This window comes from Silene latifolia, chromosome Y, assembly GCF_048544455.1.
Source record: "Silene latifolia isolate original U9 population chromosome Y, ASM4854445v1, whole genome shotgun sequence".
NCBI classification, from domain to species: Eukaryota; Viridiplantae; Streptophyta; class Magnoliopsida; order Caryophyllales; family Caryophyllaceae; genus Silene; species Silene latifolia.
In genome coordinates this window covers 264,335,520-264,407,608 of record NC_133538.1, presented here as the reverse complement: position 1 = coordinate 264,407,608, position 72,089 = coordinate 264,335,520, and the positions used below count along the sequence as shown (strand labels likewise).

The window sequence follows — 72,089 nt, the reverse complement described above, 5'->3', positions numbered from 1 at the left end:
TGCCAAATTTCATAATCATGAAATGCGGCTATCGCTAAGATTATCCGAATGGAACGTAGCATGACTACAGGTGAAAAAATCTCATCATAATGCAATCCGTGCACTTGAGTGAAACCTTTTGCCACAAGTCGTGCCTTATAGTTATCTGGTTGCGCGTCTACAGAACGCTTTATTTTGTAAAGCCATTTGCACTGTAGAGGTTTTACCTTATTAGGTAAATCAACTAGATCTCATACGTCATTCTCATAGATGGAGTCCATCTCGGATTGCATTGGTTCAAGCCATAGCTTTGAGTCGGAACAGGTCACAGCACCTTTATAGGTAACGGGTTCGTTACTCTCTAGGAGTAAAACGTCATTCTCCTCGACCATACCAATGTATCTGTCCGAAGGATGAGAGACTCTACCCGACCTGCTAGGTTCCTCAGGAATATTAACCGTATCATCAGTTGGAGGAACAGCTTCCTCCATCTGTTCTTCGGTTGTTGGTTCTGGAATCTCCGACAGCTCGAAGGTTCTATTACTCGTCTTGTTTACGAGAAATTCTTTCTCTAAGAACGTCGCAATAGCCGCAACAAAAACTCGATGTTCGGTAGGCGAATAGAAGTAATGACCAAATGTTCCTTTTGGATAACCTATAAAGTATGTCTTAACCGATCGCGGGCCGAGCTTATCCTCGAGTCTCCACTTGACTTAAGCCTCACAGCCCCAAACCCGAATAAAGGACAAGTTAGGTACCGTTCCCTTCCACATTTCATATGCAGTCTTGTCGACAGCTTTAGACGGACTTCGGTTAAGTATAAGAGCAGCTGACAAAAGAGCAAAACCCCATAATGAATCAGGCACTACCGTGTGACTCATCATGGATCGAACCATATCAAGTAAGGTTCGATTTCTCCATTCGGACACACCATTCAATTGAGGTGTTCCAGGTGGAGTTAACTGCAAAACGATTCCACAGTCTTTCAGGTGTTGATCAAACTCATTTGAAAGATATTCACCACCCCGATCTGAACGGAGTGCTTTAACGTTTCTACCCAGTTGGTTCTGTACCCTGTTCTTGTATTCCTTGAATTTCTCAAAGGACTCACTTTTATGCTTCATTAAGTAGACATATCCGTATCTACTTAAATCGTCCGTGAAAGTGATAAAATATCTATAGCCATCTCTAGCGGTAATTGACATAGGTCCACAAACATCAGTATGTATGAGTCCTAATAGGTCACTAGCGTGCATTCCAACACCTTTGAAGGAAATTCGAGTCATCTTGCCAATGAGACATGATTCACACGTGCCATATGTAGAAAAATCGAATGCGGGAATAGTCCCATTATCGACGAGTTTCTTCACGCGTTTCTCATTTATGTGTCCCATTCGACAATGCCATAGATAGGTTTGATCTTTGTCACCAACTTTTATTTTCTTATTATTCACGTGTAATACTTCTGTGGTTTGGTCTAAGATATAAATTCCATTTATGGAAACTGCTTTGCCATAAATCATTTCATTGAAAGAGAAAATACAGCTATTATCCTTTATTGAAAATGCAAAACCGTCTTTAGCAAGTACGGAAACAGAAATAATGTTCTTAGACAAACTGGGTACATAGTAACAGTTATTTAAAAATAACTCAAAACCATTAGGGAGTTGGATTACATATGTTCCCTTCGAGACAAAGAAGAACTCGTGCTCCATTCCCGACTCGCAAGTCCACATCACCTTTTTCGAGAGGTATGATGTTCTTTAGGCCCTGCAAATGATTACACAGATGAGAACCACAACCAGTATCAAGTACCCAAGTTCCGAAACTTGCATGGTTAATCTCAATCATATGAATATAAGATGACATATCAACAGGAACGACGCGGCCTGCTTTGATGTCCTCACGGTAGACGGGACAGTTCCTCCTCCAATGTCCAGTCTTGTGACAATGGTGGCACTCTATGTCACCGCCCTTGCTCTTTGCCTTGCCCTGTGAGCCACTAGTCTCACCAGGCGCACTCTTACCGTTTCCTGGCTTTTTAAACTTTGGCTTACCTACAGCTAGGTCGCCATGAGCCTTGCCCTTACCTTTGAACTTGTTTGAAATCATGAGAACATCCTGCTTCATGCTCCCACTCAATTTCACATCCTTCTTGGTCTGTACGAGAAGGGAGTGTAGCTCATGAGGACTCTTTTTCAAGTCATTCATGTAATAGTTCGCCCTGAAAAGGGCAAAACCATCGTGAAGAGAATGAAGCATTCGGTCAATGACAATGCTCTCACTGATTTTACAATTCAGTGCCTCCAGCTTCTCGACATTCTCAATCATGTGAAGAATGTGTGGGCTAACCGGTTGGCCCTTCTGGAGTTTCGCATCAAAGAGCGACATGTATGCTCATATGTAACGATTCTCGGTGCTTTTGAGAACTCGTTAGTGAGCGTAGTGAAAATCTTGTTTGCACTTTGGGGAATGAAGCGTCTCTGCAAATTGGTTTCCATTGCAAAGATGAGTACGTTCTTTATCGCACCCGCTTCCATAACGAAATCACTATAAGCGAGTGTCTCGTTGACTCCTGCATTGGGGCCTGGGTTGACCAGTATTGGCTCAGTTAAGTACTTGAGCTTACCATCAGCAATGGCAGCATTCCGTAGTGCCGCCTCCCAGTCCGCAAAGTTGGACCCGTCGTTTTTCAGACGTGTGAATTTATTCATCCGATCCATGAAAATTTTAAGCCAGGACGCGCGATCAAGTGTGGCACTAGGCATTGGGATTGCGTTATTTCAAGCCATTTCGTTGTAACAGTATTATGAAAATAAACGTGTTCTACACTGCAAGAAGAAGAATAAAAATAATAAGCATGTGCATCGTTTATATTTTTAAGTCTAATGAACTATTGTCATAACGCGAAGACTCAAAACATTTATACAATTGACCTCCCTCAAGAATTATATAAATGATCCCAAGACTCAATTCTCTGTAAATTGATAAGCTAACCTTTTAGCTAATTCTACCGTTAGAATTCTTGGTCGATAAATTTCTGTAAATTCTATCTTTAGTCCATCATAATCACTCGAAACTCTTCGGACTATGATGTTGAGTTAAACTAAGTCAACACAACTACTTACCCAACGTAGAAGAGGTCATATTATGCCTACCGACGAAGAAGGGATTCATAGTTGTTTGCCCTTATAAAGACTAATCTCAATTTCGTGTTTAGAGGAAGATCCCATCATCTTTATTTTAATTCATTTTAAGTGAACTAATATCTAGCATGCGAGAATGAATAAACTAAGGTGATGGCTTAAAAAGTCTGTGACATCTGCATGTCCATGAAAACTAACACACAACCTATATGAGTCAATTTTCATGCATTTTAGTAGTAGGTGGTTTGGTTTTAGGCGGAATATGATGCATAAACTAACATGTGAATGAAAAGCAATAAGAATGAAAACGTAAAAACAGTAAAAGTCCTCGTGTGGCCTATCCTATCAAAATGAACAATAAATACAAGTTTGGAATCCATCCTTGGACCTGAGAAGCTTGTCTTGATGTTCCATCTTGATCCATGTAGCGGGAGTGAGCTCCAATCTCCATCTTTAGTCTTCTTTGAAATTACAATAATTAAAATTACATAATAAACCTATTTATTACAATCTAATTTCAAAACCCAAAACTAAAAATAAAGGAGATTCGAGATCTCATAATTACATAAAAATCATGTTTCCTTCATTACGAAAACATAATTTGACTAAGGCCACACTAAGTATTACAATTTACAACCGATTGCAAAAATAAATACGTATATAAATTCATTCAATTGATTCATTCAACAAAATTAAAGTAAAATGCATCAACTAAAAATAAATTAAACATACATGACACAGTTCCTTAATTATGTTGATTAATTTATCCAAACCACCTATTTAAATCAAATTAAGTGACAATTCTTCAATTAATCACATTAATTTCAATCTTAATCCATATTAAACTTGTAATATGAATTCAATCCGTCAAAATTTTAAACTGCTTTAAAATAATATGATATCTTTAAATTGTGAACCGTTTCACAATATCTAATTGGCCAAAATCAAAAAATCCCTTTTTTTCTTTGTTTGGTCTCGGCTGAACCAAATAAACAAATTTTTTTTTTTTTTTAAATTCCCAACTCACGGCTGGAATAATAAAAAAAAAACAGCCCAAATTTTTTTTTATTCGGCATATAGGCAAAAACAAAAAAAAACTTGCCCTTTTTTTTCTGTTTTGGCATTTCAAAAAAAAACAACAAAAAACAGTTTTTTTTTATTTTCTCACGGCAACCCCTAAAAATTGAGCCGTCAAATTTTTTTCTTTTGCGGCAAAAAGCCCTAATACTAAAAATTCGATGAAGAAAAATGTTTACAGTTGCTAATAGAACATGATTTAGCAAATGAATTAATAAACATGATTAATCGTATATGCTAAAACTATATAGCAAAAACAAGTTCTTGTATCATCGACATGACGATTCTATTTGCATTTTTAACTTAATCTACATTAAATCAAAATCTATCAATTCTTCATATGATAATTTTAACTGATTAAAATAATGATATGAAATGAAATTGGAAATAAATCATCAAGCAAAAGAAAAAAAAACGAAAAAAAACAGTCCGAGAAAAAAAAAATTCTCTCGGCAAAAATTTTTCAGCCGAAAAAAAAAACACTAATTTTTTTTCGAAATTCCTCATTGTTTACATAAAATTTTATGAAAATCATCAAAATTAAAATTCGTGGCCTTTGCTCTAATACCACTTGTGTGAAATAATCTGTATACTTTCCTTAAAATTGAAGGATTATAACGAATTTAATTAAGACGATCACTAGTCATAAATAAAATACATAAACAAAATAAAGGATTCAGAAATAACCTTCGGTCCTAGAAAATATGGCCTAAGAACAATATCAAAGTAGATATCCGCCTATTAGTTGCACCCAAGACGATATGAGATATGCCCTTTGATAATGCTAGAATCGATCTAAATTTTCTGTAAAAATTTAGGTTGTTTTGTATTTTTCTGATGAGGGAGGAGGCTCGGGTAGAATTAGGTTAAAAAGAAGAAGGAAAAATAAACTCCTTCCTGCCTCTCATATAACCGAATGGAGGAGTATGTTTAGGAAGATATTTTTCTTTCTTTTCCTCTAATTAGGCCCATTTGCCGAAAATAAAGAGATAATTTCTCTTATATTCGGTTAACACAAAAAAATGTATAAAATGTGTAAATTTTCATCTAGTGAGGATCGAACCCATGACCTCTTGGTTTGTGTACCCTCACTATTACCACTATGACACATTCATCTTGTTGATATTAAGTATAACTGATTATATTTAATTACGAATTAACAGATTAATTCGTCCAAGCTAACATTACATACATTTAATTAAATATAACTTATTATATTCAATTTACGAATTGACAGTTAATTCGTCTCAACTAATATTATTTAATCTTCATTAAATAATCGTCTCATCAACACATTGACTAACTGTTTAGTCATATTAGGCATCAATGTGATCATATTTCTATAACCACATCTCTCAAACACATCCTATAGGTGTGATCTTTAGGGACCAGTTGATCACCGCCATCTGTATGATAATAACGTCAAACTTTCTAGCAAGCCAACCGTTATTAGGTAAACGTTAATCAACTGATTAAATATACGAAGTATACCCTTGTGAACCTGTAAGAGATTTACAAATGTTATCACACTAATTTGTGGAGGACACAAGCTCCAACACTGTCAACTATAGAGACTTATCATTATGGACTCTCACGGGTCGCTCATATCACACATAAGCACAGGTGAATATATGTAAAAGATAGAAAGAAGTAATTTTGTAATGACATGCCTGCAGTCTAATATGAAAATAATCTATACAACCGTACATATGCATTCCGACCATTAAAGACCATGACACATGCCGAGGTAAATTTGGATATGTGAGGCTATGGGTAAGAAGGGGCTAAGACGAATTTGGTAAAAACAGAGTTATAAGCCAAGCTAGTAACTAAGGGAACTAAATTAATAAATCATTCCAACTTCTTGCTCAAGATTAAACGATAGAACGGTGCTAATAGTAAGCACAAATCTCACAATCTCCAATAATAACTGTAATTCCCCAAATGATAAAAATAAAACATGGGAATAAAATCACCATCTACTCAAAACTTCAACCATGTGATTTTTCGAATCTTCTTCCGCTACTGCAGCAAGCAGTCGATTGACCAAGTGGGACGGTCGATCGACTGATCCTCGCATTTTTCTTTTGAATTCCTGTTTTCTGTTTTTTTTTTCTTTTTTTTTCTTTCCCTTCAACATTTCACCAACATATTCTCAACACGAGACAAAAAAAAAACAAAATGCAATAAAATATTCCCGAACGACTACCAATACTAGCTCAGCAAGGGTAGGCTAAATATAGAATGTAGCTTATGGGACAAAAAAGGCAAATTTGGCTTTTGTGGGGCTTATAGGTAAAATGAATAAAGGGGAACCTCTTCCACATGTGTCAACTGACCACAAACCCGAATGCATACAGGTATTAAGCAGATTAAGTTCATATTTATGCATATTGATATGACATGTCTCATAAGGAGTAACTACTCGCATTCCTAAATGAACTGGTCATAGATGTGACCAGTTATAGGGCTCTAAAACTCAGAATATAATGTAGTTTGCCAAAAATCTAAGTCAAGTCTCAAGATTCAACGAATAAATTAACGAAAACTCGTAGACTATGCAAATGATTCTACTAATAACATGTCAATTTAGCACGGCTTAGGCATAAACAGATGAAAATGCAATGACATCATTGAAATACTACCGTTCCGACTCGACCTACATGCTAAAATAAACATGCATTTTTTTAATTATTGAAATTTTTCAATTTTTTGAACTTTTGTGTATATAAGGGAAAATAAATAACAATGCGAGACATAAAATGCAGTAAACGTGAATGCAAAACAGAATGAATGCGACGCAAAACACTTCACCAAACCAAATCACACAATGTCCCCATTGTGCGAAATCATTTAAGAAAGATAAGCAAAGGAAATTGGGATTTTGCGGAATTATAACTAAAATTGACATAAAAGAAGGACTCGGAAACTCACAAGACTTTAAGTGCAGCAGGAAACCTCCCCAAACCAGCGTGAGCTAGGAGGTTTTAGTAGCCAGCAGTGCTACCGTAGGTACCTGAAAAGTTACAAAAGTACCGCGCGTAAGTCGGAGAAAACAATTTACGAAACGCAAAATTATGTGCAAAGTAAGAAAACAGAAGAAAACAGAAATAAATCATAGAATAAAGTGGAGAAAAGACTCCCTCTACTCCGCAAATCGACCAAACACAGCAGAGGAATGGTCGTGAACAGGTATAGCAGCGGAGGCGGTCGATCGACCATGCCAGCCAGTCGATCGACCAGGGTGACAGGAACAGAAGCCCCTGGAGTCACAGCACAGTCGATCGACCACACAAGCTAGTCGATCGACTGAGATACCTGCTGTAAGTTTCTGATTTCTTCGAATTAGCTCAATAAATTGAGCTAAGATGGTCTATGAACTTGCAAATACACAAAATAACGCGCCCAAAATTGCGCAAAACCCAAAGTAATAGTCTAAAGTCTTTAAATCCTAAGCAAACTTAAAAAAGCAAAGTCTCGCGCACACCAAAGCAATAAAAAGTCTAACAAAAGCAATAAAATGTTTTTAAAAAGTCTTAATCAACTAATAGTTGATCAAGAATGGCCACGGAATGGCCCACTTGCTCGGCTTCTGGCTACAAGAGGTAGCCTCTACAGTACTCATCTCCTCAGCGGGGCTCCTAACAACTCCAATATCCGCAGAACTCAACGGATCAACTCGCTAACATCTTCCCAATCACTGACCTCGTCTGGCTTATCAAACTCCAAATTGGACTCCGTCACCTTAACTGGCTCCTCATCAGTTGCATAGCTCAGACACCCTAGACCGCCTCTCTGCACAATGGGCTCTCTCACAACTGGATAACATACGACTCTAAATTCCCCAAACCACCTCCTGCAACAGTCAAAACAGAAGGATCTTCCTCCAATTTGCTCCCAATCTGGGGCGGAGGTGTTATAGCAGAATTAGGCATAGGGGCAGGCATATCAGGCAACACAACATAAGATTTAACTACATTGCAAGTTACTGGGTACATATCATCCTTCTTCTTATAGGTCTGGTCAAAAATAATGGACTGTTTTCCTACCTTAAAGGTCAATGTTCCTGAGCCAACATCTATAACTACACCAGCAGTGTGCAGAAATGGTCTACCCAAAATGATAGGAATGTGAGCATCCTCGGGTATACCTAGCACAATGAAGTCAACTGGGAAAAAGAACTTTCCTATTTGCACAGGAATGTCCTCTAAGACTCAAACAGGCTTGACAGCAGAATGATCAGCCATCTGTACAGTCATATTAGTAACTGGAAACTTGGTCAATTTAAATTTCTTAGCAAGACTCAAAGGCATAACACTAATGCTAGCTTATAGATCACATAATCCCTTCTCAATTGAGAAGGTACCAATATTACAAGGAACAGAAAAGCTACCACGGTCAGCTAACTTATGTGGAGCAGTGTGAGTCAAATAGGAACATGACTCCTCAGTTAGTACGATAGATTGCACAGTATCAAGTGACTTCTTTTTAGACAACAGCTGCTTTATAAATTTCATATAGGCAGGCACTTGATTAACTAATTATAAGAAAGGAACTTGCACATTTAATCTACGAATAACATTTTCAAACTTGTTAAACGATACCTATTCCTTTGTCGGCATCAATCTCTCCGGATAAAGGGCTGTAAGAAGCAACTTAGCCCTCTCTTTTAGGTCTCTCATACGGGCATCAATGGATTTAGGCTGAAAATCCACTACTTTGTCCTTGTTGTAGCTCGAACCTTCTTCAGACTGTCTCAGGAATGAACCATTAACCGTCGTAGGGTCATACTTTGGAACCGGAACTGACCCATAAGCATTTGAATCTTGCCTTGATAATTTCGGAGTTGTCGTACCCCGAAATAAGTAGTCCCTCAAGTTATCTGGCATTAGAGAACGAAAAGGTTCACGATCAGACGTATCTTCAGTCGATCGACCATGTAGGTCAGTCGATCGACTGGCTTCCCCAGGACCAGAAACTTCACTGTTACCCGAGCTGGTCGATCAACCAGGTGCATCAGTCGATCGACTGATATACCTGCTGATCGTCTTTTTCTTGCTACTGTTCATTCCAGCCTTTTTCCTACTCGGTTCCGCCTCATCTTTTTCAGTAACATCTTCGACCATAGTTGGCCCATCATGGGTAGACCCACTCCTCAAAGTAATCGCATTTAGAGTCTCTTTGTGATCCGGCTGCGACGGTAAATGCCCCGGAGCTCTAGTTGCACTTTTGCTTGCCAATTGGGCAATTTGACTCTCCAACATTTTTGTAGAAGTCTCTCTAGCTAGAGACTCCTTTTACAGCAAACCCGACAAATTCTGAACCATGTTTTTCAATTCGAAATATCGAACCTTGAAATTCTTCTTTGTTGAGGCACATAGGGAGGCTTTTGATACTGCTACTGCTTATGAGGGGGCACATAGTTTTGCTGCTGCTGCGGACCCGAATTAAAGACATTCTGGTTAGTCCACCTCAAATTGGGGTGGACATTAGAGGGATCGGGATAATTACCAGCCTGCCTAAAATGTTGAAAGGCAGCACATGTTTCATTCGAACTAGTACAAACTCTGAAACATGTCCCTCTCCTCCACATCATTTGCATGTAAAGGGACCGTCTGAAACTGCATTAACTTTATATATCCCACCTTTTTGGGATCCCCCAAAATCTAGCTTGTCAAATCTCGCAGTAAGGGCCTCTATTGCAGCTGTAGTAGGAGATTCAGCTGCTCTTCTCTGATTCCCTCTAGAATTTCCATGCTCAGCTTTATGGGTGGCCATATCTTCAATAATCTTCATCTCCTTAGTCTCTCCACTATTCTCCTGGAATCTGCCATTAGCTGCAGCATCTAGGATAGCCCATCTGATCATCATAAAGCCTATTATAGAATTGATTACACAAGAACCATTGCTCGAACCCATGGTGCGGAATAGATCGCACCAGTCTCTTGAAACGGACCCATGCCTCATGAAAATCCTCATCAGGAACCTGTTTAAAGCTTGTGATCTGAGCTCTAATCGCATTGGTCTTCGATGCAGAGAAATATTTTTTATAAAATGCTAGGGCCAGCGAATTCCAATCAGTAATCCCATTAGTAGCGCGATCCAGATCTCGGTACCACTCCCTAGCGGCATCACGGAGCGAGAATATGAACATCGTCTCTTTTATCTGGTCCTGGGTCACACCTGCTGGTGGGGGTATGGAACAATAATAGTCAATGAATATCTCCATATGTTTAGCTGCATCTTCATTCGCAGCTCCCCCAAATTGGTTTCTCTCAACCAAGTTAATGTAGGACGATTTTGCTTCGAATTTTCTATCCGTCCCGGCTGACAACACGAATCCCTTATAGAGATTCTCAGCTTTTGGCTCGGAGTGGCTAGGTAAACTTGCTTCTTCAGCCATATCTGGAGATGAAACGATATCAGCTGAAGAAGTAGAAATAGGAGATGAAGGTGGATCCTCCTCAAATAGCGCGTTCTCGTAATAACTGGACAGAGTACACAGCTCTTCCTCTGTCGGCAATACTCTAGATGATCGTCTCAACTCACGCAAAGTCTTCTCGATCTCAAGATCTAATGGTCGTAATTCTCCACCCTGTGACCTGCGCATAAGAGGAAACTACAATTAGAATATGAGAACAGTTTAAGGAACAGGTGTCCCTTAAACCAAGAAAAAGACTAAAATAAAAACAACTAAAAATTAAACAATTGCCTCCCCGGCAACGACGCCAAAATTTGATACCGTCGTAGAGTACCAAAAATAAAATTTATAATCCACACTACTACTATAGATAGTGGCAGTCAGGGTCGAACCACAAGGAGGCAAGCAATTTAAAGTTGTCTAATTTAAGTCTAAAGTAACAGTTTCGGGGGGGTTTGATTTGAATGATCTATAACTAAAGGGCAATAAAATTAAAATTAAACTAAAACAATTAAATGAGCAATTAAAGGAAATAAATGAAATCAAATATTAAAAGGATGCTAAGAGGGTCGGTTCACTGTAGTTTCGACGGCAGTAACTCTAAGTAAACTGATTTAAGCGTGTTAGACGGGAAAATAAAAAGTCCTCTCGGTCCAATTTAACAGGTAACAACCTTTCGGCCTAAGGTACGGGTCCCTAAGTCTCACTAATACTAACTTTCGTTCTTGATTAATGATACTTAAAGCCTAAATTAACTTAGCTCTCGATCTTATTAATTTAGTCGTCTTAATTAAGTAGTCTATTTCCCTCCTCTATCTTTCTATCTATCGGGTCGGTCAATTCCTAAGCATTCAACTAGTCGCGTGCACTCGATTCGTCAAATATAGCAATTAAATTAATTAAGTCGAAGCTAATCTAACACGTGGCAGTCGATCAACCATGCAGGGCGGTCGATCGACCTACGGACCCAGTCGATCGACCAACGAAGTCAGTCGATTGACCAGAGCCCGATAACAGGTTACCTATTGTCGAAACCGTCTAACCTACAGATCCCCTACATCTTAGCACATAGGATTTAGCTACTCATGAAGGTGATAATAACAATAATAAAATTAACAAATAAAGCAATTGATTTCATAATTGAATTACCTAAATAAATAACTAACATGAAACGAGGATTTGGCTTTGGGAAATCTAAACTAGCAATTCCATACTATGGAAGAATTAAAGCAACGAAATTGAACAAAGGAACATAGGAATGCCGTAAAGAAGAATTGAAGAGAAAAGACCAAAACCCAATGCGAAAAGAAAACTTTATTGATGAAAACTAATCAAGATTAATGAAATAATCCAAAATTCAACTTCTGTGTATTGAACCCTAATTAATTCGATCCCTAAAATAACCTGATGCCTCTTATGAAACATAAGGTTCACGTTATATAGGAATATACCGTGATTCTTATTCCTAAAACCTAATTACAAGTGGGCTTCTAACTCTCGTCTTTTAATTTGCGCGTCAGTCTCGTGGTGCGGTAGATCGACCACTGGGACCAGTCGATCGACTGGCTGCTCTTCCTGCAGTCAACTCTTCAGCATTCTGACAGTCTATAGACCATGTAGGTCAGTCTATAGACCAAGTTAGCTGGTAATCCGCTTCTAAAACTCTCGCAAATATATCTTTCAGGCCTTGCTATGCGCACCAAGTTCATTTCCCGAGTCAAATATTCATATCAAATCCTATGCCAAGCACTTAGGGATGGATTCGGCTCGATTTCCGCTGGATTCTTCACATTTCTGCAATATTACACAAAAACACAAAGGTAGAAGGAAATAGGGAAAATAGTAGCATAAACTACATAATTGAGCTCTGAATTGCGTGTGAAATAGGGTCTAAAACATCATATTTAGGACACGCATCAACAGCACTATCACTTACTGTGGCCTCACTGCTCTTAGACTTCTCCTCTATGATTTGGGAAACCCCTGCCTTCACTAAGGACATACCAAAACTAGCTATCCTAGCAGAAGCCCTGGTGGCTGCACGACGAGGTTCTACATCAGCAATATAAACACATGTCCAAAACAAAAATCTTCAAAATAAAAACAAACAAAAACTTACCCCTGACAAGGAAGCCCCTGAAGCTTTAGCACTCTTCACTAGTTTATAAGTACTCAATTTAGCCTTCTTGAAACGAGGCATAGGTGCCTGCCTCAGACAGGCAGGCCATGTCCTCTCCTCCTCAGGCAATGGCATAAAAGCTGTAATCCGATCAGCCGACCCCTCAGCATCAGGATTATTCACCCAGTCATTTACTACAAAGATAAAAGCAAGTAAGCATACTTCCCAAAATATGTCATCTCCAATCAAAATATAATGCAAAAAAGAAAATTACCTCCTTCAACAGCCGGATAATTAAGGTAATCCAAGTCAGGGGTAATAGAATCAGCCTTAATGAACATGTAAGTCTGAGCCCATCCTTTGTCATCCCCTGAATTAAAGTTAGTAATCAGATGAGCCATTTTTTATCTCGCTCGAAGGTTGAACCGGCCAGTGGAATAACTTTTCAAGTGATAGACATTCTTGAAATCTTCCAGGGTGATAACCAGCTTATGTTTGGAACATAACTGCTTAACTGAATGAACAATTTTCCAAACCATTGGCATGAGTTGGAATAGAGGAACCCTAATAGCCCTGATCACCTCAGCCATAAAAGGAGAAAGGGGAAGCTGACATCCACCCTTAAATGCCCACTCAAAAAGACAGAACCAGCCTAGACTACCCCAATTAGCCCTAACTGGACAACATTCAGGGATCTAAATCTCAGCCCCGGCAGATAAGAGACCTCTGCCTTTCAGATAGTGCTCAAAGGTTGGCTTCAACTGGTTAGCCTCGTGGAAGGAAGCAGCGAAAGCCTTAACAGGAGTATATTCAACCCCCTGATATGACATGGATAAAATTTCTGGAGGAGCAACCACCTCCACCACCTCATCCTCGGGGATGATATCTGGGACATCAACAACAGCAGGGACCTTCTCAACTTCAGTAGGAACTTTCTCAACTTCAGCAGGAACCTTCTCAACTTCAGCAGCAGCCTTAGAAGCAACCGTCTTTCTTCTACCACCAGCCATACTTTATTTTTGCTGAAAATTGATTTTTTGCAAGAAGAGAATTCTAGAAGGAGAAAGGAGAAATTTTGAGATTGGAATGTGAAAGCAAGATGAAACAAAGCAAGGTATTTATAGCCGCAAAATCAAACGGGCAAGAAGACAAGTGGTTGAGGCTAATCATGACTCTCCTAGGGTTTTGTGAATCTACCTTATTTATGGCAATATAGCCGTTACAAGAAGCTAAACCAAACACAACTTCTAACCCGTTAGAGATTCCTACAGAGTTTTTTGCCTGGCCCAAATTTTTATCTCCTTATTCCTGGTCAGACCCAACGATGGAATAAGCAGATAAGGGGCAATTGTTGGGCCCAGAATAATCCTGCCTAACCTAACAGAGGCCAGGCAATGATCAAAGCCAAGACTCAAGCAAAGAATACCTAAAATCAGGCATTAAGAGCATATGGACATGCACCAAGCAAGGGAAAAATACAAGACAGACAATTACTAACCCTAGCCTAAAAGGAGACCACATCAGGCACAAGAAAAACATTGTACAAGCTAAGCAGGCAACAATCAGGCCATGTAAGTATAGTCCCTACAAACAAGGAAGACTAATTCAAAAGGAGAAGATAGAGGAAAGAGTTAAAGACAACGGCTGAAATGCTGTTGAGGTTAATCAACTACCTCTGGGTAAATAGGGCACGAGCTCTATTTACCAGGAAACCCTAAACGAAAGGAAAGAGGTGACTTTGGAAGCTAATATAAATTGAAGAGAAGATAAAAACAGAAGGGACATTGAAATACACTCACTATTACTCTCATTCTTGTATTCTTAAGCAATATCTTTACCTCTCACGCCTGATACATAAATACTCTGTCAGGCTATCTAAAATCATAGTAACAATCACTCCTGGCTTAGTGCCCGTGGTTTTTTCCCTTATTCCCAGGGTTTTTCCACGTATAAAATCTTCGTGTCTTTACTTTTTAATTGTTTATTTACTTTCTAATACTAGTCAGGCAAGTTATTTGAGTTAGATCACCCCTCCTTAATTCCCCTGGCATGACGTTCCTATTCAGTAAAATCTCTGATAAAACAAGACCAATATTTTAAAGTAATCATTCTTAGCTTTGCGTATAGAATCTATCACGGATTATAAAACCAAGACTTCTTTGCAACAATTTCCGATTTGGTTCACTAGCAAAAATTCACTCGATAGATGATAATTCTATTACTTTCAAAAAGCAACTCTATTTGTAACACATGTATGACTTTTAGAACATCTTCTTATGTCATTATACTATAAAACAAGTTTGTAGCGAATTTTCTCCCACTCTATCTTTTAGAAATACACCTATTTTCCAAGACGATAGCTTTAAGAGCTACAAATAATTTTGTTCTTTTTAATGCAAAATAGCATTAGGCACATGTTATCCTTGAGATATCAATTAAGATATGTTGCCATTTTAGAGACTAATCCCTTCCATATCTTGTATGGAGTCTCGTTTATAATTCATATTGCGCGTTTTAACTTTAAACAATTACTAACATGGAGTAACATCACAAATATGAGTTCAACTTTCAATCGATCGATCTTATATTTCATAAGAAATGTCATGTTGCCATGAAGCTTTTAATTGGGAATCAAATTTACAAATTAGGTCTTTACCATATTGAACAAATCATCATCTTTCAATATTATCGATTGAGTTGAGTTGATTTATGTTATAGATATTAATAGAGAAAGTGGAAAATGTCATAGAACTTAAAATGCCATAAACCGAAATGACTTGGGTTGAAAGCCAAGTCATTTAAAACCAAATACAATACTTGTTCGGAAATGCAAAATAAAGAAATTTTCATGTCTAACATGGAAACAAATTAAAGTTCTTAGACAATCTCTAAACATAAGACTATTATGAAGACATATTCAAAATTAAATGCCAAGCCAAGTCAATAGGTCTCCATCTATGCGGCGGCTACTTTAGCTCCCTTTGGAGATCCTCCTCATGCTTGCTTAGCTTTTCCTTTCTTCTTAAGCCCTAAATTCAATAAGAAGGGTGAGAAACACAACTAGTATCTTAGTACAAAGTTGAGTTGGAAAATTAATATCAATATCATAAACTTTTGGAAGTAATATTACCTACTGGAGTCACACGTCCAGCTTTGATGTCTTCCAAATATTTGGGGCAATTGTGTTTTCAATGGCCTATGCCATTACAATAATGGCACTTGTCATCGGGTTTGACTCCCCTTTTAGGTTTGGAAGAGCTATTCTAAATAGCTTTCTCCTTACCTTTGTAAGAAGTGGGTTTCTTACCCTTGTTAGCACTTTTCTTAAACTTTCCCTTACTCTTTGCATTGATGTTGAGCACATCCTTGCTAGTGCTTCCATCAAGCCCCATGTCCCTTTCAGCTTGCACAAGCATTTTGTGCAACTCATGGAGATCGGTTTTCAAGTTTTGCATGTTGTAGTTTACTCTAAACTGAACATAGCCCTTGATTCGACTTAAGGAGTGAAGCACTCGGTCAATCACGAGTTGCTCGGTGATGTCAACCCCTTGCAACTTTAGGGTCTCAATATACTCAATCATTTTGAGCACATGAGGACTCACTTTTTGTCCTTCTTTGATATTGAGGTCAAAGAATTGGGAAGCCGCTTCATATTAAATAATCCTAGGAGCTCGTGAAAACATGGTCACATGTCTAGTATATATCTCATAGGCGGTCCTCATCTTTATTGCACTCCTTTGAAGATCGGGTTCTATGGAGAAAATCAAGACATTCTTGACCGCTGCAGATTCTTTTTGGTAGGTCTCAAAGGCCTCCCTAACCGCGGGTGTTGACCTAGCATTAGGAGTAGCCGGAGAAGCCTCGGTAAGGTATTTGAGCTTGTAATCACCTTCCGCGGCGAAGCGAAGTTGCGCATCCCAATCGGTGAAATTCGAACCATTATTTTCGAGTTTGCAACGATCCATAAAGGATCGAAGCCATGAAACGGTAGTGAGAGGTGGTGCAGACGAGCTAGTGGATGCCATTGTGATTTTTCAATTGACTACAAAATATGAGATGAAGGAAAAATTAACATTTCTATAAAAGTGCCCTTTCTACAAAATGGGGTTACTTTGAAAATGTTCAAAAATGCAAAGAAATTGCCAAGTATCAAAATTGTCAAAACATCAAAAGTGGCAAATAAATTTTCTCAAAAGTCAAATACCAAAAGAAATTGGGGGGAAACAAATCAAAAGCAAACTACCATTATGAAACTCAAAGAATATTGATCCCTTTTATCCATTGATGATCTCATTCTGTTGCATGGTGGAGAGGGGACGACCCTTCTTCTTGACTAGGCAAGAGGGGGAATTCCGCGATCCTACAGTGTTTCTAACACCATAAGGAGCCTACTCTTGACAAAAGCATTTAGCTATTAAGGATAAAAGTACCCTAGTTTGACACAACTTGGAGGTGATTTGTTGGTATCCTTTTGGACTTAGTAGCTTGGAGAAATAATATCCACAATGGAATGTGTAACCTTAGATTGCTTCCCCTTAGATGATTTCCGCCACTTAGATGAGGAGAGTGACAATTCTTTTGTAGATGCATCCATTACTTGTTTTCTGTGCTTAATGCTTGGGTGTATATATATAATATTCAAACTTATTCAGTTTACAAACATAATAACCAAACACTTTGTTTGAGTATCTAGAATGGAGGTAGGGGAGGGGACGAGAAAAAGACTAGGAAGGGGGAGAGAGAGAGAGAGGGGGGGAGAGAGAGAGATAAGAGGGAAGATTGCATCTTAAACTTTTCTTTGTTGAAGGAGAAATAAATTGTCTTCAATAAGGGAGACGGGGATCCATATCATCTAGAGTAAAGAGTGGTGTTTCATGGAGGTGAATGTGATTTATGACTTCTTAGATGTAAAACGTGGCAGAAAGGTAGTGATAGTGGTAGTGGATTGGAGGTTGTTTAGAGTAGTAAGAACTAATCATAGTGGCTGATGTTTTATTTTGCGGGTAAATTAGTGGGGTGGAGGGAGGGTGCATTTGTGGAGGGTGATGAGTTTAACGAGGATAGTGATAATAAATAAGGTTATTTATCAGCAAAATATCGCTTGCATTAAAACATATAGGTAACATGAATAATAACAAGAAACCTCAAAAGATCATACTGATAAACTTAATCTTGACTCCATCAATCCAAATTAAAGTAAAATTTTAATTCTAACAACATTGTCGAGATCAAGGGTTAGTTTTCATTGGATTGTGGATTTTTCTAGAAGCAGGGGTTTAGTTTTTCACTTGGTTGGATAAATTTGAAAGAAAGTTTCGAAGACAAGGATCGATCTTTCAAGGGATGAGATTGTTTTAGATCATGTGTGTATATAGGGAAGAAAAAATAGAGGTCCACGTGAAGGATTTTGTTTCAAATAAGAAGATGGGGGGCAAGACTATTGTTATAGGGGTGTCATAAGCATCCCCATCCATGTAGTATTGCGTTGGAATTTGGTTCACATTTAAAGGTACATCTATAGTTTGACTGAGAGATATAACATTTACCTACCAGTAAACTTCATATTGGTTTATTTTCCTAAAAAAACAACATTGTCAAGAGCAAGGGTTAGTTTCCATTGGATGGTGGATTTTTCTAGAAGTAGGGATTTAACTTTTCACTTGGTTGGATAAATTTGAGATAAGTTTCGGACACAAAGATCAATCTTTCAAGGGATGAGATTGTTTTAGATCATGTGTGTGAATAGGGAAGAAAAATAGGGGCATGCGTGAAAGATTTTGTTTCAAATGACAATATGGGGGCCCAAGATATATATATATATATATATATATATATATATATATATATATATATATATATATAGAGAGAGAGAGAGAGAGAGAGAGAGAGAGAGAGAGAGAGTGAAGTTCTTATGAGTCCACCAAAATATTTGAGTCCATAAGTCCTCTCTATATCCCTTAGATCTTCCACTAAGGATGGTTGAGATTGAGAGCAAAAAAGCATAGTTAACACTAATGAGTTTCCTATACACTAATTAATCCACTTTCTCTCTCTAGCTTTAATTATACATTCACTAATGGATTAATTATACACAAAAAATATTTTTTGAGCATAATTTTTTTTTGGACTGAAACTTTATACAAATGTTACTGCACTTTCACTATTTTAAAAGTGTAATTTCAACGGAAAAAAGTGTAATTTTAACAAAAAAAATTGCGGTTTGACGGATTTTATTTTGAAATTTGAAAATTTGAAGCAAATTTACAATATATTTTGCATTTTACGAGTGAAACTCAGTTTTTTCGACAAATATTATTTTGAATTTTTCCAATTTTAACATAACGCATTGTGAATTGAGTGACTTATAAGTGTAACTTTAGTCTTTTAAAAGTGTAATTTTAGTCCATTAAAGTGTAATTTTAATCCATTAAAGTGTAATTTTAGTCCATTAAAGTGTAATTTTAGTCCATTGAGAGTGTATCTTTAGTCCATATTAAAAGTGTAACTTTAGTCCATTAAAGTGTAATTTCAGTCCATTGAGAGTGTAACTTTAGTCCATTGAGACTGTAACTTTTGTCCATATTAAACATGTAACATGAGTCCATTGAGAGTAAAACTGTAGTCCTTGAGAGTGTAACTTTAATAGATATAAGTGTAACTTTAGTAGAGAAAAATGTAACTTTAATAGAGATAGCTGTAACTTTAATAGAGAAATCTGTAATTTTAATAGAAAAAAGTGTAATTCTAATAGAAATAAGTGTAACTTTAACTTTAATAGGGATAAGTGTAATTTTAATAGAGAAATGTGTAATTTTAATAGAAATAAATGTAATTTTAATAGAAATAACTTTAACTTTAACTTTAAAAGAGATAAGTGTAATTTTAATAGAGAAATGTGTAATTTTAACAGAGAAAAGTGTAATTTTAATAGAAATAAGTGTAATATTAAATTTAAAAGAGCTAAGTGTAATTTTAATAGAGAAATGTGTAATTTTAATGGAAATAAGTGTAATTTTAATGGAAATAAGTGTAACTTTAACTTTAATAGAGAAAACTAAAATTTTAACAGAAAAAAATGTAATTTTAATGGAGAAAAAGTGTAATTTTAACAGAAAAAAGTGTAACTTTAATAGAAAAAAATATAACTTTAACAAAGATGAGTGTAACTTTAATGGAGAAAAGTGTAATTTAAATGGAAAAAACTGTAACTTTAATAAAGTGTAAATTTAATAGAAAAACATGTAACATTATTAGAGGAAGATGTAACTTTAACTTTACTAGAAAATTAAAATCAACAACACGAATTTTAACAAGGCGAGTTTAGTAAAACTATAAAACAAGACAATAAGAAAAAAAATGGAGGCAAGATTTTAACAAGCATAAAATGGAGTAAAAATATCGCATGAAAATATTGGAGGCGGGATTTTCAAAATTTGAATTTTGAAATCATTAGAGGCAGAATTTTTAGCACACAATATGTAAATTTAAACAAATAAAATTAAAAAAACGAAATAAAAGACACAAAATAAATAACAAAAACATAAAACAAAACAAAAAATAAAACAAACAAAACAACCAAAATAAAAGACACAAAATAAATAACAAAAACATAAAACAAAACAAAAAATAAAACAAACAAATAATAAAACAAACAAAACAAGCAAACAACACACTGATAAACACAAAAGAAAGACAAAAAACAAAAAAACAAAACAAAAAAACAAAACAAAGAACAAGGTGGTGTCGGGTTGTTGGTGGTTGTGCATGGCGGGTTGATGTCGGGTGCGTGGTGTAAGGTGGCAGATCTGGGAGAAGGTGGTCGTCGTGGTGGTGGCTGCGTGAGAAGAGGAGGGGCGGTTGTCGGTCTTGTTGGAGTCGGATGTGTGAGTGGCGGCAGTGGAGGTATAGGCGGCGTTCACAGGTGGTGCTATTGGCACGGTAGTGGCAGATCTGGAGGTGGTTTGTGGAGTAAGCGGTGTTTGCGTGTGGAAGGGCGTGGTGGTTGGATTTGGCGTGAGTGGTGACAGTCGGGGTGGTAGTTGGGGGTAGTGCTCGGTGGTGTTGGAGAGTCTTTTTGGGGAGTACTGGTGGTCGGGGGTGGATGGTGGTGGCCGTGTGGGTGGGGGTGGATGGTGGTGGCCGGTGGGGGTCGGTTAGATTGGTGAGGAAGAGGGGAATTATTTGGGGTTTTTTTGAGAGAATTAATTTGGGTTTTTGAGAGGGGTGGTGAATGAATTGTGTGAATGAGAGATAAGTGGGTGGAAAAATAAATTATATATAGTTGATTAGTATTTGATTAATGTGGATTAGTAAGGTAGTGAAAGAGTGGGCTTAATTAGGCATTAATCCCTTGTTTTTTGTCTTCAATCTCAGCCTTCCATAGTGCTCATCCAAGGGTTCTAAGAAGGACTTATGGACTCACACTTAGGAGGGGGACTTATTTGATCTCAACACTATATATATATATATATATATATATATATATATATATATATATATATATATATATATATATATATATATATATAGAGAGAGAGAGAGAGAGAGAGAGAGAGAGAGAATGGGGGTCATAAGCAGCCCTAGCCATGTAGTATTGTGCCGGAATTTGGTTCACATTCAAACGTACTTTTATAGTTTGACCGTGATACATAACATTCTAACTACCTCTAAATGTTTTTACATAATTACAATTTGATCCAGCAATGATTAAATTATGGAAGTTATTTGAAAGAAGGAGATTTGTTGCATCATTGAGTTGATTATGCAAAGTAGATATTATTGTTTTCCTTGACCAATTGAAAAACAAACAGGTATTAATGAGCAAAATCTAAAAACCGTCAGTCCCAAGTATCATATATATAAACTTCATATTGGTTTTATTTTCCTAAAAAAACAACATTGTCGAGAGCAAGGGTTAGTTTCCATTGTATGGTGGATTTTTCTAGAAGTAGGGGTTTAGTTTTTCACTTGGTTGGATAAATTTGAGATAAGTTTCGGAGACAAAGATCAATCTTTCAAGAGATGAGATTGTTTTAGATCATGGGTGTGAATAGGGAAGAAAAATAGGGGCATGCGTGAAAAATTTTGTTTCAAATGAGAAGATGGGGGCCAAGACTATTGCTATAGAGAGAGAGAGAGAGAGAGAGAGAGAGAGAGAGAGAAGAGAGAAGAGGGGGTTCATAAGCATCCCTAGCCATGTAGTATTGTGTCGGAATTTGGTTCACATTCAAACGTACTTCTATAGTTTGACCGGGCGACATAACATTCTAACTACCTCTACATGTTTTTACATAATTACAATTTGATCCAGCAATGATTAAATTATGGTTGTTATTAGAAAGAAAGAGATTTGTTGCATCATTGAGTCGATTATGCAGAGTAGATATTATTGTTTTCCTTGACCAATTGAAAAACAAACAGGTATTAATGAACAAAGTCTAAAAACTATCAGTCCAAGTATCATATATATAAACTTCATATTGGTTTTATTTTCCTAAAAAAACACTCTTTTATTCCTATGTCAATATTATGTTAACGGGAATTATTTGTTGGTCATGCGGCATACATAAAATCTTAGACATGAACGATGTACTATATGTCTATATTCCATTTTATTGTGAAATTTATCACACATTATTTTAATATTCGTGCAACGCACGGGCAAGAAAACTAGTTATAACTAAGAAAGGCTTATAAAATTATCATAATCCTACTAGTTTTTTTAATGATTTGCGGGTAGGCGGGTATTAGGTGGTTAAAATGCAAAATCCGTCCCCGCCCCATGACCCATGGCGGGTACAATTTTCGTACCCGCACCCACCCCACCACCCGCCAAAGCTCTACCCATCCCCGCCCCAACTGGTGCGGGTGCGGGGCGGTACCCACTTGTACCCGCCCCGCTGACATCCCTACTTGGTAAGAGAGGATCGCTAATCTTGCACTTATGGAGCAAATTAAAGCTAAATGGATTGCATCTAATGACCAAGCATCAAAGAGGAGACCATTACTAAAGACCTAAGTGAATAAATGAAGTAGAAATGGGCAATGATGAGGAGCCCCACGACCTACCAACGTTCGCCACGGATCCTTGGGGTGGTCAAGCAAGAAGAAGAGGAGCTGAGCAAGAATCCGGGCATCCTGAGCCCAGGTCGAGTGACTCCAGCAACAATCCGGGCGTCTCAAGCTCTAATCCGAGCGTCCCGAGCTCAGCTCGAGCAGATCCTTAGGCAGCAATCTGCACGGCTCCCTCTAGGACTTGCAAAGCACTAATCATCTTCTTAGGGACTTAATCATCATTTAAGTCCTTAGTTACCCTAATACTTGTACTTAGTATAAATACCCCATTGTTTTAGGGGATTAGACACCAAGTTTTAATCAAGTTTTATCAAGTTTAAGAAGTGTTAGCTAATTAGAATTTAACATTAATCAAGTTTATCAAGTTGTAATCTCTTAATCCAATATTAATCAAACCAAAAATTCTTCTTTAATCTTTCAAGTGTTCTTATTTTTAGTTGGGTAATTGAAGATTATTTGGGTTTATTGAAGGCTTGACAACTCTTCATAATTCATCAAGTGTTCTTCTATTATTCTTAGCTTATTAATTGTATAATCCTCAATTTGGTATAATCATTCTTACCCTTGCTTATTTATTTACTTATTCACCATGTTTAACTTTACTAATATGATTGATACCTTCATTAGCATGTTTACCATAGTCATGAGTGAGTAGTCACCTAGCTAGGGTTAATGGGGGATTAGGGGAACTATAACATGGGGGTAGATCCATACTTAATCTAATATGTTGTCATATAATTGCTTGCTTGTTGTAGTGTTAACCTATGCACATATTATGCTTGATGAAATGCTAGACTATGAAACCTTGCATTTTTTACCCATCTCTTATCTTTTCAACAAGACTTGTAAGATATAAACTAACCCGAGTCTTGTTAGACCATGCATAGAAGTGAATAGGAAGAAAGTAAGTCAGCTTGTAGGTGTTATACAGTCTAGACGACTCGGCTCCGGAACCCAAGTATTCCTATGAACCGTAAGACATAAACTAACTCAGTTCCTCTACAACAATAATTGATTGCAACTAGGAAAACATGTTTGTATGATCACCACCATGAAATCCCCTTTCAACCCATGACACCTTAGTGCCTTAATATATTGTTTACAAACCCCCACTTCATTTGCTTGTTTTTCTTTCATTTCTTTACATTTCATTGCTATAGTAGTGTAGCTTGATACCCCATATCTCAACCCAATTTGTGACAACCCTAAGACATAGGTTCCTACAACCAATAACTTAATTCAATACCCGTCCTTTGGGATCCGACCTTTACTTACCACTCTACTAAGAGTAGTTTGTTTAGTTATAAATATTGTTTTGGTTGGTCGACTTAGACGACAAAGTTTTGAACCGCACTACATTTTATATAGACTTTTTGTACCGTATTTGCACGCATTTCTATGTATTTTGTGTAGTGTTTAGCTATAAATGTCCCCTGAATAGTCTACTTTGGTTTGTCTTGTATTATTTGCAGGTATGAACCGGAGAGGAGCATAATCAAGCTTAAAACATGTCCCTATGCATACATTTTGGAGATGAGTTGACTCAGAGCTTGGAAACTACTAATTTGTGATGCGCGTAGAAGTAAGGTAGCTAGGCGAGCAAAGGAAGAGCTTCATATAACCAGTACCTACTTTGAAGGGCAATATCTCGAGTTATACAAATGATAATCAAGTTATTACAATTGAAGATGAAAGCTCATCCTATCAGCTTTCTAACGCCATGAAAATCGCTTGATTCGGACAAGTAACGAAGAAATGGCGGCCGTTTGAAGTTTAGTGCTCGAAGCAGGAATTACGCGCTGAGACCACTCGATCGAGTACTTTAGTGTTTGATCGAGTACTTTATATGCTCGATCGAGTAATTGACTTACTCGATCGACTACTTTGATTCTTACTATATTCGATCGAATGTTTTAGTGTTCGATCGAGAGATTTTAGGGAAGATATCTCTCGATCGACTAACTTTATGTTGGTCGATCGAGTAAAACCAAGTCTGTCCCAGCGCTTATTTAGTCGAGATCTATTTTATCCTATCTTAGTTTTATCTTATAATAAATATCTCTCATATATAAGAGATGATTAGGTCAGATTAGGGAGGGCATTCATTCTTATTTCCACGATTGGCAGTAGATTAGGGCAGATTAGTATTACGTAGTTCTCTTCTCCTATTTTCCGGATCTTAAACTCTGTAATTTCTCTTCCCTTCTCTTAATTCTAGTATTAATTCTTTATCCCTTTGCATCTCTAATTCTCTTATTCCCTTAATTACTCTTCCTTTAATCTCTTTGTTAATTTAGTTTATGTTATTTCGTTTATTCCCTCTTATTATTATGTTATTATTGATTATTGCTTTAGTTGTTATTAGTTTCGTTAATTTCATTATGCATAGCTAATTCCCTCGCTAGGATTTAAGGGATTTAGTGAATTGAGGATAGCTACTAATTAGGTTTGCAGATCTGTTGTCAGTATCATGTCTTTGTTGTTATGAGTAGCATTTAATGACGATTAGACGGTTAATGCGCATAATTGTTCTAGTTATTTTTGGCAAACCCCGACCTAGATCGAAAGATTGGAAGGAGTGAGAACCGCTACATTCTTTAGGATACTCTAATAAGGGCGAAAGTTAAGTTAACAGTATTTTAGGGCGAATAGAGGACCAAAAGGACGTATTCACTGCCCCTTAGACTGATACATGTGATTGATCTGTGACCTTAGCTGCAATTATCTAGCATTCATTGATGAACCGACATCCTAGTCCCTTTCTCTTATCTGTTAGACTCTTTTAATTTTCGCTGTTAGTTTAGTTATCATATCTAAACCTGATGTGACCATAATTAGCGCATATTTAGCCCTCGAATTAGCCTTGTTCCCATGCTTTTTAGTGCATATTTGGGTCATTTCTTATCTTTAGTTCTTTGTTTTGCATATTCTTTGAGATTTTGATCCCTTGGTAGGAAAGGAGTAAGTATCTTGCATTTTCATGGCAAAACAAGACTAAATTGATCGAATTCAATGACCAAGCATCAAGGAGAGACAAGATTAGAAGGCCTTTGTACATATGATAGTAGATGAGCAATGTTGAGAAAGGATCCTTGAGTCCCCAAGGAAATCCCCAAGGAATTTATGAAGAAAAGGGAAGAAAAGAAGAATAAGCCTTGCTGAGGCACAATCCGTGCGGATTGTCCCCAATCCGGCCGTCCTCCAGCTGCAGAATCCGTGCGGCTTTCCACCAAGACGCTCGGATCCCACCTCCACAATCCGCCCGGATTCTCTTGAATCCGCTCGAATTCCATCGCCAGAATCCGCCCGTCCCGACCTTAATCCGCCCGGATTCCTCTACAGCGCGATTTCCTCTTCTCCAAGCTACGAAGAAAGAAGCCCTTCCTTCGGAAAATACCGGCTCCTCCCTGCTCAATCTAAAAAGTGTAATTACTAGTTTAGCCCTTAGTTAACCCTAATGCATCCTCCCTAATTTCCACTATAAATACCCCATTAGTCTATTTAGAGGAGCATGTTCTTCTTATCAACAATTAGAGTAGTTAATACCAATCAAATCTCTCTTTAGTTTTGTAATCAACAATTAATCAAGTCCTAACACAAGTTTTATTTCCTTAATCTCTCTTTTCTTCATCCTTTATTTTGGGTAATTGAAGATTATTTGGGTTATTATTGGGAGATTGACAACCTCTTAATCAAGCATTCAAGTACTTCTTTTATCTTTGCTTTATTATTGGAATCATTAGTAGGTATAATTCTCTTAATCCCTTTTAATTATTGTTAATTACTTTCATTTACTCATCATGTTTCATTTTGTTGGTATGATTGACAACCTTGCTAGCATGATCAACATGATAATGAGTGAGTAGTCTATTAGCTAAGGTTAATGGGTGATTAGGGGAAACCAACATGGGGAATGATTCATGCTTAAATTATTATGCTTTCATGTTTTATTTGCTTGCTTGTTTTGATCTCAACTCATGCACATGTTATATTTGATGAAATGCTAAGCCTATGAATCCTTGCATTTACTACCATCTTCTATCTTTTCAATGAGACTTGTAAGACATAACCCAACTCGAGTCTCATTAGACCATGCATGTTGTTGAGTAGGGAAGATTAAGTCGACTTGTAGGTGTTGTACAATCTAATCGATTCGGCTCCGGGATCCAAACTTTCCTAGGATTGTAAGATATAACCCAACTCAATCCATCACAACAATAATCGCTTGCTTATAATTTGAGAACATGTTTGTATGATCAATTCCCATGATTCCCCTATGATCCCATGACACCCTAGTGCTTTTTAATCAATTGTTTACACCCCTTTTAATTCATCTTGCTAGTTTATTTTCATTGCTATTTTAGTTAGTGACCTTCTACATCAACCCAATTTGTGACACCTCCAAGACACCACTAGTTTCAATAGAAATCTCATTTCAATACCCGTCCCTTGGGATCCGACCTTTACTTGCCTCTTTACTAATTGTAGAGTTGTTTGTGAAGCTATAAATTGTGTTTTGATTCGGACGTGACCCAACGACCACACCTTTAATTGTGAACACGAAACGGACCGACCAAAAATGGCGCCGTTGCCGGGGACGGTGTTTGTTTGATTTAGATTTCCTTTTTATTGTTATTAGTTGTGTCTTTCTTCGCCTTGGGGAAGTAAAACTCCTCAAGGTTTGTTCTAATTGTTTTCGAGTTATTTGATATTTTGCATGTCTAGAAGGTCACAAGGTGATTTGTTACCTTTTGACCGGGAAATCGAAAGAACCTTAACGAACAATAGGAGACTTGTTAGGAGGAATTTAAGAGGTATTAGTGAAGTTGTTCAACCAACTATTAAGTTCGTCAACCCTTTCGCAATAGAAGGAGAGGAGAACCCATTACACAATACCACACAAAATCAACCTACAATGCCTAAATTCTCGTCACACTCCGTACCCACCGAGGAGAACCTACCAAATGGTACTCCTACACCGCAACATCTAACCGGAAATTTTATTGCCAAATCCGCCTTCATCCAATTAGTTGAAAGGAGCCAATTTGGGGGGATGCCTAGTGAAGACCCTCATTCTCATATGGAAACCTTTTGCGACTATTGTGATGCAATCTCTCAAACGGGTGTGACTCAAGACCAAATTCGATGGGTCTTATTTCCTTTTTCTCTAATCGGCACCGCGAAGCCATGGTTGAAGGGCCTTGACAAGGCAACCCTCGGAATAGATTCTTGGAAGAAGTTGGCTCTAGCTTTCTACAAAAAATTCTACCCACCGGAGAAGACTAACATGCTAAGAGCTCAAATTACGGGTTTTAAGCAAAGGGATGAAGAATCTTTGTATGAAGCTTGGGAGCGGTTCAAGGGAATTTGTCGCTCATGTCCTCACCATGGACTTAGCGAATGGTTTTTGGTACAACAATTTTGGAATGGTCTATATGAGGATTCAAGGAACATTCTCAACATGGGATCAAATGGAATGTTCACCGAAGTTGATGACAATCAAACATGGAATAAGATTGAGGAAATGGCGGTCCATAACTCACAATATAGTAGACCTCGCAAGGCCACTAGAGGAGGAAAGCATGAAGTGGACTCCGTTACTCAATTGGGTGCTCAACTTAGTGCTCATATCGACACAATCAATTTGAAGTTTGAAAAAGCTATGGCTAGACTTGAAGAAGTCTCAAAATCACCAAAGCATCATGTTAATGCCATGACGGCATCCTCATCAATCCCAAGTGGGATATGTGAGAATTGTGGAACTTTGGGACATGACCAAGGTGAATGTAGGGGAACAAATGAACAAGTGAATGCTTTCCAAGCATACAAGAGTGGTACCCCTTATTCCAACTATTACAATGAAAACACCAAATTCCATCCAAATCTCTCATACAAAAGCCAAAATGTTCAAAACCCTCAAACAACATACATGAGAAACCAAAATCAAAGACCCTTCTACAATCAAAACCAAGGTTACCAAAATCAAAATCCATACAATCACCAAAATGACCAAGGTTTTGATGTCCAAAAAGCGGTCCTCCAAATGCAAAAGAATCAACAAGAATTTTTCACTCAAATGCAAAAAGATAGCCAAGCAAAGGAAACCGCCATCAACAACATCCTAGCTCACACCAAGATGTTGGAAACACAATTGACTCAACTATCATCTTCAAGCTCACAAAGACAAAAGGGGCAATTACCACCTCAAAGTAATCCCCCTAGACATGAAACGGTTAGTGCCATTCACTTGAGAAGTGGTACAAGATATGAAGCACCAAGGAAGCAAGTTGAGGATGAAGTTATGGAAGCTAGTGAAAAGGAAGAAATTGTGCAAAGCTCCAAAGATGGAGAATCATCAAAAGAAGAAAGTTCAAAGAAAAATGAAGACAAGGTCAAGGAGAAGGAGCCCATTGTGATTGGACTTCCTTTTCCAAGTCGTCAAGCCAAGCCCAAATTTGATGATCAACTTAGAAAGTTCATGGAAATTGTGAAGAATTTGGAAGTCTTAATTCCTTTCACGGAATTAATCAATCACGTGTCGGCCTATGCGAAGTACATGAAAGATATCCTCACAAAGAAGAAGTCGATCCGGAAGCTTGAGACTATCGCCTTCACTAAGGTGAGTAGTGCAATACTTTAAGGGAGTTCACCTCCAAAGCTAAAGGATCCGGGAAGCTTCTCAATACCGTGTACCATTGGCGACACAACGATCAACAAAGCCTTATGTGATCTAGGGGCTAGTGTGAGTGTCATGCCGTACTCGGTGAGTAAAAGGTTGGGGATGGGAGAGCTTAAATGCACCAACATCACACTTCAAATGGCCGATAGATCGACAAAGACACCATTAGGGATATGGGAAGATGTCCCCATTTAATTGGGAAGTTTTTCATCCCGGTGGACTTTGTCATTGTTGATATGGAGGAAGATTCCAACATTCCAATCATTCTAGGAAGACCTTTCCTACACACCGCGGGTGCGGTGATTGATGTGAAACATGGTGAGCTCACTCTAGAAGTGGGAGATGAAAGCATAACCTTTAATCTTGACAAGACTATGAGAGCTCCTCATTTGCATGAACCATGTTTTATAATTTATCATTATAGCCGAAAGGATGAAAGGAAGAAATCGGAACTCCAATGGAAGGAAAAAATTGAAGATGCTCCATTCAAAGAGCAAGTGAATTGTGACAAGGAGAGCTTGCAAAGCTCGTCAAAATCAACCAAAGAAGAAGAGGATGGCCTCATTGGCCAAGAGAAGAATTTGGGAGAGTTGTCTCCATCAAATCAGAGATTTTCAATGATCAACTTAATGAAGTTTGTGGTCTTTGGGACGACGAATTTGAAGGGATTTTTAATCCCTACATTGGTAATGCCATCGATCAAGACCGACAACAAGGGCCAAGGTCTATTGAAGACCTCTACCATAATAATGAACAAGCTTTCGATTACTTTTTCAAGGTGTTGAGCAACATCAACAATACCTTGGACATGCCCCCTTGACATCTCATCAAGAATGAGAGTTTGGTGGAGTCCTCCCTAAACCACCATTTGTAAATATTTCTAACTCCCTAACTCGCATTTCAATTCTTGTATTGCATTTTTGTCATCTTTGGATTTTTATTTGCTTTGATCAAGATATTTGTCATGTTTGAGAGAAGTGAGGGAGGGACTAACAATCTCAAATTGATGTGTAGTGCTTTCGCTTAGTGTGGGGATAGCAATTGCCTAGGCTATCCATGCCTTAGTAGTGCCCCCATAATGAAGAAAACAAGATTTGAAGAAGAATAGGAGGTTGATAAGGGACATGCACTGTACACAGATGGAACTGAATCCGGGTACAAGGGGAACAATCCGAACGGATTGGGGAGAAGACGCCCGTCTTCATGCAATCCGAGCGTACTGGGATGAAGACGCACGTCCCTATAAGCTTAAATTTTGAAAGATTTTTTACTGTAAGAGAATCCGGGTGTCCTGAACTGAAATACGCCCGTCTCTGATAATCCGTCCGTCTTGGACAGAAGACGCCCGTCTTCTCTGCTGAGGAAAACAAGGAAAATTTCCTGGACTCAAATCCGTCCGTCTTCAGGCAAATCCGCCCGTCCCGTATCAAGCAAATCCGAGCGTCTTCTTCTGAATCCGCCCGTCTTTAGGCGAGTTTTATCAAACCCAGATAGTGCAGAATCCGCCCGTATTGGTCAGAATCCGCACGGATTGCCCCTGCAGTTCGAATTTTTCGGTCTTTATAAAATCCCTCCCACCTTCATTCATTCATTCATTCATTCATAACACTACTTCAAAACATCAAAACCCTCATCCTCTCCATCATAAAAAACAAAATCCCTCAACAACATTCACCAAAATCAAATCAAATCATCCTTCTAACAACAAATCAATCACTCTTTTTTCAATAAAAATCAAAACCAAGAGCAAAATCTTCAACCTTTGAGTCGATTTTTGAATTCCTAAAGGCAAAGCCTTTCACCTTTAAATCGATTTGGGTGCACTACAAATTGAAGATTTTTCATTCTTTTCTTGGTTAGTTCATCAATGGCAAGGACTAAGGGAGCAACAAAGGCAACAAAGGCACCAAAGACACTTTCGCAAAGGCAAAAGGCTCTTCAATAAAAGAAAGCATTGGCTATGGTGGTAGCAACACCAGACTTGGAAGTGCAACAACAACAACAACCTTCTATGGGAGCAACAACATCTTCTACTCCGGAAATCGATCAACTTTTGCAATATCCGGAGGTAACTTTTATTTCCAAAACCCATAGAGATACTTTTGCCAAGTTTGCTAGGAAATCAATTCAATCCACCAAATTTATTTGTGAGGACACCTTGGGAAAGTTGTGTGTCCTTGAGCAAACTAGAGCCTTTTTCAAAGCCATGGGGTTCGAGAAATTGTTTGAATCAAAAGAATTGACATACCCCTCCCTTACCTTGGAGTTTTTGAGTTCTTTGAAAGTCACCAAAGTTGAGAGTAGGGAGAATCTCGAGTTTCGTCTAGCTAATGTTAGTAGACGCATTTCCTTTAGGGAATTGAGTGAAATTTTGGGTCTTAGTGATGAACCGAGTTATTTTAAGAACTATGGAAAGTATGACCCCGACCCTCTTTGGGAGGCAATTTCCGGGAGGAAATTTGAGGACTTTCATGCGAGTCGTGCTCTTTTAGTCCACCATCCGGGCATAAGAGTATGGCACAAGGTCATAGGCAACACCATTATTGCAAGGAAAGATACCAACCATTTCACCAAACTTGATTTTATTCTTCTTGAATCAGCTTTGAACATTGGAAGAGTGCACACCAAGCCTTTCAACTCTTTGAGGCTTTTGGTAGATAGATGGCTCAACATTGATTGTGGGAAGAAGGGCACTACCGTTATTGTCAATGGCGGCCTAGTCACTATCCTAGCTAAGTACTTTGATCCTAACTTCAATAAGGATAACAAGTATAAAGCAAAGGAGGGTGGTCATCTTGTTGATTTGCATACTATGATACACAAGTACAAGTGGGTTGCTCATAACCCTCTTGATACCAAGTATGGATGGCTCACTAGTGAAGCTAGATCGTTCACCTTGCCTTCAAAGATTTGTCGTCTAAGCGTCCACCGGACCAATTATCTACTTCCCCTTTCTAAAGAGGCCAAGTATATTATTCAACAACAAAAGGGTGAACTTGAAATGCCCTCCTCTTCCATTGTCATACCACCCTACCCCTTTGAGTATCAAGAGTTCAAGCCGGAAGGAGTTGAAGCTAGAAATGATTATTTGAATATCCTCATGCAAGCAATGCACAAGCAAGCCTTTGAGGACCGGAAAAATGCTTACTTGGCTCAATATCCACCCCTCCTAAACTTAGCTAGGCAAGGACTACTTGACCCATCATGTCCTTTGCCTAGTTGGGCGGATAGAGAAGTCCTATTTCCGGGTACACCTAGGTACGTTTCGGGTGACAATGAGGTTGTTGGTAATGAAGAAGTTGATGATAACATTGCTGATGAGCAAGATGAAGAGGCAAATGAAGAGGGAAGTGGCATTGAGACCACTTCTAATGAGGAAAGTGATAATGGTGATGATATGATGGAAGATTAGCAAGCCTTGGAGGCTCCTACCCTCTCATGGTTTGTCTATTTCTCTCTTTGTTTTAATTATAATTTTGATCATTGTTGGAGTAGTCCTAGCACCATAGAGGACTCACACCTCGCTACCATTGAGGTGTTCTCATTTTATTGTTCCCATTTTCAAAATCCAAAATGACAAATTAGTTTCATGCATTGCATAGTGTGTGCATGAACTACACCCATCCTTGGACATTAGCAATAGTGTCTAACTCGGTTTGGGGAAGTTAATGCATACACAACGGGAGGTAATCTAAATTATCCTCTCCGTCATAACAAAAACCATGCATCATGTAGTGTAGCTTAGTATAGATTGCATTTAGTATAGAAATCATGCATCATCTTTGCATAATTTCCATCACTTTGGCCTTTGAGGACAATGCCCATATTAGTGTGGGGATGGGAATTCTAACATTTAACTCTTATTCAAAAAATCCAAAAAAATTGAAAAATTTCGAAAATCATAAAAAATTGAAAATTGAAAAACCCAAAAACATGTTTATTTCCCTTTGTAGTCTTGTGTATATATTGTTTTGTATATATTGTGTTTGTTCTATCCTTGTTCACATTGATTGACTACGCCACATCCGAGACATGAGGATAATGAAGACCGCATGGTATGATCTTTCCAATCTCCTTTTTCCTCTTTATGTTAATGACTATGTGGCTTTATTTTGATTGATGCGGTATAACAATGTGAATTTAGGACTTGCATTTAGTTTATATGTCATATTAGTTGATAGAATCACTTGCATTAGGATGTTTATATTAGTTGCATCATGGCATGTAGTTGCATGTTAGAAATGTTTTGAAAAATGCCTAATTAGGAACTTTGACAAGAGCAACTAAGCCATTACAAATACTTGTTCAACTTAAGACTTTGCCTACTAGAATGGTTGTAAAACACCCTAGATAGTGTCATACTAGTGTCTTTTGACCCATGACCCATGGCCTAGTCAAGGGTTTGCATGTGAGTCACCTATCCAACCCCGTGATGCGATGTGGACTTGGTTAACTTGTCTAGGTGACCTTGATTGACCTTGTGGTAAGGCAACCCAAAAATATTTTCTATCAATAAGCTTGAAGTGCTCATTTCAAAGAATTTTGTCATGTGGAAGTAATTTAATGCCAAGGAAACCTCAAATGTTATGACTTGTTTAATGTTGAGAGATTTAAGTTGTTTTGATGGAGGCGTACCACTTCGATGTGCTTTGGTGCGGGATCCATTGAATTGGGCCCCCACACGGTTGTGAGTTCGGCCGCCAAGAGACAGAGTGACTATCACCCCGAAAAGCTATTGTCTAGAGGTTAACCGGTTGCCTAATAAGCGATTGGCGAAAGCAAAGGACACTAGCCCGGAAGGGACAAACCCCATCTTAAATTTTTGAAATGTGAAAGTGAAATGAGGACAATTTTGAATACTAGTCATATCCACCCGTTGTGAATAAAGATTTGAGCATTTCATTCCCAAAAAGCCTTTTGTCAAGCCACTTGGTCGAGCTTGGGACGATCCATGACCTTTACCTTTGTAGAGAATTCGAGACTTGTCATGTCATATGCTACTAGCATCATAGGGATCATCATTCCACCACCATCCGATCGCTCTTGACGAAAGCATTTGGAAATTGAGGACGAAAGTAGTCTAGTTTAACACCATTTGGAGGTGATTTAGTGCCATCCTCTTATCCTTAGTAATTTGTTGAACTAGTATTTGTGAAGGATTACATGCTCTTAAATTTGTTCCTCTTTAGTGCCTCCGCCACTTGATGAGGAAGTGGCTATTCCTTTTGTAGATGCATCCATTATGTGATTTTGTGTGGTTAATGTTTGGATGTGTCGCCATTTTGGCAAGACCCACCTTGCCTTGCAAGAAGGCATCCTACCTCATGGTTGTCTTGTTGTGAGTTGAAGGGGCGGAGTGAGACCCGCTAATTGTCTCATATCGGCTATGTTATTAGGTTAGTTTAAATAATGGTCCTAGTCTTTGTCACCTCTTTACTCGAGATGAGCAAAGGTTCGGTTTGGGGATATTTGATGTGACCATAATTAGCGCATATTTAGCCCCCGAATTAGCCTTGTTCCCATGCTTTTTAGTGCATATTTGGGTCATTTCTTATCTTTAGTTCTTTGTTTTGCATATTCTTTGAGATTTTGATCCCTTGGTAGGAAAGGAGTAAGTATCTTGCATTTTCATGGCAAAACAAGACTAAATTGATCGAATTCAATGACCAAGCATCAAGGAGAGACAAGATTAGAAGGTCTTTGTACATATGATAGTAGATGAGCAATGTTGAGAAAGGATCCTTGAGTCCCCAAGGAAATCCCCAAGGAATTTATGAAGAAAGGGGAAGAAAAGAAGATGAAGCCTTCTTTGAGGCACAATCCGTGCGGATTGTCCCCAATCCGGCCGTCCTCCAGTGCGACGTGCGGCTTTCCACCAAGACGCTCGGATCCCACCTCCACAATCCGCCCGGATTCTCTTGAATCCGCTCGGATTCCATCGCTAGAATCCGCCCGTCCCGACCTTAATCCGCCCGGATTCCTCTACAAAGCGATTTCCTCTTCTCCAAGCTACGAAGAAAGAAGCCTTTCCTTCGAAAAATACCGGCTCCTCCTGCTCAATCTAAAAAGTGTAATTACTAGTTTAGCCCTTAGTTAACCCTAATGCATCCTCCCTAATTTCCACTATAAATACCCCATTAGTCTAATTAGAGGAGCATGTTCTTCTTATCAACAATTAGAGTAGTTAATACCAATCAAATCTCTCTTTAGTTTTGTAATCAACAATTAATCAAGTCCTAATACAAGTTTTATTTCCTTAATCTCTCTTTTGTTCATCCTTTATTTTGGGTAATTGAAGATTATTTGGGTTATTATTGGGAGATTGACAACCTCTTAATCAAGCATTCAAGTACTTCTTTTATCTTTGCTTTATTATTGGAATCATTAGTAGGTATAATTCTCTTAATCCCTTTTAATTATTGTTAATTACTTTCATTTACTCATCATGTTTCATTTTGTTGGTATGATTGACAACCTTGCTAGCATGATCAACATGATAATGAGTGAGTAGTCTATTAGCTAGGGTTAATGGGTGATTAGGGGAAACCAACATGGGGAATGATTCATGCTTAAATTATTATGCTTTCATGTTTTATTTGCTTGCTTGTTTTGATCTCAACTCATGCACATGTTATATTTGATGAAATGCTAAGCCTATGAATCCTTGCATTTACTACCATCTTCTATCTTTTCAATGAGACTTGTAAGACATAACCCAACTCGAGTCTCATTAGACCATGCATGTTGTTGAGTAGGGAAGATTAAGTCGACTTGTAGGTGTTGTACAATCTAATCGATTCGGCTCCGGGACCCAAACTTTCCTAGGATTGTAAGATATAACCCAACTCAATCCATCACAACAATAATCGCTTGCTTATAATTTGAGAACATGTTTGTATGATCAATTCCCATGATTCCCCTATGATCCCATGACACCCTAGTGCTTTTTAATCAATTGTTTACACCCCTTTTAATTCATCTTGCTAGTTTATTTTCATTTCTATTTTAGTTAGTGGCCTGCTACATCAACCCAATTTGTGACACCCCCAAGACACCACTAGTTTCAATAGAAATCTCATTTCAATACCCGTCCCTTGGGATCCGACCTTTACTTGCCTCTTTACTAATTATTGAGTTGTTTGTGAAGCTATAAATTGTGTTTTGATTCGGACGTGACCCAACGACGACACCTTTAATTGTGAACACGAAACGGACCGATCAAAACCCCCATTTGTGACAGACTTAGATTAGCAAATATATAGCAACATAGCCTCCCTGTGGATTCGACCCTGACTTCCCGAGCTGCATTAGTTTGAGACCCCTCGGGTTTATCTTTGATAGGGTTGCGACATCCCTCATCACTACTCATACTATTCGGCATTCTCCCCTTACCCTTTATATTTATCTTTCTCCTCTTTCCCCGCCTTCATCTCCCTCGCCCTCTCCCTCTTCCTCGCGCTTCTATTTCTCTCTCCTTTTCTCTTTAAAGTTGTCGCATCCTAAACCAACTCTCTCCTTTCATCCTCGTGTTCTCCTCCTTAAATATCTCATTCCTCCTCCCATATTCCTTCCATGTCCCCCATCATCCTCTTATATATCCTTCGTTTCCCCTCTTCTTCCACTTGCTCTTATATTACTCCTCGTCCCGTTTTTCCTCGTACTAATGCTCCATATCTTCCCATTTTTCCTCGCCACTAGCTTCCTCATCCCCCTTCCTTTTATTGTTCGCATCCTTCCATTTAGGGAATAATCTTTTTACAAATCTCCATCAAGTAACATGAATGTGTCTTGCTCGACATCGGGAAACACAGGATTCCTTGAGGATTTTTGAGCCGGGAGGCAATCCCAGGAAAGCAAGCGTTAAGCAAGTCGAGGGAGTCTTGTTTAAAATGGTTTCTTAGCAACCAAGTTTTACATAGTTTTGAATATTTAATCAATTTGTACGAGCATTTTGAACTCATTTAAAGCTTGTTTTGGCAAAACGAAATGCGCCTTATGCAAATTTGTTAAAAGGGGTAGTATGTTGGTGAATCAATCACCCGCAAATTTTAAGGCAAGCTAACCATCTATACTTATAAAGTACCCTCCTTCTGTCAATCATTTGACGCCATCTAAGTTTCAAAAGAGAATGCAAATAATTAGTTTATTTTAGATGACAACGTAGTACAATGGATTCACTAAAAGTAATAAGTTGGTGTCCTTTTTTATTGATTCTAAAATTTCATTAGGATACAATAGCAATGTCGACCATTAAATGTTTATTTTATATATTTGTATTTTTAATTCTTGAGCGTAACTCACGAAAGTCACTATAAGAACCACACACAATTAAGACTGTTTTTATCATTGGACGTCTCTTAATAAGGGGATAAAAGTCAAAACGAAATTCTGTGGCTACAGGCAGTCCCAAAATATTCATTCGGGCAATAAAGTACTAACTGTAGCCTATGAAAGGTTAGATCCACATTTATCGATGTAGGCAATCCATTACATTTTTTTATTGATGTAATTACGATAAAAACAAAAGAAATCAAAATATTTTACCGTGTTTTGAAAAAGCTTAAAATTTGACATTCAAGATCAATAAATTTAGGTAGACGTGGAGATATCCTAATACCCAATGTTTTTTTTGAGTGATGTACAATCAATCCAAGATTAAAAACTAATCTCAATCATATAGATATTAGAGGAGAAAGAACTTTTAGATGTCATACACCCAGCTTCCTTATCCTCCATATATTTGGGGTAGTTTCTTTTCCAGTGTCTAACACCGTCACAATAGAAATATAGTTGGTCGGGGTCGACACCTCGTATTGGTTGGCTTTATTATTTACAACAGCTTTGCCTTTGCCTTTGCCTTGTATTAACACCTTACCCTTCCCAACCTCCTTCTTGAACTTCATCATATCCTAAAAATCAACAGGATAAGGGGAATTGATAATGTAAAATACAGATTGAATAGAGAATGAGTAGTAGTAAGGAATGGGGAAATGACAAAGGGGAAATGGGTGTTGAAGAGGGAAAGAAGGAACCTCCTCCTCCTCTTTTTTCCCAACTTCCTCAACCTCTACCCCATCGTTCTCTATTTCTCCCTTTTTCCTCTCCAACGCCGCCGTATCTTAAACCACCTCCTCCTCATCAACCTTGTGGCCCTCCTTCTTCCCTTTCCCTTTTCTCATCTCATATACATTTTATGTTCCCTTATCCTCCTCTTATATATCCTCCATTTTCCCTCCTCCTCCACTTGCTGTCGTATTACTCCTCTCATTTTTAATCCTCCATATCTTCCCATTTCTCCTCCCCTTTACTTCATCTTTCCCTTTCTTTTTATCGTTCACTTTCTTCCATTTCTCTCTTATCGTTTAATTCTACATTTTAATCATCTATTTTCCTATTACAATATCTTTACCTACTTTTCTTGGCTACGAGTTTCTTCTCCATAGGGACTGCTTTTATTCAAAGTGTAGGAGATTTATCTCCTCTGGAGATAGGCTTTTATGGTCAACATTTCGCCTTTCCTTTCTACGTTCTTGTGGCTTAAGTGCACTTTTTTCATTCTCGATGGGTCAAGGGTGTCGTTGGTTGGTTAAGATGAGTAAGGATTGGTTCGATCATTTGGCCACATGTGCTCGTCACTTCAAGATTGCTCTGGATGTTGAATTTGATTCCCAAATTCAGCCATCCACTCGCTATCAACACACTTATGTTATCCAATGTAGTTACTTTGGTGTTTCGGTTTATGGTATTACTAAAATAAGTGCATTTGACCAAATGAGTCAAATGACATCTGTATAAAAACTTGTTTTTTTACAACTGCAAAAAAAAAACACTACTACTCCTCTTTCTTATTCTACTCATTCTTCCCTTCTTACCCCTTCCTACTCCTCTTTCTCCAATTCTTTTCCCTCTCATTATTCATCATTTTTCTCTCTCCATTTTCTCTTCAACTTTTTTACGCCCCCAAACACCTCATCTCCTCCTCCATTTTCTACTCATCCTATTCGACCTTCTCCTCTTAGCCTTCTTATTTCTCCTCCTTCTCTTTCGTCCCTTTTATCTCCCTCTCCCTTTTCTCTCCAACGTCGTCGCAATCTAAACCACCTCCCCCTTTCATCCTCGTGGTCCTTCTCTGTAACTTCCTCCTTCCTTTTCTCATATACCTTCCATTTACCCCCATCATCCTCTTCTATATCCTTTGTCTCCTCTCCCCTCTTCCACATGCTTTTATATTACACCTCCGCCCATTTTTCCTCGTACTACTCCTCAATATTTTCCTATTTCTCCTCCACGCCTTCCCCCTTCCCTTTCCTTTTATCGTTCACATCCTTTCATTTCCCTCTCTCTACCTCTTCTTTCCCCTTACTATCTTTCTCGACCACCATCCCTTTTTCCTTCCTACCTCCTTTATACCTTCCATGCCCCCCCCCCCCATCCTCCTCTTATATATCCTCCGTTTCCTCTTCTCCTCCACTTGCTCTCATATTATTACTCATCTCATTTTTTCTCGTACCACTCTTTCATATTTTCCCCTTCTTCCTCCCAATCTTGCCTATTTTTCTTTCCTTTTATGGTTCACGTCCTTACATTTCCCTCTCCCTACCTCCTATTTTTACCCTTATTCTCTTTCTCGACCTTTATCCTTTTCCCCATCAGTATTCTCCTATTTCCTCTCGTTCTCTTCTTTCCTCCTCTTTTTTTCTCTTTAACGTTGCCGCCTCTTTATTCTCATCATCCTCCTTGTCCCCTTTCCTATTCCTTCCCCCTTTCTATTTTCATGTCTCCATGCCTTCTCATATGTCTAGTCTCTCTATGCTTATACGAAGAAAATGATATCCTGATTACGGTTGCTTCTATTGAGTTGATATGCTAATAAAAACGAAATTCAAAACATTTAAAAAAAAATATTTTTTAAGTGGAGTTTTGTTACAGCTTTTTACAATTTCTCATTATAATCACTTCTCTTCTTAGTATTACTCCTCCTCTTCATCCCTTTTCTCCTCTTACTACTCGCCCTTTCCCTCTTACCTCATTATACTCTTCTTTCTATTTTCCTTACCTTTCCCTCTCTCTTTTGCTCTTTTTTCTCCATTTTCTCTCCGACGTCCTCTCGACCTCAACCACCTCCTTCTCCCCCCCCCCCCCCCCCTCTATCTCTTTCACTCTCTCTCTCTGTCATAACACTTCTCATGCAAATTTGTTAAAGGGAATAGTATGCTGGTGAATCAATGTCCTCCAAAATTATATGCAAGCTATCAATCTATACTTAAAAAGTAACCTCTTTTTGTTCTTTTATTTGACGCAATTTAAGTTTCGAACGAGAGAGAATGGAGATAATTTAGTGCTTTTAAATTATAATGTAGCACAATTAATACATTAAAACTAATAAGTTAGTGACACTTTTTATTGATTTTAAAATTTCATTAGGATACAATAGTCATGTTGATCATTAAATGTTTATTTGATATATATATATACATACATATATATATATATATATATATGTGTGTGTGTGTGTGTGTGTGTGTGTGTGTGTACATGAGGTTATATGGAAAATAAGAAATTTGACTCTGAGTAAAATGAGTAGTATTTCACAGTTTCCCATTTAGAGCAGGGTAAGCACTTGAATACAAAGTTCAAATTTTAGTCTCTCAAGGTACAATTGTGTACTCCCTCCTATTCATTCATTTTGTCCCTCTTTCCTTATCGAAGCTAGTCGGATTTTTGTCCCTCTTTCCATTTTTGGTATGTTTTTTAGTTGTAAAGTTACCATCATATCCTTGGCTATTATTGCATATTACAACATTTGCCATTCATTAACCCAATAATTTAACATAACCCAAAGCTTATTAAATCCACCCAACCCTAATTAGCCCAGCCCAAAACCATTAGTAACCCAATTAGTAATCCAACTCCCGCCTTATAATATCCGTCTCCCTAAAAAAACCCTAGTAGCCATCCTCTAAGATCTTCATCATTCTAGATTGTTCTTCGTTCTCTCAAACACCAACCCAGAAAATTCCCAAATCTTCTCATCATCCTCGTCCTCTCATCTTTCTAGAATCCTCTCATCGTCTCTCTCTCATGATCTGAGACATGCTTCTCCATCTGTGATCTGAAATCTCTATAATTCCCAAGCTTTCAATATCTTAAAATAGTCATGAACATGTTGCATCTTCAAATTGACAATGATTCATCGCGATTTCATTCTTTATCTCCAGATCTGAGTATTCTTTTCTAAGATATTGAAGATGGTCCTTGTCTTTTCAACATGTCTAATGTTGATTATGTTGATGTTGATGATTACGGAGTAAGAGAGAAGAGTAGTGCTACTGTTGAGGCTATGTCAATGAAGATTGTTTCTGATTCTTATGATGATTATTCATCATCTTATGATGATTTTTCTGAGTTTGTCCATACTGAATCTCAAGTTGTTCCTGATTCTGGTGATGTCCATATTGTTCCTAATTCTGGTGATGTCGATGTTGTTCCCGAGACATGCATGGATGCTGAATCTGAAGTTGTTTACCATACATGTTTGTCTATGCAAGATGCGTATAACATTTGGTTTAAGAAAGATGTAGAGGAGAGGATTAGGAAGAAATTGGCAAGGTATGAGACACCTGAGTATAAAAGAATGGTTTTGGAGGAGTTGTGCAATTATTTTCCTGCTATGAAGGTGCTCCTTGAAGAATAAGGGAGGTTAATTTCTTTAGATCCATAATTTTATTGTTTTTTTTTATGTTTTCGTTGGTTGGCTTTGTGAAAATTGACTAGTGATGAATTTTTAATATAGTTTGGGTATATTTCCTTTGTTAAAATGGACTAATGCCCAATGATCAGTTGTTGAGGGCAAAATTTGACACTAAGTCACTTAGTGCATGAATAAAGTCACCACAACTCAAAGTGATGAGGCTTTGTAAGGATTAAGTGTTTGGGATCTTGAATTCGTTAAGCTACTGAATTTTTAAAGTTGTACGCCAAGTTAATTGCAGTCAAATCTGATGTTCATAATATTTGTGTCTCAGTTTACATTTAAACATTGTGCAAAGTTCATAAGTAAGCCACAAAATAAACAAATTATGAAACATTTCTTCTGTTGTTGACTGATCTTCAAAATATGCTGATCTGCTAATGTTTAGATTATGGTTGTATTCTGAGCTTGGTCTTCTTAACTGCAAAACATGTTCTTCTGATGTTGACAAAATATGGACCATTCTGATCTAGCATTTAATTTCATAATATGCTGCATAACTGTTAACAAAAAACACATAAACCACAGCATTGCATTACTGAACCATCTCAACAGGTTCATTGGTAAGAACCTAATCTTCGACGAGGTCAATAAATAATGATCCAGTTGGTACATTACTGCACCCAAGTGGTTCAGTAATGCTACCAACAAGTTCAGCATTTGCATTAACATTTGCATTGACAAGAGCATCAACATATGCATTAGCATGTATCCATGTTTCAACTTGTTCATATGTCATGTCACTGAAGAATGGAGTTGTTGGTTCATTACTGGACCCAGCTGGTTCAGTAATGCTGCCAACAGGTTCATTTATATCATCATCATGTGCTTTCACTGCATCAACCAATTTTTTTATGCTAGAAGCATCTCCCACATTGTTCAAGTATGTTATACACTCTCGCACCAAGTCCAAATCAACAGTTAGATAGTAAGGCAATAAGCCTGCAGCTGCTAATTTGGATTTGTGCATGTGTGGTAAGGGGTAATCATTTCCTCCTTTCCTTTTCAAAACCTCTATCATGCATGCTTGTAGTGTTATGAAGACATAATTGAGTTTAATTACCTCCAACTTTTCAAAAGCATTATTAACTTCCACAACAAGTTTATCCAACTTGTAAACATTTGTTCTTTGCTGAAGTGACTGAATAGCTCTGAAAAAACCCAAATCTAAAACATTCAAGTCTTGTGAGTTTGGTGGTTGACAACTTAACTCAATGTTCCACCCATCCTTGTTTGCTTCAGCTTTGAAATCTGGATCTGAGTTCTTTATGTGTGGACGTGCATTATCTTGTTGTATGATAATATGCTTATTTTCACTTTCAGGCCATTTTGCCTTAACTGCTGGAATAACAATTTTGATTATCATATCTTTAACAACCTGTTTGTTAACTGATTCTATGCATTTTATTTCCATTGTACCTGCAACTCTATTCCTAGAATTTCTCTTAGCTGGTACTTCAACTATGAAGGGCCATATACCTATCTTACCATCAAAAAGAACTTCACCATTTGACCCATACCTTGGTCTGGCAACAACACACATAAACATTACTTTTCCTATAAATTTTTTGGAATGAATACTTCTATATGGTTTTTTTTCTGATCTAGATAAATAGAATCTCCTACTAGGTTGAGTTAAATAAAACCATTTATTATCCATGTGAATAACAATACTTTGATCATTGAATTTCACTTGCTTACATACCTCATCATAGTGTAGATGTCCAAGAGAGAAAAGCAATCTCTCTAGTTTGTTTTTGTCATTCAACTAAGGTTTGAATGCATTTGTGTGAGAAAGTATTGTCTTATTTGTTACCCATCTTGATATTGCTGACTGACTAGTCCCATAAGCTTTAGCAGTACTATGTTGAGTGGTCCTTTCTGAAAGGGGGATTTTGTTGAACTTCTCAACATTAAACACCTGCCTTGTATGACATTTTTTGCCTTTCAGTTTGCTGTTTACATTAAATGTTTGGCCTGCATCCAACTGCTTCTTTGTTTCATTCCAGATCCTTGTGATACTCTTCCTGCAAACACTGAACTGGTCTGCCACCTCTAGCATTACACCACTTTTGACATTTCCACTATTTCTTTTTAACAATAAGATTTGAGAAATCTTACTTCTTTCTAGGTTTGTTAAGTTTTTAGTCTTCATTTATTGTTGTTTGTGAGAAATAAATGTGGATGAATCAGAATTTTTGGCTGTTTAAAGTAGATTTATTATTGTAGGAAAGTGATTTTTTGGTTGTTTGTGTGTAAAGGATCAATTTAGTTGCCACTATTCTATTTATAGCTATCTTGAACTTTGCACAAGTTTAAATTTGGTGTCAAATTTGGGCGCAAAAAACTGAACCATTTTCATTTTGGCTCCTTATTTGAATTTGGTGCCAAATTTGATTGGATTATGAACTTGGTGTCCTTTAGTTTGGCAGTTTGCTTAGTAAATTTGGACGTCCAACATGAAGGAAGAAGGTGCTCCTTGCTGAAATTTGAAGCAGATATGGCAGATGTAGAACAAATTAGTGTGTAATATTCTTATGACGTAATATTGGCATGGCAGATGTAGAAGAAAAAAAAATTGTATTGTATTTGTACTTTTGGAGGGAAATTTTCAATGTATAATTTGTTTAAGCTTTTGGAGGGAAAGATTAGCATAAGTTAACTTTATTAATTTTCCTTAATCCTACTTTCCTCTCTCCATTTAACTAGATTCACTTTGTACTTTATTCATTCTTTAATCACACCCTTAATTCTTGTGCACAAAATAAAAGGGACAAAATAAATGAATAGGAGGGAGTATTTTGCAAAATAAAATCCTTGTTCCTTAGGTGATAAAGAAGTAAAGCTTGTTTTAGTGTAAAGTTTTGTGTAAAACAGTAACAATAAATAGTGTTAAACGAGTATGTCTTGTGACACGAGTCGGTCTTGTGTAAAACAGTTACAATAAATTGTATAAAAACTATCATTTATTAAAGTCGTATATACCTTTGCTAAAACAAAAGTAGTTAAAAAGGAAGTTATGAACATGATATTTAGGTTAAATATAGAACAATTTAGTGTAAAGTTTTACACAAGAAGAATTCGATGCTCGGCTTTTCAGGGATTAAGGCAGTGTTAGTTAAAGTATAACACTAGATGAACTAATAATTAAAAATGTGTTATACAAACCATAGTAATATATCACTGTTTTGTACAACCAAATACTATAGAAATCATACAACACTCTTTCATACAACAATTAGATGCAAAATTATAACAATCCGAAATATCGCTCTCATATAGTCATCATATCCACCAAGGCTTAGTAGCAAGCTCTTGTGAGAAAGTATATCTAAATTTTGAACAGTGAGGCAACCATTCAATGATTTGCGACGCTTTCTTTCCGTTGTTACCATCAAGACATCGATGGATCGAGTGCTGAAGTTTTGTTTCGACGTTTTCACAAACCCATTTCAATAGACTGTCAGCTTGCTTCTCGTGCTCTACTTGCTCGAGAAGTTTTGGTAGGAACACTTTACTTGATTTCATCACTATTATGTTGGTTTGTAGAAATTCCCTCTTTGCTTTTCCTAGTTCATCTTTCACGTTTGCTGCCGTGAACACCTTGCATCAAAATTGAGTCCGTTTTAGTTGAGTTTCATTAGATTCAGTTCAGTTCAGTTTATTTTTTACTGGTAATAGTGTAAGACGGACATGGTGTTGTTTCAAAAAGGAAACTTACCACAGGATCAGAAAAGGCTTCGGTGCACAATGCATAGCAAACAACAGACTACGAATTAGGAAGACCGAGTTTTAAACTGATGAGTTGCTTCTCTTCTGCAGATTTCTTCCTGAATTCAGTTGATAGTATGGTTTCAAGCCACTATACTTGCAACAAAAATGTCAGTTAGCTACATTAGTGTTCAATCGTTTACTAAACTCGAGCCACATCAACAACTAGTCCATTATCTTGGAGCAAGTCACTGCTCCTAGATAAATCTGTTAGTCAAGGATGAAAGTTAGAAACAATTACCCCTTCAACTCGATTAGTATGAAAGGAGAATTTTGAATGTTGTATGGGATTTGCACTTACATCCAGACCCCCTATATTGTAGGCTGCCTGCACTAGCCAGGAAAACCTTTCAATTCACCGTCTAAATTGTAACGCAAGATATCAGATTTGATACTTATAATGATTAAGGTAAAACGCCAGAACCCAGACTCGATTACTAAGTAGTTAATCCCCGCCTTGTGCTTTCTTTAGCAGTCTCCACCATCTTTCTGCCCATTAGCTGTTATAAGACAATTCATATTAGAACCAGAAACATGGATTATAAACCTGAACTAAGTCTGACAAAAGCCAAAACCATTTAGTTCGGAAGGCAAATACCGATCTAAACCTAATTTTCTTACGACCCATACTCAAATCTCACCTGAACCGATCAAATATAAAATTTCTTGATTTTGTTAGCTCTGTTGCATGACAAAATATGTAACCCCTCTATTCATGTTATTTCCATACACTTGTTCAATATCATTAGTAGTATTTTAATCAATCGTATGGAAATGATATGAATAGAGCTAGTAGATTTGAAGGGAAATAATCAGGTGAGAACGAGTTTCGGAACAGCAATAGGATCATGGTCACAACTGTGATTATATAATTTGGATCGGTTTTGGGTTGTAAATTTTTCAGATATGAATCGTGTTTATATTTGGATAGGTGATATGATAAGAATACAGGTCGATTCTGGATCATTGTGAATCTGATCCTAACCCTATCCATGTCAAGAAATTCCATATACCAACCTGTTTCTTGAGAACAGCAAGGCTCTTTGTATGCATAGGAGATTGCGGGAGGACTCCGTTTGATGGAGGAAGTCTGATTAATCCACACAACAAAGTCTACAAATTCCGCATTGCGTAAGTCTTAGAATTATGAGTGCGTGTAATGAGGCTAAGCAAAGTGAAGTAGGTCCATTACATACCATGAATCCAAGCCACAAGATATCATGATGGCCGGTAAGCAGAAGGCTTTTTCAAATTAAACTCCTTTTGCTGTGCAAGCTGTGAAGCAACACTATCAGAAAGATGCTAGTTAGTCCCAAAAAATCCAGAGAGAAATTTAGCTAATGATCTAACCTGAGACAAGGGACTAACCTGAAACAAGAATCACGAGTACCAATTACAACAATTGGAAGATTTTCGTCGACAAGAGCCAGTGGGCCATGCTTCATTTCACCGTCAAGTACTCCGTCACTAATACTTTATAAAAGTGTAGTACCTTATGAAATAGGGCTACTCTTATTAGTGAGCTATGTGGAATTCCATAAGCTAAATACGCCTGCATAGGATAAGAAACCAAAAAGTTTTGAACTTAGGTAAAACAAAGTGGAAGCAAATTTCAGAACAATCACATTGATTGAAGTATGATCCTTACATGCATTATGAGAGAATTATATGAAATATCATAGATCCTAATTAGACTCTCTAATTAAAAGTCAAATTATCTCATAATTTGTTATTAGGTGATCTATGTAACATGATGCAATATAAAAGCATATTAATATAAAGATGGAGGAAATCGAATTTCCTTACATTGGGTTAATGGTAAAATGGGCACAAGCACAATCAAGATCTCCTATCTTGATTGATCTTGAGCTTAAAATAAAGGATGATCCTCCTTACCAAATCTTCAAAGAGAAGATCTCCTAACAATATGCACCCAAGAACAAATACCCAATACCTTACAAATATTAACTAGATATTTGATAAGATATACCCTTGATAATATGTAAAATATTACGAACACACTTAGTAAATATTTTGATTACTAACAATTCTTAGTAAAATGATTTTTATTATTTTTAGAGAGATAAACCAACTTGTTCTTTCACATGCAAAATGTTAAAAAAATGAACAATTGTTGGTCTAAAAAGAGGATGGAGGCCGGGTAGGTGGAGTGTAGGAGAGGAGTATTATTTTTGCAATTTTTATGTTCATAGAAAAGAACAAATTTGATGGGGAAGAACAAAAATCATGAGTTTAATGATTATGTTTGTAACCATCCACTTACACTCTATTTACACGGTCGAATGCCCCATTTACGGGTCCATTTTGGTTCTTATATTTGTCGCACAAATTTTACTTTAAACATCGTTTTATGTTTAAATGCTTCCCGATTAAATTTTTCCAAAACACTCCGTAATAATACGTGTACAGCTACACATATAATTTACGTACTAATATTAATCACATTAATCAATTAGTACAATTTTATGAATTAACAATTAATTAACTAAACCCCGTCTCATAAAATTTATTATTCAATTATCACATAATTAAATAATAACTGCCGCGCCTCGAGTTCGTACCTCGAAATCTCTCTAAAAAGATCGACTAACCTTTTAAGTCAAGGGACTAAATAAATTGTATCTCATACAATTAATTAGTTGTCAATTGGGGTTTGTTCCTTTAGGTGTGACCAAAAGGAGTCAGTTGATCACCGCCGTCACACGACAATAATGTCAAACTCTAGTCAGCCAACCGTTATCGATTTACGTTAAATCAACTGACGAGGATCATAAAATGAATATCCTGATGATATTCCTTTAATGAGATTTATGACGTAAACGCACTATTGTGGACACTCCAACATTATATACGTTGATCTAGAACACAATTTGCACTTTTGCCTCCATTTGACTCACGTCCACTTCATATTAATCTTCTAAATTTAAAAAATACTTATAAAATTACACATCTGGACCTAAAATTGGAACAAATTTACGTGTTTACCATGTATTTACGGGAAACTCAACCTTCCTACCAGCTTCACCACTCAAATCTCCCTCCCTCACCCCTCTCCACCCCACCCACCACTTTTTTTTGTTCAAATTCTTGAGTAAAAAACAAAGGTCATAACATTTGAGTGAGATAGGCGCCAAGCGAGCTGTTTGGTAAATACCAGTCACATAAGCATTAGATGTTTTCATGGCTAAAAAGTTGGCATTGTCATTGTAAATAAACGCCTCGGTATTACCGTAAGCCCACTTTTCACCCCAGATGCAATGAAAGCCGAAGGTCCTCCCAGAGTGGAATCCTCTTCATATTTATTCCCGTCAAATTTCATCTTGCTTCCACCACAATTAATAAACAATGAATGATGTTCAGGAACATATAGGGGCGCCCAAACAATGGCTATAAATCTTATCCATTGGTCCCTCAGTCCCTCTATTCTGACACCGGGAAGGGACATGTAAAGAATCAAGTGAACCGAAGGGAGTAGATGTTTACATTGAGGCTTAGTGACATAAGGAAGGTCTTTCATCAAGCACCACCTCACGCTGCAACATTAGAATTATTAACAAAACCTTTAAGTGTCAAAGCATTGATTAACAATAATCTCCTCAGCAACGGTGAATATCAGGAAGTGTTTTCAAAGAAGCTTACGAATTGGTTTTTGAAGTCGAATGGCTAGAGATCAAGTTTTTGACTGCTGGAAGCTAGATGAGGACGAACCACTAAAATCATTATAAGACACATTGCTGTAGTAGAAACAGTAGGCATTATAGGATGTATTTTTGAACTGGTAAAACATTTAGAAACAACGCGTAAACAAGAGGAAACTTACAATTTCGGCTTGCTATTCAGGATCCAAATAGTAACTACCCGAAAAAAGAGTTGTCTGTCAGAAACCTGCATTAGTGTGTATGAATCAGCGATTAGATGAAATTATTCAAATAAGCATCGCTAGGGCCAGCACCTTCTCCAGAATGTTGATCCAACATGATTGCCTAAACTTACACAACACGACACTATGATTCAACAATGATTCACGACATTAAGAATAGCAAAACCCGCAAACCTGGGATAAAAAAAACCAGTGATCAATTACTAATAGGGGTTTAATGGCACAAAATTTGACTGCTCGATACGATTTCGATACGCAACAATATAGACAAGGCAAGTTTAACATCATTTTTCATGATAGCACGTCACTAAAAATGTGTGAATACAAAGAAAACATAGAATAAGCAACGCTCATACGAAAAGATCGAAACTTTAACAACAAGACAACTTTTTTCATATGATCAATCTACTAATAGGGTATCAAATACGGAGTACCACATAAAAACCTAATTTATGATAAAGGATAGCCTAATACAAAGGCAATAACGCATCGCATTTTAGAGCGCAACACCAAACTAACACCAACATAACTAATTGTGTTTATCAGATGTGTCATATCCGTGTCAGACACAAAACCAAGGATATGAATGAATAATCCATCATTGCCCCTTTTTATTCCAGGATATTAAAAATGTAAATCGAAAATTATAAGCGACCTAGACCATTATGGTCACTTCTATCTTCACTTTATTTTTTCACTACATATTATTGTTCCTTTCTCTTATCCATGTTGGAGCTCGAAATATTGCAAGAGTTTTTGTACTTGGTAATCTCAGCTACTTTTCAAAAGAATGCTATTTGTGTAACTCGATCTTATCTTTTTTTTAATAGGTGCACAGTTCAATTATGATTTATCAAATAAAAAAAAAGAGATGATTCAAAAGTTAGATATATGTTTAAATAAGATGGTACATATGATGTTTGTCAAGACCAAATAGTGATATAGTTGAAGACAATTGATAAATCATAATTGAACTTGAATTAATAAAAAATATACCAGAATAGCGATGAAGGGCCTAGTCTTTAGGCCGCAAGGAGCTTTGATCGTATTTCCTTGCATGGGATCATTGACCCATATGACGACTTGACTTGCCCTACGGACAACTCTAATCAAGTGAAGAAGCTTAACTTCAATATTCTTAGCTCCCATTCTAGTAATGATTGTAATTCTCCATAGCTTGTTGTCCTGGTTCAAAATATCAATCAGTTTTATCAACTCATTAGGATTCATCTTGTCACTTACCTGCAAAAACAATTCGTTATGAGCTTGCTTGGTGAAAATGTCTCATATAAGACACGTTATATATGTTAAAAAAGGTAAGGGAGACCGATCAAGTACCTTAATTTCTAGAGGATTGGAAATTCCTCTAAGGAATTAAACATGAGCGCCATCAAGCTGCCTAGTTAAATGAATAATACTTGAGGATTGGCATTAGTTTACAACTTTAATTTTTATTTTTCCTGATCTATCTTTCCTGGTAAGGGACTGTTCATAAGGCAACAATAAGCACTCATAGTACTTGATCTGATCTATCTAATAACGTTCCTTTAACCAGACACAAGGACATAGATGCGATGGTTTATCACATTAAAACAACCCCAATAACCCCATATATTTAAATGAAGAATACATGAGGATTCCGGCTGGTCTCACATAATACTGTCTTATATAGGACTCACTATCTGCATTGCATCACAAATTACGACACACACAATTATAACCGGATAAACTCATATATGATGACCATTCAGGCACTGAAAAGGTAAAGCATTAGCAGCCAAGAACAAATACAACAATCATCCAAAAAACCATCACCGTCAAATCTAGCAAATTCAAAAGCCACATAAAAGATGATCATAAAGAACAATCATCACCAACTAACAACCATTCAAAATAAAGATTCGCATGAATAACCCATTGCATAACACCATACCTATCAGCCTGCTCGCTATTCTGAGCAAAGTCGAGATCCCACTGAGAAACCCTTTGCATAGAAGCATAACCACCAATGGCAAACACCCTCTAAGGATTCATAGTGGCGGCCGACTGACAGTTTGCCCTGATCATCCTATGTGGGTCCGGAAAACTTGACATCCGCAATAAGAGTGATAAGGCATAAACTATCCTCTCCTTGTCATATAAATCTATAAATCATATGAATTGACGTTACTCCCCCGTCTGCAATTTAAATGAGATGGTCTTAAATATACACGCACAAACATTAATGAGAGACTGTCTTAAATGTGAGATCAAAGTCGATCAGAAACGCTGATCATCAACAATAAAAAACAATATTGATAATAAACCAAATATAATAAGTGTATACCTATGGATAGGGACCATGCCATATTGCGAAAATTAAAGTTTGTTGTAGACAAAATGCCAGTAGATTCGTAATAATTAAACTGATTGCTTATAATTGAACCATAGAGGGATTCCTAAAAAGTTGGCTTTACCTTACTGCCTTCACGAATGTGACGGTAGCAGAAATATAGACTAAAGGATAAGAATGCAAGTGAGCATACCTTCATGAATAGAGGACCACAGTCATAACATTTTGGTGGTTTATGAGGACACGGTTTCTGAGTAGGGGTAGATAGTACATGCCCATCTAATGAAAGTGCAACAAACCAGCTAACAAACTCAAGCCACGTCAGCAAGTTGTTGAGAAGTTAGTTACAAGTGGTTATAGAAATAATAAAGTTGTTACTACTCTTACTATATATAACAAACTTTACACTGTGTAGTCATTCATTCATTTTGTAATTCATTTCCTTTCTCTTCTACAAAATCTCTGTAATCCTCTCTCAATTTCCTTCTATAATCAATACAATTTGTTCGAGAATTTCTCCTTCAATTTGCCCCAATTTATGTAAAGAATTTCCGATTTCAATAAGAAATCCTGAATTCTGTTACAATTGGTATCAGAGACTCTAGGGTCCTGAATATCGTTTTCTTTCTGTTCATTGCCGCCATTTACAAAGCTTTGCGTCACCATTATTGCACTGGCGAAGCTTACTGTTCTCCAATTATCTGCACAAATGGATGAAAGGTTGGAATCAATTGAGCAACAATTGCAACAAAGATGATCTCCAAAGAACAACAACAAAGAAAACATGGCGAACTGGGTATTCAACAAGGGAATTGATTAACAGGCTTCCTATTTTGCCAAATCCACCAAGAAATCATGAGCCAAGAAACCATGAAAACTACCATGAGGGTAATCCTCCTAGAACTTTCAATCTTATACCTAAATTGGAATTCCCTGTTTTCGATGGTAGTAATCCCAGGATTTGGGTAAAAAAATGTAAAAGATACTTTGACCTGTGTAAAGTGGTAGAGAGTCAGAAAGTATGTATGGCTTCTTTGTATATGGTGGGTAAGGCAGAGTCTTGGGTACACAGTTATATGACCATAAGACCAAATGTGGAATGGGATGATTTTGTAATGGATTTGTGTGCTCGATTTAAGGAGAATTTGGGTAGTAATGTGGTAGAAGAGTTCAATAAATTGCAGCAAAAAGGGTCTTTAGAGGATTATCTGGACACCTTTGAAAATCTGAGGGGGTTGATGTTACAAAGAAATGCATTGTTGCCTGAAAATTATTTCTTGGATAGTTTCATCGGAGGATTGAAACCCATGGTTAAGCCCTTTGTGAGAGCTTTGAAACCTACAACCATGGCAGAGGCAGTAGAGCTAGCAAGGTGTCAAGAGGAAAGCTTGGCTGCAGCTAGAACCTTGGGTAACAAAGCTGAGATAAACCCTAATAGGCTTACCAGTCAAGGTTTTAGCAAGAACCCTGCAACCAGTTTCCAAAATAACACTAATACCAGGTTTTCCCAACCATTCCAAAGATCAAACCAGGGATTAACTAATCAAAGACCCACTAATTTGAAAAGATTAACACCTGCTGAGGTTGATGATAAAAGGAAGAAGAATTTGTGCTTTCAATGTGATGAACCATATGTTCCAGGGCACAAATGCAAGGGGAGACTCTATAATATGGTGTTAGTCCCTATGGAGTTAGAGGACGAGGAAGGAGGTACAAATGATAATATGGATATCCCTGAATTCATTGAAAAAAATGAAAGTGTGATTGAAGAATTTGGGGAAGAACAGCCTGTGATATCACTGAATGCGATTTCTGGTCATACTTCCTACCAAACTATGAGAGTACAAGGCAAAGTCAAGCATAATGCTGTCCATATTCTCATTGATTCAGGAAGCACACATAACTTCTGTGATGAGAATGTTGCACAGAAGCTTGGATGCAAGATCACATCCTCATACCCACTAGAAGTTTCTGTTGCGAATGGGGAAAAGATTGTTACTACAAAGATATGCAAAGGGTTCAGGTGGCAGCTACATGGGGTTGAATTTACAACTGATGTGATGATCGTCCCTTTAGGTGGGTGTGAAATGGTGCTAGGAGTCCAATGGCTCTCATCTTTGGGGCCAGTGATATGGGATTTTGATCAATTAAAGATGGAATTCATGTACCAAGGGAGGAGGGTGATCCTTAGGGGCATCACAAATGGAAGTCTGAAATGGATATCTGGGAGGAAGTTGTCTCATTGAAATGGGTAGGAAGGAAGGACATGACAAAGTGGTCGGTTCTTTGCTATTCAAGTGAAACCAAAGTCATCATCAGCTCCACCAGTACCAACACACGATCAGGTATCTCTTGTACCTGCTGAAATTCAAAGGGTTTTACTTGAATTTGAGGACATATTTCTTGAACCAAAAGCATTACCACCCCATAGGAATCATGACCATAGGATTCATCTTAATCCTGGAGTAGCACCCATAAATGTTAGACCATATAGGTATCCTATGGTGCAAAACAATGCTATTGAAACAATCACTAAGGAAATGCTTTGAAACTCGGTGTTGTTCAAATTTAAACCGTCGAGTCCATTTTCTTCTCCTGTTGTCATGGTTAAGAAAAAAGATGGCACATGGAGGTTTTGTGTGGATTATAGGGAGCTAAACAAGAACACCATTATGATAAATTTCCTATTCCAGTTATTGATGAACTGCTAGATGAATTACAAGGTTCTTGCATATTCTCAAAAATTGATTTGAGGTCCGGCTATTGGCAAATTAGAATGCATCCCAAGATATACAAAAACTCGCTTTTAGGACTCATGTAGGGCATTATGAGTTTGTGGTAATGCCTTTTGGCCTTACTAATGCCCCTTCAACATTTCAGAGTTTGATGAACTCTATTTTCAGTGAGCATTTAAGAAAGTTTATATTGGTATTTTTTGATGACATATTGGTTTATAGCCCTGACATTGCATCCCATACAATTCATTTGAGGGCCACATTGGAAATTCTAAGACAACACCAGTTGTTTGCTAAGATGAGTAAGTGTAGCTTTGGGGTTGATCATGTGGAATATCCGGGACATATAGTGTCTCACTGCAGGGTAGCTACCGACCCTACCAAAATACAAGCAATGCTCAAATGGCCACCTCCTAAATCAGTTAAGGAACTCGGGGGATTTTTTGGTTTAACAAAGCTATTACAGGAAGTTCATTAGGAATTATGGGATCATCAGCAAACCCCTAACTAATTTATCGAGAAAAATGCATACATATGGAATCTTGAAGCGAAATGGCTTTTGAATCCTTGAAACAAGCCATGATAACGACTCCAGCTCTTGCCTTACCGGACTTGACTCTCAATTTGAGGTGGAAACGATGCTTCGACATAGGCATAGGAGCCGTCTTAACCCGAAAGGTCATCCTATTGCTTTTATAAGCAAAGCCTTGGCTGATAAACATAAAGCCCTATCAACCTATGAAAAAGAGCTGCTGGCTTTGATATTAGCTGTAGACAAATGGAGAACTTATTTGGTAGGCCAACACTTCATAATCAAAACCGATCACTTCATTTGAAATACTTGTTGGGCGTAAAATAACCACTCTTTTCGAGTAAATGCTTACCAAAATTAATGGGATTGGATTATGAAGTACAATACAGGAAGGGAAAAGAGAACACAGTGGCTGATGCTCTTTCTAGGGTGGAAGGGGCTGAATTATTGTCCATACTAGTGTCTCAAGTGAGGTCTGATCTCTTACAAAGAATAAAGGATAGCTGGCAAGCACCTGAGTTGATGCAATTAATTACAGACTTGCAAGGCAATCCTGCTGCAAGCACCAAATTTCAATGGCAGAACGGTCAATTGGTTAAAAAGGGGAGGTTGGTTATAGGTCCTGATTCTGACTTAAGGTCAGAGATCTGCTCTTTAATGCATAATTCTGCTCTTGGGGGACATTCTGGTGTCCATGCTACATATATGAGGATGTCAGAGCTTTTCTACTGGAAAAATATGAAGAAAAGTGTGAGGAAGTGGATTAAAGAATGTGGGGTGTGCCAGCAGAACAAACCTTTGCTGCAGTCACCTGCTGGACTCCTACAACCATTACCAATACCTGAGGCAATTTGGGTAAACATTTCTATGGACTTTATAGAAGGACTCCCTAAGTCCCAAGGGAAGGACACAATCTTGGTTATAGTGGACAGATTGAGTAAGTATGCTCATTTCCTATTGTTGACCCATCCTTTCAAGGCTTCTGATGTGGCAAGGGTTTATTTGGATCAAGTCTTCAAACTACATGGGAATCCCAAGTCAATAGTGAGTGATAGGGACAAAATCTTTATAAGCCAATTCTGGCAGGAATTCTTCAAACTACAAAAAGTGGACTTACTAATGTCCTCTGCTTATCACCCTCAAACAGATGGGCAATCAGAGGTAGTCAACAAATGTCTTGAGACATATCTTAGATGCATGACGGGAGAAAGACCCAAGGATTGGGCACAATGGGTGCCATTGGCTGAATGGTGGTACAACTCTAATTTTCACTCTGCCATAGGAACAACCCCTTATGAAGTGGTATATGGGCAATCACCCCAATTGAATTTTCCCTACATCAATGGTGATAGTACAAGAGTGCTGTGGGATAGAAGCTTGAATGCCATAGAGGAATGCATTCAGATGCTAAAATTCCATCTGAAACGAGCTCAGGATAGGATGAAGAATCAAAGTGATAAACACAGGACTGACACAGAATACCAGTTGGGAGAATTAGTGTATGTCAAACTACAACCATATAGACAACAATCAGTAGTCTATAGGAGTTGTCAGAAGCTCGCACCAAGGTACTTTGGGCCATTTGAGGTGTCTGCAAAGATAGGCAAGGTGGCTTATAGGCTGAAGTTACCCGAGCAGTCCAAAATACACCCTGTGTTTCACGTCTCTCAGTTGAAGAAACACCATGGTGATGTGCCTGTTATTAGTGTTGTCCCTACTTTGGATGATAATCTGCAATTAAGAGCAGAACCTGTAGCTAATTTGGAAAGAAAAATGGTGAAGAAAGGCAATGCTGCTGCTGTGTATTTTCTAGTACAATGGTCTAATGGCAATGCTGAGGATGCTACGTGGGAATTGTCAGATGATTTCATGAGGAGATTTCCAGCATTTCAGATATCTTAAGCTTGAGGACAAGCTTCAGTTGAAGAGGAATGTATTGCAACAAACCAGCTAACAAACTCAAGCCACGTCAGCAAGTTGTTGAGAAGTTAGTTACAAGTGGTTATAGAAATAATAAAGTTGTTACTACTCTTACTATATATAACAAACTTTACACTGTGTAGTCATTCATTCATTTTGTAATTCATTTCCTTTCTCTTCTACAAAATCTCTGTAATCCTCTCTCAATTTCCTTCTATAATCAATACAATTTGTTCGAGAATTTCTCCTTCAATTTGCCCCAATTTATGTAAAGAATTTCCGATTTCAATAAGAAATCCTGAATTCTGTTACAGAAAGGACATACATATCCTCTGCCATCATCCATTCCTTCTGGACTCCTGATATCACACAAAGGCATAAATTTGTTACAACCTACAACAATCAGAATCAACATAATTGTAAAATTGGTTGATCCTCAATACCAAATAACACAAAATCAGGGTTGCTTAATCCGATATGAATACGTAAGATCTGGCATGAATACAGACTTAAGTAAACACAACTACAACAATACTCATGAACCACCGTGGTTGAGCGAATCTGGTAATAGTGAGGAGGCATAGGAAGAACGCGATTATCAAACGAAAGACAACAAACCTGGTCTTTGATACGATTGATAGTGATATCTTGATTCTCCTTCCTTTGCCGCCATTCACCATTGTTGCTGATTATCCAAGTTCATCGCCAATATTGGGTTAAATGTTTTATTTTTGGCAGGAGGAAAAGGGAGAGAGGGGACTGAAAGATTGGGAGGAAAAGGTGGAAAAGGTTGAAGAAGTGTGACTGTGAAGAAAGGAAAAAACGAGAGAGGTAGATTTCGTATTGGACTGAGGAGTGAGTACTGAAAAGGAGGGAAAAGGCCCAAGAGAGGAGTAAACAGGCTCATTATTGGGCCCAACCCGCCAAAATACTCCTTACCGGCCCATGTAGTTGAACTATTCATTGTTTATAGTTGGACTGTTCATCCGCTAACACCAAAATGCTCCCCTTATCTCCCCCTCGCACACTTTTATATCCCTATCCCTACCTTTTAAAAGAGAGAACTTGGTTGCACTGTAGCAATGAGTAGTGCACAGCCAAGTTCCCTTTTTGCCATTGATTTACCCCCATTAGATCTCATCCCTCCATTATCTCTTTCACTCACAGCCACACCCTTTCCTATTCTTTCTTTCTGTCTATCTACTCCACTCATTCTCATCGGTCTCTTGCTTCTCACATCTCTATCCAACTCTCTCCGCAAAACCTAAGTATTTACCCCAATTTTTATTCTTTGTTGATTATTTTAGACTAATCTCGTCTCTTTCTCGGTATAATTTATTGTTAGGTGGTTAACATGTTGTTGGTGCTATGTGAGTTCCGTCTTCATAGTCTTGTTTAGAAATTAGGATTTGTAAATTAGGTTTTTCAAATGGAGTTTGGTTGTTGTACTGTTATTGCCGACAACGACTGTTTTGTGTTATTATTATTAGTGCTGAGATTGGTATTATTATTGCTATTTATTGTTGTTCTTATGATTATCAGTATTATTATTATTACTATTGCGATTATTTGTGGTGCGATTAGTACCATACCCTCCTTTCTACTTTTATTTTTTGAGATTATTGATTGGTTTGCTATTTCCATTGTCGTTTTATTCCTTTGCCATGGCGATTTCTTGTGTATATGCGATCACGGGTCATGGGATTGTTGTTGATCAGGAGCCTGGTAGCGGGAAATATGTGCTGATTTTTTGGCATCTTTTTTTCTATTTCTGTTTTATCTTGTCTTTCTCAGTTTGTCTTTTACGATGCTAAACATTGCAGTTGCGGCACAAACAGAGGGAATGACAGTTTGATCTTGGCAGCGATTTAAGGGTGTCTAAAGCATCGGCGACGCCAACACACACACATGTACTGATTTCACTTGCCTAATCTTTATTGTCGTCTTTCTTCTTTTGCTGCGGCAGTAACCTGTCTATACATTGCCAACACAGGGGTACTGGTTTTTTTCACTGTTTAAGGAGTTCTTGCGTATATCTTCATCCTATAATGCTCAAATCGTTGCTTCAGTTGCCTTTGATTCAAGGTCTTATAGTTGTTTTCTATTTGTTGAATATAAACTTGATCCCTATTCCTTTCTCCCTCACTCATTTCACTTTTCCAGTTTGCAATTCCTAATACTCATTCCCCCTTTAAGTTCCAATAAACTTCATCAATTCATTCATCTTTCTCAAAATTTTTAATTTTATTTTAATCCTCTTTCTTACACTTTAAAGCGGAAACTTGGTTGCACAGTAGCTGGAATAGTGCAGAGCCAAGTTCACCCTCTGCCGTTGGATTACCTCTTTAGATGTTCTCCCTCCATTTCTCCTTAACGCACAACCACACTCTTTACCTTTTCTTTCTGTCGTTCTATAAAGCTCATTCTCATCCAACTCTCTCTTCTCACTCCTCAATGCCACTCCCTCAGCAAACTCTAGCAGCTCTAATAAAAATCCTCTCAAAGGTATTTTCCCTGAATTCCATTTTTGACGTTTATTTCAGTTTGATTTCGTTATTATTTTTGTTAGGGTATTATAACGATTCCTTTGTTGGATATTGATTGTTATTGGTGCTGTGTGAGATTCATTATCTTATCATGTTCGTTTGTTTTTAGGCGCCTTGTTAATTTTTCTGCGTTTCTATTTTTTTTTTTGACGATTCATGTATTTTTGATGGGTTATTATGTATACCCTCCTCTCAAATGACTCCTCCAATCCGTCAAATCTCTTTCCATTATTCAATTTAATTTGCTCTTATGAGCAATCCTTCTAATTTTGTTGGTGGCTGGATAAAGTGTTCACCATTGTTGGATTAATTGTTGGTATTTTTTTCACGTCTGATTTAGGGTTTCGATTTGTTGTAATGAACTCGATTGTCGAGCTAGGTTTTGTTTATGACCCTAATTCTTTGCAGATATGCAGATTGATGTTTAGGCATTTAGGGGAGGAATGTGCTTCTAGCTTTGGATGAATAGTCTTGGTATATCCCCCTTATTCCATTGAGTTATCGGTTGATGACTTTGGTATTGGTGGTGTTAGTGTGTGGGCATGTTGGTCCTCTTTCTCCGTATTCAACACACATTGCTGCCTATTTCCATTGTAAATATGAACTACTCTTTTGCTTCCTTCCTCTTCCTAATTTTATTTTTACTCTTTTTTAAGTTAAAAAGTTCATTTTCCGGTTAATATTCCGCTTATTTGGTTTGGCTTGTGTGTCCTTTAATGAACGAAGTCCTACATTCAATTTAGTATAATTTTTTCATACATTAGTTTTCCATCTTCGTTGAGGTTGTTAACAAAGTCCTACTAATACAATTTTTGTTTTTGACAGTTGTTAATCTGACGCTTGTTGATCTTCCTAGGCCCATCAAAGTAGCTGTTGTTAGGATACACTCAATGAAGAACGGTTCTCCCTTTGCCGTTGATCTTGTCTTTAGATCTTCGCCCTCTAATTCTCTTTCATTCACAACCACGCCTTTTCTTCTACTATTTCCCATCTGCTCAACTGGTCCACTCATTGCCTCATTACTTCACTTCTCCCTCATTCCCCGGTTTTCATTCCGCAACAACTCTCGATTCTTGCTCAAAGGTAATTTCTCCTTCTTATAGGCTATCCTTATATGCCGTTCTTAATGCCCAGCTGTTATTCCTTGTTTGTGGTCTTCGCTTTTCAACTCTTTTTTTTATTTTTATTTTTTTTTATTTTAATGTATTCCTTTATATTACTGTATTCCTGGGATTTTTGGTTGCTAATTGGATCTGGCTTTAATAACCAGGTTGTCATGGTGGTGGTTGGAGTTGTCTCGGCTACGTCGTTAGAGATTGAGCTCAGAACATGAGGTATTGGTTCTAACCCTAATTAATTATTTGGTTTTCTTTGTTTTTTTAGCGTAATTCCTCTTGCATATTCCCATCTTATTGTTTACTGTTTTGATTGTGGTTTTCTAGCTTGATTTCTTATAGTTTGCAAATATTCATATGCAATGTTGTTTTCTATTTTTGGGAATGCCTCGTTGTTATTTTTTAATGCCCCTGGATATCTTGGGGTCACTGTTGCCCTCCTTTTATTGATTTTATGCATTTTCACTTAGGCTCACCCTCTACAATCCTAGCATCACAATCGGTTTTTTTCCTTTTTTTTTGTTGAGGGTGTAGGGTTAGATCCGTATAAAACCCTTTCTTTATAGGATTATAACGTAAAATTTATATGTAGTTTATAGTCATAAAACAAAAACATGATGAAGACGATAAAGATGTAGAAATAACCTTCGGTCCTAGTGCAAAAGGCAATGAGAGATTAAAGCAAATCTCCTCCTAAACGATGCACCCAAGATAGTCCGAGTAATGCCCTTGTGCTAGATCAATTCCTCTAATTGCCTTTGCAATATTGAGAGGATAGTTTTGTGAGTTGTGTTGGATGTGAGATCCGGAATTCAGGAGGCACAATTCCCAAAAACCCTAATTCTTTTTGTCAAATGAATATTAGGTTACAAAGAGGAGGGACTCCCTCTTTGTATCATTCGGCCAAACCGAGTGAGTAAGAGAGAAATGGGCTTCCATTTCCTCTTCACTTGAACTCGTGGTCCGGTCCAAAACTTGCTAAGTGTATACGACGCGGTTTAATTATAAACTGTTATCGGTTATCGGAAATTAAGGCATCAACTAATAATACGGGTTAGTTGAATTATTAATACATGTCCGACAAAACAATATTGTATAATTATATTCAATATACATTTAATTTAAATATAAAACGCTTATATTTAATTTTACGAATTAATCAAGTTAATTCGCCTTTAGCTCATGATATTTAATCCGTATTAAATATAATATCTCAACATCACATTTAGACTAATTATTAGTCAAATAACTCGAACTAACCGGTTAGTCAAATTTGGCATCTATATGATCAGTATTTTCATACCGTCACATCACTCAAGACGTATCCTATAGGTGTGACTTTTAGGGACCAGTTGATCACCGCCATCTGTATGACAATAACGTCAAACTTATCTAGCAAGCCAACCGTTATTGATAAACGTGGATCAACTGATTATGATACAAAGTATACCCTTTGATCCTTTTAGAGGTTTATAAGTCCTTGCACTAACTGTTAAGGACACCAACCCCAACAAGCTCCCACTTGTCCGTACAAGTGTATGTGCAATGACGTTATCCGCACTAACTGGAGGACACAAGCTCCAACAAACTCCCACTTGTCCGTACAAGTGTATGTGCGATAACCGATTCTCATATTCATTTAAAATTTCTCCCACTCAATGTAAAACAATTTGCGGATCTGGATCCACAAAGGTCGTATTTTACAATCGATCTGTATCTAGAGTGGTTTCCCCGACTAGAGAGTAACTTAACCGATAAAACGAATCCGTATCCGAGCATGGCCATGCATTTCGATTCTGACTCCTCGAGTGGCCCTGAGAAATATCGAGTACCCGATAAAGGCTGAATATTTCCTTCAACTCGAACTCCTTCCGATCTAAGCACAAAGATGAAATGACCCGAAAAAATCTACTTGGCCCCTGTTACGGATGACCGTGAGAAAGAAACCAAAGTCACCCAAAATCTGCCGTAGTCTCAAGAGACAATCGATAGTCAAAGAATCGACTCTTAGGATCACCATGGAAGTCCTATCCACGACCGGGCATCGAATGTTATAAAACATTTAGGACTCCACGTCGATGTCACAATTGTGTCCTACGAAATATCCGTATAAAACGCCTCTGTGATTGGTCACAACCTTTGTTGACTTATGGCTAGTTGAACCCACCATCAACCAACGTCACAAAATAATTGCCGAGTTATCAGCTCATGTGGGCAATTAAGGACTAAAAAAATATAATGTTTTTGCGAGTTCACTTTGTGGTGTTCAAAATTTGTCGTACAAATCCACATGAAAAACAAAATATATATATAAAATATCAAAACGATGATGTTGTATAGAGTACAAAAGCGAATGAATCTAATCCATAAAAGAGTACTACAACTTAGGAACACGTTTAATTCCCATGGAATTAACGTGCCCTTCATGCTTATCTTGTCGTAATGCTTTAGTGAGAGGATCTGCTATGTTGTCATCTCAGCAATCTTTTCTATCACTACTTCTTTTTGCTCCACGTAATCCCGGATTAGATGAGCTTTCCGTTGTACATGTCTAGACTTGTTGCTAGACTTTGGCTCCTTAGCTTGGAAGATGGCACCACTATTGTCGCAATAGATGGTGATCGGGTCATTCGAACTAGGCACTACGGATAGCCCATGTAAGAATTGACGCATCCATATCGCTTCCTTTGTAGCTTCGGACGCGCATAGTACTCGGACTCGGTCGTAGAATCTCTTGTATGCTTTGTTTCGAACTCTTCCACTGACTGCAGCGCCATTAAGAGTAAAAACGAATCTGACCGAGATTTCGAGTCATCACGATCCGTTTGGAAGCTAGCATCTGCGTAACCGGTTGCGCACAGCTTTTGTTCGCCTCCATAAGTCAATGCCCAATCTTTAGTCCTCCGTAGGTACTTAAGAATGTTCTTGACAGCCAACCAATGTGATTCACCTGGATGCTGTTGGAATCGACTTGTCATACTCAATGCATATGCCACGTCGGGACGTGTGCATATCATGGCATACATGATAGATCCTATTGCCGAGGCATAAGGTATCCGTGCCATGCGCTCTTTCTCTTCCGGTGTCTCTGGTGCCTGAGATTTGCTCAAATGCACCCCTGGAGACATAGGAAGGAACCCCTTCTTGGAGTTAGTCATGCTTTGAATCTCTCTAGGACTTTGTCTATGTAAGACTCCCGATCGAGAGATAGCATCCGTCGTGATCTATCTCGATAGATACGGATGCCTAGAATTCTTTGTGCCTCTCCCAGATCTTTCATCTGGAAATGGTTTTTCAACCATACTTTCACCGAAGTTAAGAGAGGTATGTCATTCCCAATCAGGAGTATGTCGTCAACATACAATATTAGGAAGACAATCTTGCTCCCACTCGACTTGATATATAAACATGGTTCCTCGACGATCGAGTGAATCCATTTTCTTTATCACTTGGTCGAAGCGATGATTCCAACTCCTTGATGCTTGCTTAAGTCCATAAATGGAACGCTTAAGCTTGCACACTTTCTTAGGATGTCTTTGGATCGATAAAACCTTCGGGTTGTACCATGTACAACTCTTCCTCCAAAAAGCCGTTTAAGAAGGCGGTTTTCACGTCCATTTGCCAAATTTCATAGTCATGAAAAGCGGCAATCGCTAAGATAATCCGGATGGAACGCAACATGACTACGGGTGCAAAAATCTCATCGTAGTGCAAACCTGGCACTTGGGTGAAACCTTTAGCAACTAGTCGTGCTTTGTAGATATCCTGTTGACCTTCCACAGAATGCTTTATCTTGTAAAGCCATTTGCATTGAAGGGGACGAACCTTAGCAGGTAAGTCAACAAGATCCCATACGTTGTTCTCATACATAGAGTCCATCTCGGATTGCATGGCCTCAAGCCATAGCTTTGAGTCAGAACTAGTCATGGCACCTTTATAGGTTGCGGGTTCACTACTCGTCAAGAGTAGAACATCATCTATATCATGTTCCTCGACCATACCAATGTATCTCGTCGGAGGAATAGAGACTCTTCCCGACCTCCTAGGTTCCTCGGGGATATTTACATGCAGCCGGGATTGAAGGAATCGGTTCCTCCAATGGTTGCTCGGTGTTTGGTTCTGAATCTCCGACAGTCGAAGGTTCTATCACTCTTTGCATTCTCGAGAAATTCCTTCTCTAAGAATGTCGCACTAGCCGCAACAAAAACACGTTGTTCGGTTGGCGAATAGAAGTAATGACCACGTGATCCTTTAGGATAACCTATAAAGTATGTCTTGACCGATCGCGGGCCGAGCTTATCTTCAGGTCTCCACTTGACATAAGCCTCGCAGCCCCAAACCCGTATAAAGCACAAGTTAGGGACCGTTCCCTTCCATAGTTCATATGGAGTCTTGTCAACAGCTTTAGACGGACTTCGGTTAAGTATTAGAGCGGTGACAAAGAGCATAACCCCATAATGAATCCGGTAAAACCGTGTGACTCATCATGGATCGAACCATATCAAGTAGTGTTCGATTTCTCCGTTCGGACACACCATTCACCGAGGTGTTCCGGTGGAGTTAACGTAGGGCGATCCCACGCCTTTAAGGTGTTGATCAAACTCGTGAGAAAGATACTCGCCACCACGATCTGAACGTAGTGTTTTTATCTTTCTACCAAGTAGGTTCTGTACCCTATTTTGGTATTCTTTGAATTTCTCAAAGGATTCACTTTTGTGCTTCATTAAGTAGACATAGCCATATCTACTTAAATCGTCCGTGAAAGTGATGAAATACCTATAGCCTTCTCGTGCGGTGATTGACATAGGACCACATACATCCGTGTGTATGAGTCCTAATAGGTCGCAGCCGCGCATTCCAACACCTTTGAAGGAAATACGAGTCATCTTACCGATGAGACATGATTCACACGTGCCAAATGATTGAAAATCAAAGGCCGAGATAGCTCCATTTTTAATGAGCTGTTTTACGCGTTTCTCATTAATGTGTCCCATGCGGCAGTGCCATAGATATGTTTGATCTTTATCACCTACCTTTAACTTTTTATTCATTACGTGTAATATTTCGGTCGTCTGATCTAAAACATAAATTCCGTTCAAGGAGACTGCCTTGCCATAAATCATATTGTGTAAAGAGAAAATGCAAGCATTATTTTCTATTACAAATGAAAAACCAAGTTTGTCAAGTGCGAAACCGAAATAATGTTTTTCAAAAGACTAGGAACATAATAGCAATCATATAATGATAACTCAAATCCGCTCGGAAGCTGGATCACATATGTCCCCTTTGAGATGGCAGCCACTCTTGCTCCATTCCCAACACGCAGGTCAACCTCACCCTTTACGAGAGGCTCGAGATTTCGGAGGCCCTGCACATGATTACACAGATGAGAACCACAACCAGTATCTAGTACCCAAGTTCCGTAACTTGCATGGTTAATCTAAATCATATGAATAAAAGTAGAAGGAGAAGACATACCAACAGGTTTAACGCGACCCGCTTTTATGTCCTCATGATAAACAGACATGTCCGCCTCCAATGCCCAGATCTTGTGGCGTTGATGGCATTCCATGTTATCGGTCTTGCTCTTTGTCGCGCCCGATGAGTTGCTCGACTCACCAGGCCCACTCTTACCTGGACCCGACTTCTTAAACTTCGGTTTATCTACTGCTAGGTTTGCCTGAGCTTTGCCCTTACCTTTCCCTTTGTTTGACACAACGAGAACATCCTGTTTCATGCTCCCACTGAGCTTCATGTCCTTCTCGGTCTGTACGAGAAGGGAGTGCAGTTCATGGGGAGTTTTCTTCAAATCATTCATATAGTAATTCGCTCTAAATTGCGAATAACCATCGTGGAGTGAATGAAGAATACGGTCGATAACAATATTCTCGCTGATGTTACGTTAAAGGTCTCCAGTTTCTCGACATTCTCAATCATGCTGAGAATGTGTGGGCTAACCGGTTGGCCCTTCTGGAGTCTCGCATCAAAGAAGCGAGTGGTATGCTCATAGGTCACGATTCTCGGTGCTTTCGAGAATTCCTTAGTGAGCGTGGTGAAAATCTTGTTTGCACCATGGGCTATGAAGCGTTTCTGCAAATTGGATTCCATTGCAAAAATGAGTACGTTTTTAATCGCACCCGCTTCCATACAGAAATCATTAAACTTGGTGATTTCTGCAGCTCTAGCCGTGGGACCTGGGTTTGCCGGGAGTGGCTCTAATAGATATTTGAGCTTCCCGTCAGCAGCGGCAGCATTCCGTAATGCCGCCTCCCAGTCCGCGAAGTTGGATCCATCATTCTTCGATCCGAGTAGACCGATTCATCCGATTCATGAAGATCCGAAGCCAGGACTCACGGTCCAATGTGGCACTTGGCATTGGGTTATCACTTGAACCAGCCATTTGTTGTTTAGCAGTTTAAAATCGTGATCTACACTGAAAAAGAAAGAAAAACAAAACGAAATAAGCAACTCATCGAGGTGATTTAAGTCTATTTTAAAATTCATTTTAAAACATGTAGACTCTCGCACTTGCATAATTGATCTCCCTCAAGAAAGATACAAGTGATCCCAAGACTCAATTTCTGTAAATTGATAAGCCAACTGTTTAGCTAATTCTTTCGGAAGAACTCTTGGTCGATAGATTTCTGTAAATCCTATCTATTAGTCCACCATAGTCACAGGATCGTACGAGTGACCATAGTGTTGAGATAAAATAAGTCAATCGGTTCCAATTTACCCGACGTAGAAGGGGTCATAGTATGCCTACCGACGAAGAAGGGAGTCCTTGGAGTTTGACCTATAAAGACCGTTCTCAATTTTGGTTTATACGAGGAAGATCCCATCAACTTAATTATAATTCATTTTAAGTGAACGAAAAACTAGCGTCTGCGTGAATGAATCAATTTAGGTGATGGCTTAGCATGATCGTGTGACATACGAATGTCAATGAAAACTAACTCGTGACCTCTATATGTGTCAGTTTTCATGCAATAATTAGGTGGTTTGGTTTTAGGCGGAAAATGATGCAAGCTATCGTTACAATAAAATAAATGAATGCGATACGTAAATAAAAATTCCTAGTGTGGCCTATCCTAGTAAAAAGAACAAAATACAACTTTGGAATCCACCGTTGGACCCGAAAAGCTTGTCTTGATGTTCCATCTTCATCCAAGTAGCGGGAGTGAGCATCCGGTCTCCATCTTTAGTCTTCTCAAGAATTACAATTTAAAATTTACAAATATAAACCTATTTACATTCTAAATAAAAACTGTAATTAAAAGAAATAAAAATGGAGATACGAGATCTCAAAATACAACCAAGACCGTGTTCCATCATTACGGTAACACGTTCTACTAAGGCCACACTAAGTTACAACCGTTTGCAAAATAATTAAATACGTAATTAAAAGGCATTCAAAACATTCAAAATATATATAATAAAACGATAAATATAATGCATCAACTAAATTAAATTAATTCGTGACATAATTCCGTAATTATGTTTAATTTATCCAAACCACCAAAGATAATTAAAATTATGTGACAAAACCGCTTCATCAACTTAATTTTAATTCGATATAATCCGTTACTTTAAATTTTTAAAGTAACTTTAATTTACGTGGGTGAACCGTTTCACTAACAAGCGAGAGCATAAAAACGTTTTATGCATAAAAAGGGGCCGAAAAAAAAAAAACAGAAATTTTTTTTTTTTTCTTCTGTACTGTTGACGTGAACAGTACCAGGGGCCAAAAAATTTTTTTTTTTTTTTTTTTAAAAAACGGCAGAAATGCCGAGAGCCTCTAAAGGCCAAAAAAAAAAAAAAAAATATCACACGGCTCAATATGTGAGCAAAGAAAGATCAAAACAAAGCGGTTTGATTAAAACACAATTGCAATTTACTCTAATCCGGATTAAAATAAAAATACAATTGACATGTTCTTCACATTTTGTTGTAATTATCGATTAAAACAACAAATCGCTAAGAACAACACGAAAACAAGAGATCAAACGATCTAACAAAATTTTGTGGCACGCAAATCAATGCAATAAAAACAGAAAACAGGCCGTGTACAGTAAAGGCCACACGGTTTTCATAAAAAAAAACAGATTTGCCGAAATTAAAATTGCCACACGAAATTTTATGCAATGATTTTAACCGATCTTTAACATATAGCGATGAATATCGATTACATAGACAATATGCAAAGATCAAAATTAAAACAAGACAATCAACACCGTGTAAACTAGACACGGTTTCCAACAATCACAAAAAAAACGCAGCAAATTTTTTTTTTTTAAAAAAATGCCGAGACCAAAAATTAGGCAGCCGAGACCATTTTTGAACAAAATCCATCGTTTCAACAATCGTTTGATGAAAAACACATATAAAAATTTACGTGGCCTCGCTCTGATACCACTTGTAGGGTTAGATCCGTATAAAACCCTTTCTTTATAGGATTATAACGTAAAATTTATATGTAGTTTATAGTCATAAAACAAAAACATGATGAAGACGATAAAGATGTAGAAATAACCTTCGGTCCTAGTGCAAAAGGCAATGAGAGATTAAAGCAAATCTCCTCCTAAACGATGCACCCAAGATAGTCCGAGTAATGCCCTTGTGCTAGATCAATTCCTCTAATTGCCTTTGCAATATTGAGAGGATAGTTTTGTGAGTTGTGTTGGATGTGAGATCCGGAATTCAGGAGGCACAATTCCCAAAAACCCTAATTCTTTTGTCAAATGAATATTAGGTTACAAAGAGGAGGACTCCTCTTTGTATCATTCGGCAAAAGCCGAGTGAGTAAGAGAGAAATGGGCTTCCATTTCCTCTTCACTTGAACTCGTGGTCCGGTCCAAAACTTGCTAAGTGTATACGACGCGGTTTAATTATAAATCATTATCGGTTATCGGAAATTAAGGCATCAACTAATAATACGGGTTAGTTGAATTATTAATACATGTCCGACAAAACAATATTGTATAATTATATTCAATATACATTTAATTTAAATATAAAACGCTTATATTTAATTTTACGAATTAATCAGTTAATTCGCTTTTTAGCTCATGATATTTAATCCGTATTAAATATAATATCTCAACATCACATTTAGACTAATTATTAGTCAAATAACTCAGACTAACTGGTTAGTCAAATTTGGCATCTATATGACTGTATTTTCATACCGTCACATCACTCAAGACGTATCCTATAGGTGTGACTTTTAGGGACCAGTTGATCACCGCCATCTGTATGACAATAACGTCAAACTTATCTAGCAAGCCAACCGTTATTGATAAACGTGGATCAACTGATTATGATACAAAGTATACCCTTTGATCCTTTTAGAGGTTTATAAGTCCTTGCACTAACTGTTAAGGACACCAACCTCAACAGAGGGATGAAATTCATTCGGGTAAGCCTATCAAAGTACAACCCGAGCGGATATATTGAACTTCCGAACAACTGTGGCTGGTTTACTTGGTTTCTTAATGCAGACAGCTGCGTTTTGAAAGGTATGGATTACAATCCAAGCTCGGAAAGTAAAAGTAGTTGTTGATATACCGTTCTTACTTTGATTTTTCCTTTTGATTGATTTAAAAAAAAATTATCGTTCAATTAGTGTATTGGATGTTGGTAATCATATAGGTTTTTGTAAAGACCTTTATATAAGTAATTAGGTCTGCTCTGGTATTTTATTAACATAATTACGTTTTGGATTCCCTATTATTATGATTATTGCTTTCCGGGATTTAATCTAATTATTTTACTTTTGATCTTTGGCTTATTGTTTTGCTTAGTATTACGAGTACTTATTTGTTGAATCACTGAATTAAATACTTTAATTAATTATTTTAATAAACTTACATGCTTTTATATTTTCTGATATGGGTTTCGTTTTAGCTTTGATTTGTTTTTTTCTGGAAATCAGAATATTGATTAATAAGCTTTAGCATTGTAGGATCTTGATGATGTTTGGAGATGATTCATATAAGCTAGGATAAGCTCAGATTTATTGGACCTGCTCGTGTCGTAAGCAGTATATCTTTTTATAGTAATTGTCGTTGGTTCGTTTGATTTTCATGCCTTGATGATCTGGGTCTTGTGATTTTTTTTTTTTGGTTTGTGAATGGTACCCTTACATCTCTCTTTTAAAAGAAAGAACTTGATGTACTATAACCATAAAGAATTAGGCCTCTGAAACCCGTACCTATGCTTAATCAAAACCCTAATCATGCAAACTACACACATATCAGAACCCTAATTAAGCAATCGAAATAAGCAGGTGAGTAAAAGAGAATTAAAACCCGGGAAACGAACACATAGATCAAACTTAGTCGAAATGTTATTTCCATGGTCGACTTTCTTATTTTCCTGCGGCACTGTACTATGTACACGTGTTCAAGGAGGTGCTGTTGGCGAGGGCCCGTAGGCGGAATTTATTTGCTTCATTCTTGGGCAGCACCATTTTTATTCATGGGCTAAAACGGTCATCCGATAGCAGGCTGTGCCCACTCAGCCATAGTGGTTTTCCCTTGTTCTCGTTGATTGTGCTTATTTGTTTACGTATGTTTTTTTTTACCTGTAATATCTTGGAGCGGAACATTTACTTCCCTGTGGTACCCTTCGGCTGCTGGCTGCTTGTCTTAATCTGTTGACATGTTTTTGATCTGAATATTCATGGTTTGAAATTTAATGTGTTGCGAAATGTAGATTCAGCGCAACTGGAGGGGAGTGATGATTTGATCTCATCAACGCTTTAAGAATGAAAATTATATCAGCTACGCCAAAACACAGATTCTGAATTTTTTGGCCTAATCTGTTCGGGTTAGTATGGTGACTGGTGAGTATTGTTTGGGTTTCTGATCTCCGTACCTTACTTTTTTCTTCTCCATTGCCAGTATATATGCGGTCATGGGGTGTGGGTGTTGTTGGTGAGGGGACTTGGGGAGGGAGTTATGCGCTGCATACTTCAGCGTTTTCTTTTT

The 72,089-nt window shown here is 37.7% G+C and overlaps 1 protein-coding gene and 1 non-coding gene across 9 annotated transcripts; both read right to left on the bottom strand.

Annotated features, from left to right (window-relative positions):
• Positions 1-28,103: 28,103 nt before the first annotated feature.
• LOC141636909 (small nucleolar RNA R71) lies at positions 28,104-28,210 on the bottom strand. The gene has a single exon (XR_012541476.1). It is a non-coding gene; the product is annotated as a small nucleolar RNA R71 (small nucleolar RNA).
• A 17,175-nt stretch (positions 28,211-45,385) lies between these two features.
• LOC141634031 (phospho-2-dehydro-3-deoxyheptonate aldolase 1, chloroplastic-like) lies at positions 45,386-52,539 on the bottom strand. Of its 8 annotated transcripts, XR_012538770.1 has the most exons (13): positions 52,444-52,539; positions 51,852-52,096; positions 50,915-51,160; positions 49,859-49,923; positions 49,678-49,772; positions 49,268-49,571; positions 47,386-47,569; positions 47,214-47,305; positions 47,035-47,130; positions 46,448-46,517; positions 46,259-46,345; positions 45,968-46,108; positions 45,386-45,849 (listed from the first exon to the last, which is right to left on the bottom strand). XR_012538770.1 is itself a non-coding variant. In XM_074446354.1 (5 exons), the coding sequence occupies exons 3-5, from the start codon at positions 51,146-51,148 to the stop codon at positions 49,709-49,711; spliced, it is 363 nt and encodes a 120-aa protein (XP_074302455.1). In that variant the 5' UTR covers positions 51,149-51,160; positions 51,852-52,096; positions 52,444-52,539; the 3' UTR covers positions 49,578-49,708. The 8 variants fall into 8 exon arrangements, 1 of the variants encoding a protein (XP_074302455.1); XR_012538765.1 differs by having other exon boundaries at positions 46,259-46,517; XR_012538771.1 differs by having other exon boundaries at positions 46,319-46,517.
• Between the last annotated feature and the right edge of the window lie 19,550 nt (positions 52,540-72,089).

Coding starts and splice junctions, on each gene's coding strand:
- LOC141634031 (XM_074446354.1), bottom strand. CDS start 51,148: ATGAATCCTAATGAGTTGATAAAACTGATTGATATTTTGAACCAGGAC. Junction 49,924..50,914: donor GGCCCTTCATCGCTATTCTG/GTATATTTTTTA, acceptor ACACTAATGCAG/GTTTCTGACAGACAACTCTT. Junction 49,773..49,858: donor CTGAATAGCAAGCCGAAATT/GTAAGTTTCCTC, acceptor TTTCTACTACAG/CAATGTGTCTTATAATGATT.